Source organism: Ovis aries, chromosome 10, assembly GCF_016772045.2.
Source record: "Ovis aries strain OAR_USU_Benz2616 breed Rambouillet chromosome 10, ARS-UI_Ramb_v3.0, whole genome shotgun sequence".
Taxonomy (NCBI): Eukaryota; Metazoa; Chordata; class Mammalia; order Artiodactyla; family Bovidae; genus Ovis; species Ovis aries.
Genome location: NC_056063.1, coordinates 85348491 through 85411019, shown reverse-complemented (window position 1 = coordinate 85411019; position 62529 = coordinate 85348491). Strand labels below are relative to the sequence as shown.

At 54.2% G+C, this 62529-nt stretch overlaps 1 protein-coding gene and 1 long non-coding RNA gene across 2 annotated transcripts; both read right to left on the bottom strand.

Moving 5' to 3' along the window:
* Positions 1–2021: 2021 nt before the first annotated feature.
* Positions 2022–51216, bottom strand: LOC121820474 (uncharacterized). Its single transcript, XR_006061036.2, has 4 exons — positions 51029–51216; positions 17961–18062; positions 16559–16713; positions 2022–6629 (listed from the first exon to the last, which is right to left on the bottom strand). It is a non-coding gene; the product is annotated as an uncharacterized LOC121820474 (long non-coding RNA).
* SOX1 (SRY-box transcription factor 1) lies at positions 37251–40965 on the bottom strand. The gene has a single exon (XM_027973904.3). The coding sequence runs from the start codon at positions 40531–40533 to the stop codon at positions 39418–39420; it is 1116 nt and encodes a 371-aa protein (XP_027829705.1). The 5' UTR covers positions 40534–40965; the 3' UTR covers positions 37251–39417.
* Positions 51217–62529: the final 11313 nt, after the last annotated feature.

Sequence of the window (62529 nt, the reverse complement as noted above, 5' to 3'; positions counted from 1 at the left end):
ACATACCCACACAGGGGGCTGTTCCCCAAGGAGCACCCACATGGGGGGCCGTACCCCCAAGGAGCACCCACATACCCACACAGGGGGCTGTACCCCCAAGGAGCGCCCACATGGGGGGACTGTTCCCAAGGAGCACCTACATACCCACATGGGGGACTGTTCCCCAAGGAGCACCCACATACCCACACGGGGGGCTGTTCCCCAAGGAGCGCCCACATACCCACACAGGGGGCTGTACCCCCAAGGAGCGCCCACATGGGGGGACTGTTCCCAAGGAGCACCTACATACCCACATGGGGGACTGTTCCCCAAGGAGCACCCACATACTGACACGTGGGGGCTGCTCCCCCGAGGGGCACCCACGGGCCCACAGCAGGCGGCCCCCTGAGCTCTGCAGCCAGAAGCGGGAAGTCATAGTGGGCGGCCAGCCCCTCTGGAGCTCCAGGCATGCCCTCTGCCCCTCCCCGGACTCTGGCTCCGTTGCCGGCTCTCCCCCACCTCCGCTCACAGGGGCGTCCTTCCCAGCCTTGTCCCGACTGCCCAGCCTCTCCCCTCCGGGTCCTTCTTGCAGCACAAGGCAGAGCAGATTAGGGCCGCACCCCAGTCTGAGCGCGTCTCAGCCGGCCGCCCTTGCTGTGATCTTGTTATGGGTCCCGGGGTCGGGATGCGCTTCACCCCCAGCCAGGCTGTTGGGCTAGTGGGCCTTCTCAGAGCCCAGCTCTCGAGGCTGTGGGACCAGTCAGGGCCCCCGTTTCAGAAGGGCCCCTTGTTTCAGGGGTGCCCCGACCCCCTGCTGTCTCCCTTCCTTTCCCTTCCCTCCTATGAGGCTCTCTGTGTTACTGACCGCCTCTTGGTCCTGGAAGCAGGGGCAGCCGGTGACCAGCCTGCACACGGCCCCTTCCTCTCAAGGGCCCGTCTTTCCACGACCATAGCGTTTGTTGTTCAGTTACTCAGTCGTGTCGACTCTGCAGCCCCACGGACTGCCGCACGCCAGGCTTCCCTATCCTTCACTCTCTCCTAGGGTTTGCTTGAACTCATGTCCATTGAATTGGTGATGCCAGAGAATCTACCGGTTTTAAATCCATAGGCGTGGACGGCTGGCTGCATATTCAGATCCTCTCTGCTGACTTGGGAGACGTTCACACGACTTCTCATCCCCCCAGAATGTGAAGTTCATCACTGTTTGTTTGGTTCTTTCTCACTGATCGGGATCCATGGATGACAGGCATCTCTTTCTCCTTGTCAAGTTTTTCCCCAAAGGGCTGTGGGGCAGGCAGGGGGGGAACGGTGGGTCCAGGGCCCGCCTGCCTCCACCTTACCCAGCCCACTCCACTCACAGTTTGCTCATCAGGAAGGTGGGCACAACCAGGACCCAGACGGCCCTGTGTGGGCACTTTGGAGAGAGCGGGAGGTGACCCTGGAGAAGCTGGGGTGCCGGCCCAGAGGGGTGGGATTCGGCTGCCCGCCCTCCTGCAACCCTGCCTGGGCGTGCGCGTGGGGGTGTGCGTGCGTGTGACCAGCCAGCCTATTTCGCATTCTGTCCTCCTACCAGTTAAATCTGAAGGGAAGAAAATATCACCCCATACGGACACACGATCTCTGCACAAGCTAAGTGAAGTGAACGTCGCTCAGTCATGTCCGACTTTTTGCGACCCCCGGGACTATAGAGTCCATGGGATTCTCCAGGGACTATAGAGTCCATGGGATTCTCCAGGCCAGAAGACTGGAGTGGGCAGCCTTCCCCTTCTCCAGGGGATCTTCCCAACCCAGGAATGGAACCCAGATCTCCCGCATTGCAGCCCGATTCTTTACCAGGTGAGCCATAAGGGAAGCCCAAGAATACTGGAGTGGGAAGCCTGTCCCGTCTCCAGGGGATCTTCCTGACCCAGGGATCGAACCAGGGCCTTCTACCTGGCAGGTGGATTCTTTACCAACTGAGATACGAGGGAAGCCTGTACAAACTAAGGACGTGACATAATGTTCTCAAAGTGCGTGCTAACCTTTAAGTCCCAGATATTTCAAGGGCCACTTAAACAATCTTTGAAGTGGAAATGATTTTCCAGACAAGAGCAAGGCAAGCACCGAGATTCCAGCTCTGCAGTTTCATCTTTGTTTCTTTAATTCTTTGAAAAATTGACAAGAAACGACATCTACAAATATTTAAGCATCAAGAATGTGTTTGCATCTGTATTTTCAACTTGTAATTAAAAGCTCATCATAATGGGAGAAACATTTTATATTTTATCAGTTTTTCTACTCCGAAAGCTCCTGGGAAGCTACCTTCGCCCAGGAGACCTTGCCCACGTGCAGACCGCTCGCCCTCGGTGTGCAGGCTCTGACGCGCCTGTTTGGCCGCCCCCTTGCTGCCCCCTCCTCCCAGGCATCCTCTGTGGGCCGCTGACCTCAGGCGGATGCCCCCTGGTGCCCTGAGAGCCTGGCTGGAGTCACACAAGGGACCTTGCCTCCTGGCGTCCCCTCTAAGTCCTGACTGCTGTCCACTTCCAGCGCCGCCCCCAGACACGCGACTGCCTGGTCCATTCCCTCCCTGCCCCTCATAGCTGTCTTCGTCTCAGATCCTTGTCAAGGACAATTTGATTCTCATGGACTTGGGAGCAAGCAAAGCTGTCTGCAACCCTAACCACCCACAGCCACACACAGACGCACACACTCCTCGCGTCTCCTCCTGCTCAGAGCCAGCCGCTGGGTCCGCCTCGTGCAGAGAATCAGAGACTCTGGTCTCTGTTCCCTGCCTCCAAGGCCACCGGGCTCAGCAGAACTGGCTTCCTCACCCCTCTTCACCTGTGGAGTCTTCCCTCCAACCAAAGTCAGGGAAGCTCTACCCAAGGCCACTTGCACGCCCCCTTCCTCCCGCTCCTGCCCTGGATGGTGCCTTGCACTCAGCTCCTGAGCAAGCCCTCCTCCTCTGGGAGCTTGGCACGGCCCTCCCCACAGCTTCTCCCCGAAGACAGTGCCCCAGGAACCTCTTGACACCTCTGGACCGTGCACGCTGCTGGGGTGGGGGTCCTAACAGCCACCTCAGACCCAAGAGCAGACCTGGGTGGTCTTGAGTCCCTGTTTTCCTGTGACATTAACTACCTTAAGTTTTGAGAATGTCTGTATTCCGGACCAGACTCTGATTTACTTTGCGTCTCTGTCCCCATTTTGGTAGCTGTTTTTCTAGATCTGATGGACCTCGCTGCTCTTGGGCAAAGCTCTCAGTTTCCTATTATGACGCAGTCGAGAATTTTGGGGTTTAGGCTGCTGGACTTTCTCCTTGGTTTTATCTCATGATGGTTTATTGTATGCCCGAGTCAGCGTGTTTGCATTACGAGTGCAATTTAAACCTGAAGATAAAGACCATCACAGGTACGGACACTCAGAATGGTGTTCTAAACACAGTCAGTTTTAAATGGGATGGCTTCATCGAGTTGTTAGACTAGTCTGTGTCTATTTGTGAAATTTTTAAAATAACAGCCAATCTGTTAATATATCAAATTTTTAAATCATATTGAGTATCTTTTGTGTTAATAGGTTATTAAATACATTTTGTGTTAATAGATTATAATGGTAATGAAAGGACAAGCCACTGACCTTTGATAAAAGAATGAGGACAGATAAATGCGACTTCCACTTCCCAAAAGTGGCTCGAAGGCTGACTGAGGAGGACGGCATATTAAAAATCAGAGACATCACTTTGCCAACAAAGGTCTGTATAGGCAAAGGTATGGTTTCTCCAGTAGTCATGTACAGAAGTGAGAGCTGGGCCATAAAGAAGGCTGAGCGCCAAAGAACTGACGCTTGTGAACTGTGGGGTTGGAGAAGACCCTTGAGAGTCCCTTGGACTGCAAGGAGGTCAAAGCGGTCCATCCTAAACGAAAGCAACCCTGAATATTCATTGGAAGGACTGATGCTGAAGCTGAAGCTGAAGCTGAAGCTCCAATAATTTGGCCACCTGATGCGAAGGACTGACTCACTGGAAAAGCCCCTGATGCTGGGACAGACTGAGGGCAGAAGTGGGTGGCAGAGGATAAGATGGTTAGATAGCATCCCCGCCTCACTGGACACGAATTTGAGCAAACTCTAGAAGGTAATGGAGGACAGGGGAGCCTGGCGTGCTACAGCCGACGGGGTCACGCAGAGTCAGACACGACTTAGTGGCTGGACAGCAAACATCACGTACTGATGTCAGCAGAAGTGGCTTCTGTATGAAGATTCCAAGAAACTCCTTTCGGTCCTGGCCTCAGGGCCCCTAACCCTAACCCTAACCCTGGCCTCAGGACCCGGTATCAACAGCAGCTGTCAGGAAGAAAGAAACAGTGTGTGCAACTAAGCAGGGAAGAGGCAGGAAGGGGCTCCCACGAGGATCCTCCAGGATCCAGGGCCCTCTCCGTCCTAGAGGGAGGTAAGCCATCCAGACAACGTGCCCCGAATCTGCTACCATTTCGGCCTTTCTACAGACTGCATCTTGAGGAAAAGAACAGACCCTACCATCAACAGACAGGTGTGAAGAGCATCATGCCTGGCTTAGAAGTCTAGAAACTTTCGAAATGCCTGCTTTCCCCTAGAAGCTGCCTAACTTGCAAAAACTTTCGCAATTTGCTTACGGCCATATTAAAATCTAGATAAGGGCCCTCATTTACGAGCAGGCGCTGTGGCTTGCTTATCTGCTTTGAGACATGTTGTAATAAATAATTTTTTTTTTTTTGGTCCATAGTGCCTTTTCAATCACTAGCTGACACCGGATCATTTCAACACAAGGGACATATTGCGCTAGCCCTGTATGAACACTGACCTGATTTTGTTAATCTTAGATCATTTATCCAGAATATCTTGTCTGTGAATATTTGAAAATGTGCAATCATTGTAGTCTTTAGGGAGGAAAAAAGGGAAAATAGGAGTGTGGGTGAGAGTGTTGTCTCTAGTTTTTTAACATGAAGAAAACGAAGCCACGCGACACAAAGATTAAACAAACTGGGGGACGGACTCCTGGGACCTTCGCCCGCACAGACTCCCCGTGCTCAGCCTGGGTGCCGCGGCCTGAGCGTCTCTGCCTGCTTACCATTTTCTGTTCTCTTACTCTGAGATGATTCCAAAAAAGTACCAGAAGAGGGGAGCTGACAGGACGTGGCTAAATTCTGAAATCTGGTGGTTTGCTCCTTACAGTTATCTTGGTAAATTTAACGAGAACAGATGTGAGTCATCTTGGAAATAAGATAAGCAACCTCGCCTATTAATAAATACACCATCCTACACACCCCAAGTGAGATTACTTAAGTTACTAATGGGATGTTGATGGCTCTTCAGCACCATACATGATAAATTTTCAGTTATTTCCTTGGAAACTTTTAAAAAAAAAATAGGCAGTCCAATGAAATAATTTAAATTTCTATCATTTTCTTATTGATGATGCACAAGCCTTGGATAACAAGAATGGCATTTTCTGAGAAATTAATACAGATAATAAACCATTTTAATGCGCTTACCCACAAAGCCTTGATCATTTGGGGTATTCTTAACTATTTTATTTTCCCCTTAATTAAATTTAATTTAGCCAAAAATGACCTGTAAATAAATGTACAAATAATGAGTAACAGAAGGGTTCCTTTTATGATAGAAACATATTTTTAATTTTGTCCAAAATTATCTCCGAGATACAGTCAGGTATTGGCAATGTAGAGCCATCTGACATTTTTGCTGAATTGTTTTTTCATTACTTATATAGCCCTCAAGATAAATATGTAAAAAACATAATGTGTGTCTAGCAAATATATAGGCATGCAGATGTTTCAAGATGCAGTCACATTGAATTTACTATAAACAATGTTCTCAGGGGGTTCTCTTTTCTCTCGCTATCATCAAAAGAGCAAATATAATTTTTAAATTTTATTTATTTCTAGAACTTTTGTCTCTAAGGTGTTAAACTATTTTCAAAAATCTTATTTAAAAATTAAAAAAGCTTGCAAATGATTTCTTGTATTCTCCTTAATCAAGGTGTGACTTCACAGATTTTTAAACCTATGGGGCAATCATAAAAAAAAAAAACAACAACCTGGGGGGGGGAACCACCTTCTATTCCTGCTTAATAGAAAGCATCTTCACTGGGTGGAATCCTGGCTCAGGCTTTCTGCGCTGTCAGTTTCGCTTCGGAGTGCAGTGGTGGTGGGTGGTGGTGGTGATACATGGCAGGGTAAAAAGTAAACAGAAGAGTGCCAAAAATGCTGGATCCAAGGCTGAAAATACCAGGAAAGGGTCTGCTTCTGCCTGTGTAGACATCACCCGGTAACTTGCTACAATTTACATCTGATCCCCAGTGCTCCTAGCACAACCCTCCCAAAGTTACTTGAGAGTTCATTTAAGATTGCTGACTGAGATCACAATAATTAGACGAGATTACAATTAAAACGGAAAGAAAATGAGTCAGGCAACAAAGCACAAAGTGCGATGCCACCTCGTCCCCGCCGCCCGTTCTTGTGGGAGAGACATGCTGGAGGAGGCGCCCTGTTGCAGAGGCAGCTCCCGCGCGGGCGACTTTGCCTGGCCTCCCCCTGAACCGCGGGGCCAGCGTCTTCCTCCATCTCTGCCTGTCCTCTTCCATGTCCTGAAGGACGCCGAGGAAAGCCAGAGACGCCCTGCAGAAATAAATACGATGCAAGCCGCCAGCGGCAGCTGAATTAATAGCTACGTTTTTAATGGGTGAAAAGAAGCAAGTGAAACTAATCTCAAGAACTTAGTTTACCCCTGTATACAAATATAAACATTTCAACATGAAGTCAGTATTTTAAAATGAATAGCGAGGTATTCTGCACGCTGGCTTCCAGGCTACATCTTAAAGCTCCGTGCGCAGCGTGCGCTGAGCACTTCTCCACTTGAACCGGCCACATGTGAAGCGCTCAGAAGCCGCATGACTAAGAGGAAGCCCAGGGAACCATCTTGGGGGAAAGCGAAGGCGGACGTGGGGTGCTGGCTCAGGACGGGGGTCTGAGAGCCCAGAAGGGAAGGGGAAGGGCTGCCCGCCCCTCAGCACTGCGCCTGTGTGTCCACAAGGGCTCACTCACTCCTGCCCTGAGCACAGGGCAGAGCTGCTTGATTTTCCCAGCCACCCCAGAATCAGCGTGTGTGTGTGTGTGTGTGTGTGTGTGTGTGTGTGTGTGTGAGCGACTCACAGGTGAAACAATGCATGTGTGGTCTGGGTAGCATGTGCCGTGTTTGAGGGAGTTTCTGGTGCTTGAGAGGGTGGTGAGTGCACAGCATATATGGGTGAGTGTGTAAAGATGTGCACAGTGAGTGTGACTGAGCATGTAAGGATGTGCACAGTGTGTAAGGATTGCACAGTGTGCGTAAGGCTGTGCACAGTGAGCATGTGTAAGGATTGCACAGTGAGCGTGTGTAAGGATGTGCACAGAGAGCGTGTGTGCAAGGATGTGCACAGTGAGCGTGTGTAAGGATGTGCACTGTGTGTAAGGATGTGCACACTGTGGGTGTGTAAGGATGTGCACAACACATAGGCGAGTGTGTCCAGATGTGCATAGCGTGTGTGAGTGAATGTGTCAGGTTGTGGACAGCATGTGTGTGAGCGTGTAACGGTGTGCACAATGTGTGGATGTGAGCCAGGAAAAGGCCCACCCTGGTCACTCACGCTTGACTGGGGCCATGGGCTCCACCCAGGAGGGCCCCTTCAGGGTTTCAGCGCTGTATTTGGGTGCTCCCAATGAACCAGGTGCTGTCTACACCCTGGACAGACCCTGGTGAGGCCATCGGCCAGAGATTCGGCCTCCCTGGAGCTGGCAGCATCCTGGGAGCCTCGTGCCTGCAGTCAGGACCTCCAGGTGGGGAGACCCCCAACCTCCAGCCCACCCAGCTGCACAGCGGCCCCTGGAGGGTGCAGGAGGGGCTCCAAGGCCGGTGGGGGAGGTGAGGGGTCCCAAGCATCAAGAGACTTCCAAGTACACCCGCTGGGCCCAGGCCCAATCAGTTTTCTGGGAAGAAGGGCCCTAGTCCAGTTCCTCACGAAGTGTCCACACTTGGGAGGAGCCCCCTACAGTTTCAAGGGTGGTGATTTCGGCCTCCCCTCCCCCCCAACCAAACAAGCTCAGCCTCTAAGGGCCTTCCCCCCTTGCTTTCCTGTCCTCCGTGTGGGTAACGCCCCTTCCAGGCCTCCCGGCTGGGCAGGGGACGGGAAGCGCTGGGCCGTGCGCACAGTCCTCAGCTGTCGGCTACGAATTGACCTGGTTGCTTTCCACGTGTTGGCTGCCTTTTCCTGGGGACTACTTCCAGAGAGGGCAGTGGGCACAGAGGGGCAGGTTAACTCTGCTCCCTGAGCCGCGCCTTAAGCAGGCACAGATGCCTCCGAGGCGCCTTGGAGGCTCCGAGCGCGCAGCCCCGCGTGGCCCCCGCGGCCCAGCACTCGCCCCACCTGGGCTGCAGGTGAGCCCACAGCCTCCCTCTGCCATCACGGTTCTAGGAAAAACGAGGTCTCCCTGGAAGATGGGGGCCAGGGGGCATGAGGTGATGGAGAAGGAGGAGCGTCGTTGGTCGAGGGGGGACAGATACACGGGTCCCCAAGACTTGGGTCCTGGGGGCCTCAGAGTGGCCAGCTGTTTGTAGTGGCGCTAAGAGGGCCTCCAAACCCCGTGTAGCAGTCTTGCGGCTTCAGGCCACACCATGGCCCTGATAGGTATAGTTTTGAGTTCAGTCCGAAGAAGGTAACTTCAGAACCTGGCGCGGGTGTTGTCAGGGAAGCAGAAGCCTGGGTTTTGTTAAGTTGTCTCCACCGGCTCTCTTGACTGCTCCTAGGAATTTTAAACTTAGAAGCAACGCTTAAGGACGGTCTGGGAAGGTGGGCATCTCCCAGTCGCACGCGTCCCAGGAGGGAGCTCAGAGCCCCCAGGACGGGTTTCAAGGGCTCCAGTTCAGCAGAGGGAGGAAGTGATGGGTCATCAGCCCTTGTCACTTGCCAAACTCCCGCCCCCCTCCACCCGCGCCCCCCCTCCGCGAGGCAGAAGGGGGTCTGGAGTTTGCAACTTGTCACACGGAGACGAGAAACCTTTGCCGAGGAGGCTGCTAATGAATTCGGATTGTATAGTTTTCAAAATCTGATGTTTTGCGATGATGACATTAGTGTGGCAACGGAGGGTCTGGGGCGGCAAGTCTGTGCAGCTGCTGCGGCTTTGAGACGCTCCAGACAAAGGGGCCAGTGTTCCGGCGCTGCGGCTCCGCGCCCCATTTGCATAGTCTGTTCTGCCTGATTGACCAGCGGGGCTGCCGCGGGGACCAGCTTTGTTCCCCGATCACTGGGAGCTGCCCGGATGACAAGGCTCAGGTGAGAGGCTAAGTGGGCCGGGCCGCCCGCCGCACAAAGAGCAGCCTGGGAAACCCGGCGGGGCCGCCGCCGACCCCAGAGTGGATCTACTTGTTTGCTTTTAAAGACCTCATCAAGTCGCTGGAGGGGAAAGGGAAGGCTTAAGGATTGCAACAGGAACTTACAATGCCTTATTTGGGAGGCAATTTGCGATCCTCCTTTATCAAAAAATCCAATGATTTTATTTATGGCACTTGGTTTCCCTGTATTCTTTCACTCCCAAAGTTTTAAGTAAGAGTTACGCTGTCGAAGGGAATCAGTTCCAGGCCGTGTGGCCCAAAACTGTCACCAACTGAGATGGAATTTGCTTTTTCCCGGAAGCACTGTTTTGAGGAGTTGAGGAGGTCCCTAGGCCAGCCCATCGGAGTTGGAAAATCGAATGGTTTGCTTCCCGTCGGCGGGCCACACCAGCTCCTCCTCCAGAAGTCCCGCGCAGAGCGCACCCAGGCGCGGAGCGCCTCCTTCCCCGTCGGAGTTTCATCCGAACTGACGTTTTGACTTCAGCTCAAAGACAAAATCCTGCCCACCCAAGTGCCCCCCCGCCCCAGCCCTCGCCCAAGCCTCAGATGCCGAGGTTCACCCCCACCGGGGAGCGCGGGGGCGGCGGCGCGGGGCGGGTCTCCGCACCTCCTCTCCGGGGCCTCGCCATCTCAAGGACCTTAGACGCTGCCTGTGCTTTGCAGAGATGGGCATCCTGGAGGAGGGGGCCTGGGGGAGGGACTTAATTCTGACCGAGTGGGTGGGGCAGGGGACGAGGCTGGAGGAACCCAGACCCAGGAAGGAAAACCTTTCCTGCTGAAAACAGCGAGGGCGGGGAGCATCCGTTCTGCCAGGTCAAAAGGCGAGATTCTGGCGCTGAGCGCGCCCAGGCCGCGCGGACCCCGAGGCCGCGTCCGGATGCGGGGAGTCCCTGCGGGCGGCCCTCTCGCCTGCCCCCGTCCTTCCTCTGACCCCCGCAACCCCGCACCGCCCACCCGAGCAGAGCAAGTTCTGCGGCGGGTGCCCTGCGGCTGCACCCGTGGGCACGGAAGCCCGGGCAGCCCGGACCCCAGGCAGTAGCCCGATGGCCGACTCGAGGTCCCGCAGGCTCGGAGGAGGCGCTTCCCCGTCCCCACCCGCGTTCGCTGCGCATGGCAGCGACGCTCATCTCGGGAATATAACGATTAATCCAGCCGCAGGTTTCCAGATAAGTGATTGTGATGGAGATTGTTGGCGAGAAAATAGACAATTATCCGCTGTTAGCTTTACATAAAGATCGCATTAACTCAAATTAGTTATCAGACAAAAGAGCGTCAGCGCGCGCGCCCGGCCCGCCCGCGCCCTGCCCGCAGGGACCCCCGGGCGCAGCCGGGTCCAGCGCGCTGCCGACGGGTGGAGGGACGCGGTCGCGGGGCGAGGGGGCGCGCACGACGGGGAGCCCCGCCCTACGGAGGGAATAGAGGGCTGCGCTCTCCAGGACGCCGCGCGGCTCCCCAGGGCCTCCAGCTCCGCCCGCGTTCACCGCCCCGCTCGCGGGCCTCCTTTCCCGCGCGCTCCCCGCCGCGCGCCCCTTTCCTCTCTGCCGCCCACGGCCCTGGTTTTGTGTCCTTGCGCCCAGCCGGGGACGTCACTCATCCTCCGCGCCCCAGAGGGCCGGCCCTCCTCCCGCCCGCGGAGTCAGACTCGCAGCGCAGGCGTCCTCGCCACGAGGAGCTCGCTCCGACGGGGCGGCCCGGCGACCGGGGCTCCGATACGGTCCCTCCCACCTGACGGCGTCGGGGTTGCCCTACGCGGGACCGGCCGACGCGAGGACTGATGGGGAAGGCGGGCTAGGGGAGAAAGGGCGCAGAGTGACCCTTGGGGCCCAGAGACAGTGGCCTGGGGGCGGGGGGCGCGGGGACCCGTGGCGCCGGGCTGGGACAGGGGGAGGGCAGGCGGCCTGGACACGGGGTGAACAGAGGTTGCAGCCGTCCACACACCAGGCTGCGTCCTGTGTCCCCTACTGGTGCTGCCCCAGGCCTGTCCGCGCTCCGACTTCGCTGGCGCCGTTGGCGCAAATGCACAAGCCCGCGGGCGTCCGTCCCGCGTCTCTCTGCCTGGCCGCAGGCCCGGCGGGGGCCCCACGGCCGCCAGCACGCCCTCGCGGTCCGGCCTCCCGGGCCCCCAGGGTCCCCGGGCCCTGCTGAATAGGGCGGATAATGACCCCTGGTTCCCAAGGCAGGCTTTCTGCTGCCTGGTGCGCTTGGATTTGTGTGGTCCAAGCCTTTCCCAGCTTGTCCCATTCTGTCACTGGGATAAGGGGCTCCCTCGGCTCGTTTGCACCTGCGTCGCTTTTGGCTCCTTCAGGAATGCGCTGAAGCTTGTAATCAGCTTTGTGAAGCCATTGAGTGCACGGCTGAGTGAAACTTCCAAAGCTCGAGGAGAACCGGCCGGCTGAATAGGAGCCAGCATGGGGCTGCTCTCCAAGCCTCCGCGCTGCCAAATTCCAGCAGACGCCGCACAATCGCCCCGCGGGCTCCGCTTCCCCACACTGAGAGCAGGGAGAAAAGAAAGGCGAAAATCCCAGTCACCCAGGTTGCCCGTTTGTTCCCAGATTAATGGCAAACGGCCTCCCTCCCATCCCCGCCCCCCAACTTAGCTCACCGACTCAGGAAACGTGACCCAGGGGAGCGCAGGTGGTTATTAATAACTGCGCCTCTGATTTCAGTCTGGGGCCTGGCGGTTCCCCAGCTCTGGTACCCCCAACCCCGAGTGCTCCTGGGCCTGGCCTGGCATCTGTGGGCTCTTGGCTGAAGCGAGGACCCTGGATAGGGCCCTACCCAACAGGATACAAAATCAACACCCGGCCTGCTTCTTCTCCAGGCCCCTTGATCCTCCCAGATCCTGTCCCTGGGGCCGGACTTGAGGGGCTCTGCAAGGGAGGAGGGCTCAGGGAGGCAGAACTGCCCCGACATCGGTGCAGGGAAGATGGTTTTGTTTATTTCAGGGCAGCCTGCAGCTGGAGCTGCCACGGTGTCTGTGTTCGAGGCTCTGGGGGGACCCCTGTCCTCCGAGCAACTGGGCCTACTGAGAGTCCAGAGCCTCAGAAGAGGCCTCCCCAGGCCGGGCCAGACGCCTGGTCCCTCTCTCCCCACGAGGTACCCGGCCAGCTCTCTCCGAGAAAGGAATGCCTGGGCAGCGAGCATGAGGCCAACCCGCGCTCCTCAGCGTCCGCACCCGCAGTGTCCCTCCGGTCAGTTGGCCGGACAGGCCTCGGCTCTGTGTGGTTACTGCACGGCTCTGCATTAGGACGGGGCCGGCTCCCAGAAACACTCCTTGCCTGAACACCGTCCTCTCCTGCCTCTGGACTCTCAGCCTGGAAGGGGGGTTTCTGGAACACGGGGTCCTTTCTCCCTATCCCGCCGAGGCCCTTGCAGTCACCTGCGGAAGCGCAGTGCAGCAGTCTCACACCTGCTGGGGGTGCTTCAGCTAAGAATTCTTCCGCCCACAGTCTGCAAGGGCGCGCGCACTGTTTTGGATTCCATCTGGATTCCGCTCCTTCACGGAAGGGGAGCCACAGCACCGCAGCGTTTTCTCCTGCCGCCGTGCCTTGTTTGTGTGGGTGTACCCCGCCGCCTGACTGCGCTCTGGGCGAGAGATGGTCCCTGGTGGGTTGGGGGGCCTGATAGGCCTCCTCAAGCACCTAACGGACAATGAAGCCCAGGGGATGTGTGAATAGGAGGAGGGGCGAGTGAGCTCCTGGGACGCTCCAGGACGGGCCTTGTTGTGCTCTTCGGAGACATGGAGGGCATGAACGCTCCCATTTATATATGCCAACGTGTCAAGGGGCGTAAGAAGCTACAATGTGTCAGCAAGGACCCGGAAGAGGGGCCGATGGTGAAACAGGCCGTGTGAGCTGTTCTCAGAGGGGCCGAGTGACCGCCGGGGACTCACGGGGCCATGACCGGGATCAGCGATGATGAGAAAACTAGCGAAGCTTTGTCCTGTTTTCAAACATGCTGGATCATCTAAGAGCAGATAATCCTACCCTCCCTCCCATCCTGAACCCCCTAAGTGATCCAGGAGGGAAGGGACGGTCTCTCTGGGCCAAGGGCTGGCACAGCCCTTTGTAGCCGCTGAGCCACCCCAAGTCCCTGCCGCTCTTCCTGACGTTTCAACTTTCACATTTTATTGGAAAGTTGGATGTGTAGGTTTCGGCAGCGTTTCTCCTCCGAACCCCGTCCTCGGGAACGAGTCGGGAGGCTACGCAGTAATTCAGAAATTAGTGAAATTTTATTCTTGGTGGGGCGTTGGATTAAGAGGCTGGGAGAGTGTGGCGCGAGGCAACGTGTAATTGCATGATAAGGCTCTCACGAGGAATTTATTGGCCAAGTTGCTATTTCTATTCCTTCCTAATCTCGTGGAGCACATTCATTCTCTGCAATCTGTCTCCATAATCTTCTGCGGGAGCACGGCAGCCAATAGAAGCACGCATGTTTGGAGAGAAGAGGAAGTATGCAGAAGCGTGATAAACTGATGCTAATTATCCATATTTAGGACACCGAGTGCAGAAGATCAAGGTTTACAAATAACGAACCAGAGCCAATGGTGACGGCTTCCTCGTGCAGAATATGTTGGAGGCAACCAGATAAGGGTTTCACGGGCAGGAGAGATTTATTGGTCAAAGGGCTCACCTTCCACTTCCCCACTTTTATATGGCAGTAAATTATTTAGCCTAAATTCACCAGAACATCACTCTTCTATTTGGCTGGGTGACGTGACTCCCTCTTTCTTTGTGGCCTTTCAATGCAAATCCGTGTAGTGTAACATCAGCTGATAAGGGACACATAATTGAAGTCATAGGTAATTCCCTTTAAATCGGACGTAGAGGACGCTGAGGTAATGCGCCCAGGAAGAGTGAGACGCGGGGAGAGCAGAGGGCTGCACGCAGAGTAGCATCAAATCGCCAAGACGTGAACGTGGACCCTCCCCGTGTGCCCAGGGGCCTGGGCCAGCGGGCTCCCCACAGCCGGTGCTGGAGCACAGAGGCCACGTGTTAGCTGTTCCTGTCTGGAATCCTTGTTATTTAAAAGTTTAACAGTGGAAACAAACGCCTTCTCTTCTCTCTCCGGTCCCTGCACCACCTCAAACTGACCTGATGTTTCAGACTGGGTCCCAGGCCTCCCGAAGACTTGCTCTGGGAAAAGGTACAGAAAGCCTTCAGGCTGGAACTGTTGCCCGGCACACTGTGGGCTCAGCGGGAGCGACTTTCCTGCATTACAGTAATTGCCTTGTAAAGGTTCCAGGAAGCGTGCCCAAGGGGAGCTGAGTATTCTGATACACATTTGTGGGCTCATCTTGAAACCTGGAATATTCACCAAATCCCATTCAGTGGCACCAGCTTCGATTGTTCCGTTTTGACTCATCGTCAAGCATCTGCTTGGGTACCAATCGGAAAACTGGTCTCCTTCCTTCAGCCTTCGAGAGTCTTCTAGAGTTTTCATTAGGAGCCTTTGCAGTTGTGTTAGACCACCTCTGGTCTGAGGCAATAGGACTCCTCTGTCAAACTCGTATTGTGATCTAGTGAGAACCAGCCATTTTAAATACAAGACTTTAGAATAAAGAGAGCCATGCTGAAGTTTGGGTGTGTGACTTGTAATCCCTCTGTAAGGAAGTATCATGGAAGACTAGACGATTCTTGATATGACTTTTCTTCAGCCCAGACCACGTGGACAAGAAATTATCCACAGGTTACGAACACACACGTGCGCTTTTGCTTTTCAACCAGCCTGAGATGCCTTTGACAGTAAGATGCATCTTTATTTCACTTGCCGCTATGCATGAAAAAACGCTGCCACTTATAATTGTGAGCTGTCACCGAGGGTAATGGTGCACTTAGATTCCAAAGATGATAAAACTAAAAATGTGTGTCTCAGAACCAAGAAAATGCAGTGTGCACAGTTGTCAGTCGATTCATGAATGTGTACCATTTTGCCCAAAATATTAAAGAAGATTTTTCATTATTCTATAGAAATTAACTTTGCTAAAAATGAACAGATGTGTTAATATGTAGTCAACAAAGGCAGCAGCTACTCTACGGTTGTACGTGGTTTAAAAATGTAGCATCAACACAGTTAGCCATTCAATTCACCAAAAAACAAAAAAGAGAGAGAGAAAAGACAAATATTCTCTCATCAGTAATACTCTAGCCATTGAGGCTAAAGATGTAAGTTGCTGGCATGTCTAGAAATATTACCTAGACTTCAGAAAGAACTCCAGTTCTTCAGTTTATTTGGGGCATCGAGATTCCCTGCAAAAATCAACGCGTCACTTCCCATATGGACATGTCCTGCCAGAGCAAAGTGATGGATTGAGGCCAGCGTCGTTACTGGCTGCAGTGTGGCTCTGAAGACTTCATCTGGAGAGGCTGTTCCCCAGGGTCTGCTTTTGCCCCCGAATTACAGAGTGTTCACCAAGGCGACGGAAGAGGGCCTACACTCTGCCTGCGGGCTTCCCCGTCCTCACCGCCCTTCTCCCCTCACTGACGACCATTCCAGCTACAGAATTAGCCATTACTATGAAAACAGGACTGAACTCGGACAGAGACCACTGTGTTTAAGATAACCAATACAACGCAAGGAATCAGTTAAGCTGTGTACCAGTTGAAGCTAATTTTCAAAATTCAACTTCTTTTTAAAGATGAAATTCAGGGTTTTTCCTTAAATTTGCCTGTGTTCCTATATTTGGACAGTGGCAAATCCACCCCTGCCAACAGTGGACCTCGGCAGAATATGGAAGGGGAAAACAGTGGGTAAGTTACCCAAACAACAGATCAAGGATCCTCAATGTGGCTGCGCCCTTCTGGGCTGAGCAGGGTGTGTGTGTGTGTGTGTGTGTGTGTGTGTCCCACAGACATGTGCCTTGCAGGTAAGGGAGCAAATGTGAAGGGGGGGGCACCACGGAGAAGGGTGTAGGAGCTGGAGGTACTACACACTTGGGTTGGTGTCTCTGTGAACCAAGACGGGCTTGGTTTTTCCTCTGAGCTCAGGATGACAACAGAGCTGTGAGTGTGTCTCCGAGCCCAGCCCCCACTCTTGGTAGGAAAAGTGAGTGGTTAGCTTGGGGTGTGGCTGTGTCCTCTGCCCTTACTCCTCTCTCCAGAGCCTGCCCCCACCCCGACTCAACTGACGTCAAATATGCACTCGGCGCACGAGGTTCACGAGACACCGCTGCCCTAAGTACCTAGTTGCCACTGACTCTTCCAATGAAGCGGAAGATGCCTCGTGTGCTCGTCTTCCCGAGTCACACTCCCGGAACACTTTCCCGGGGGTGCTGCAGCCCCTTCACAACTGTCTCTGAGCCGGATTCTTATCTGTGGGTGGGACACACCGAGGTATCTGAAATAAACACAGAACTCCAATCACTGTTTGCCTGTGAACTGGTTAGCAAGATGATTACAAGATACTGTAAATGCGCTTGGCATGTTGAAACATACTTTCAGCTCCAACGGCTTCAAATAGCTCTTAGTAAAACAAATAAACAGAATAATGGTGGGATTTATTTGGAATTATTCATTATGAGACGACCCAAACCATGACGTTTCTAATCACGTCTCAATTTTCTTGGTAGGATCAAAAGGGTTTCGGACCTTGACGCGCCCCTCTGCCAGGGTGGGCAGCAGCGGCTCTCCGGCTCTGTGGCTCCCGGAGCTGATGGAATGTTGGAGGTCTTGTGGATCATGCATGCGTTGCTCTGGTTTCTACACAGTAAAACTGAAATAAATACCCAGGCTGACTGTCCTAGGTTATCATTTATGAGTTGATGTGTTAAATGAGCCCATTGCTTTAAAGCTTACAAGTCACAAGATTTTTACTATTACAAGTAATTTATAGCTATTTCCTGTTTGACATGACAGATTCTCATGCAGAAGTCCAAATTCGTCTGATTGACGTACGTTTAACACTCTCCCCTTCTCCAAATTCTAGCGGGTATTAACTACTGTTTTCCTAGGTGTCAATTTGCACCTGTGGGGTCTACCTCTTGAAGCTTCAGTGCGGTCCCTGGTCTCCCCTCCAGACGGCTGCCTGCATTTCAGCAGCTAATGTGGGTGATTACTGCATATTTACCGCAATTTATAAAAATCACAGGAAATGACATTTTTATTAGTCGCTGACTCCACCAACTGCAAATGGATGCTATGCATACAAATCCATTTAAAAAAACTGTTCTTCCAAAATCAAAAGCTCTTTTTAGTCTCTAACTCTGTGGAATGGCCACGCTCCCGTCTGCTTCCCTTGGGCGGGGCCCCAGAGGAGCGCAGACCTCAGCTTATTTTTCAGTGTCGGCACCCTCCGTGCCGGGACTGGAATACAGGCCAGGGGTGTGCCCTCCGCGACAAAGATGAAGATCCGGAAATGCCAGGACTTCAGCCCGAGGAGGCGCGGGAAGGGCAGAGGAGCGCGGAGGCTCGGGACTCCGCTGCCGCCCTCAGCATCACTTCCGGCCGCGAGGATGACTTCCTGTTTGTGGTCGGCCTCACACAGTGCGCGTGTTTGCAGCCGGAGCGGGTTCTGGCCGGAGATGAAACCTAACAGAACCCTGCCTTCCTGGTTCCTCCCTCCAGCCCCGAGAAGGCCTTGCTCACCTGAGGACGGAGGGCGCGCACCAGATCTTAGAGGCGGAAGAGGAATTGTCTGTGTTGAAGCAGGGTCTGCAATGCAGAGTTTTCCATCAGCCAAGGCAGGGGCTGTGAAAGAGGAACCGGTTGAAAACCGCCAGTTTATTTAGCATAAAGTAGGGAATATCTGGGGGGCAGAAGAAAAGACGGGCATTGCTGGGCGCCCCCTAAAGCATCTCACACACACAAAGCATCGCCACCCTCCAGGCAGTCAGACGCGGGGGATGTCCGGTCACTCCGGGAGTATCGTGTGCAGCTCTGGTGGGGACGCGTGCGTTGGGGTTGGAGTGGTCACCCACACCGCGCAGTTGATGGGAAGGTCAAGGGAAGGGACGTCCTGAGAAGAGGGAACAGGAGAAGCTGCCACCGGGGCGACAGGGTCTCCCAGCTAGGGGATGGGAAGAGGCAGCGGGCGGGGCAGAGGTAAGGGTGGGGTCCCGTCTAGGAGCGGAGTGGAGCCAGGGCAGCGTTCTGGAGGGAAGAGGCGCCGGCAGCTAGAAGGCTGCAGAGAGGAGCTCACGGTGCCCGAACGTCCCCGTGTGCTGAGCTGAGGGTCGCTGTCAGCCCTGAGGACCCAGGTGGGGGGTGGGCTGGGAGCAGACAGCACCACCCGCCCCAGAGGGGAGAGGGCAGGCTCCTGGGAGGGGCTGGACACCACGCCGGAGACTTGGGGACCTGCTGTCCTTCCCCTCACTGCCCTGTCCTGCCTGAGGATCCGCTGCCCTCTTTGGAGCGGAAAACCATGCAGCCTTGGCATCTGGACCCAGGCTGGGCTGACTCGCCAGTGTGGCTTTAGCCGCTGCTGTCCAGAGTGACTAGGCCGCGAGGAAGTGACCGTAGAACCGCATGGAGGGACAGCTGTGACCTCGGACAGGGAGAGGGTAAGGTTTACCCTCCCAGAAGGCGACCGACCCAGGGCCCGGCACTTGCAGCCCGCTAAGGAGCTTCCCCCAGGTGCTGCCACGCGTGTTTACAAATAGGAAATGAGGGCTCAGAGCACGCCGCTGACACACGGGGACGCTCACATCCCAGCTCACACCTGATGACCGAGATGCTCCCAGCCGCCCACCCTGCCCCCTCAGTGAGACCCGCGGGGCAGGAGGGACAGGAGACACGTCGGTGGGCCGCGGGGGAGGCCGCCGAGGGCCACGCAGCAGGGAGGCAGGGCATTTAAGACATTCAAGCTCCCCACAGACAGCCCTGCTTCACAGGAGCCCCGAGGAGCGCCGGGTCTGGGGCCTAACGCAGGGGTCATTGTTGCTGTCCGTGTTTCCTCTCCCAACCGCATCCGACTCTGCGACCCCACGGACTGCAGCCCGCCAGGCTCCTCTGTCCATGGGATTTCCCAGGCAAGGATACCGGAGTGGCTGCCATTCCCTCCTCCAGAGGGTCTTTCCGACGGGGAAGCTGTGGGATAAAAAATCTCCCCACTTTTTTTTTAACTTCAAGAAATCAATTGTAAGAAGAGAGAAGGGTTGAAGCAGAATCTAGAAATTAAGAAGCTTAAGAGACATACCAACTAATTAAAAGTATGAACCTATTTGAATTCTGATTGAAAAAATAAATTTAAAAGCTAACGCTTATGGATGCTTGCAGAATTGAACACTGATGGGATATTTGATGAACTTGATGTGTTGATTTTCTCCAGTGCAAGCATGGTGTTATGATTATACGTGAAGAAAAGATCTTCTATTTCAGAAGTACAAGCTGAAATACTCACAGATGAAGTTCCATGATGTCTAGGGTTCACTGCAAGCAGTGAAGGGTTTGGGGCTAAATGGGGTGATGGGCATGTGAGCCTCTACATGTCATTTACTTTTATGTATGTTCCAAGTCCTCCATGATAAAAGGTTAAAACTAAGATTTAAGATTGCCGGGGAAACAGCTCGTATTGAAATGCAAATATCAGAATATATTTTAAAAATATTGTGTGATATAGTAATAATTTTCCTCCATAATGCACTAAGTAACAAGTTCTGTGGCAGGTCCAAAAGCGACTGCAATTTCAAAATGGTTGGGAGCATAAATGATATTTTGAAATGTAATATTTGCAACAAGCCTACTGTGACATGAAAATACTGATTATTTCCGTTGGTGAGAAAGTTGTCGGGAACGTTACTGCTCCCGTGGTGTGTGGGCTACTGAGATGCTGGCTGTCAGTTAAAGGGTAATAAAAAAAAGGTGACTTTTTCTGTCCAAGTTCAGTGGACATTCTGAGTGTTCTTCATGGGGTATTTGGACCCCAGGGTAGCTTGGCAGAACTCAGAGTAGCTCAGTGGACCCCAGGAGAGCTCGGTGGGCCCCAGGAGAGCTCGGTGGACCCCAGGAGAGCTCGGTGGGCCCCAGGAGAGCTCAGTGGACCCCAGGTTATCAGCCATGTTCTCAAGGCGTGGGGGTGTTCTGGGATGAGCGCCGTGCTTTGCTCTTTGTTCTAGAGAGCCAGGCCACGTCTGATGTGGGGATTGGAACACATTTTACGTCCTGGTTCTCAGCTGTTTGACACACTCATGGGTCTGCCTGGCTTCCTCTTCTTCTAGGACCCATGGGGAATGGCGCATTCAGAGACAAGTTGGGAATCCCAGCATTTCTCCTTGATGGAAAAATGGCCAAGTTAATACCCCATATTCATTGTACCACTTAGGAATCATCTGTAGCGATCGAGAACCAGATTCCTAAAATGTTAGAATAAATAGAGGCCTTAAGGGAACTTCCCTGGAGGGTTCAATGGATAAGCCTTTGCCTTCCAATGCAGGGGGTGCAGGTGTGATCCCTGGCCAGGGAGCCAAGATCCCACGTGCCTCGTGGCCAACAAAGTGATGCATAGGACAGAAGCCTGTTCTCTGCTGGGCAGCAGTGGAGACGCAGGCCGTGAAGAGCGGACCTGGGGACACCGCGGGGGAAGGAGAGGGCGGGAGGAGGCGAGAGTGCACGGGAACATTGCATTTCCACGTGTAAAGCAGATGGCTGGTGGGAATGCCCGTGTGACTCAGGGAGCTCGACCCAGTGCTCTGTGGGGACCGCGAGGCGTGGCATGGGGTGGGAGGTGGAAGGGGCTTCAAGAGGGAGGGCACGTATGTGCCTGTGGGTGTTCCTGTCGATGTATGGCGGAGTCAGCACAACACTGCAAAGCAGCTATCCTCCAATAAAAAGCTTGACAAAAACCCGGAAGCAATATTGTAACAAGTTCAGTGAAGGCTCTTAGAAAAGGCCTTAAGGAGGATGTACTGCCTCTGCAGACGGGAGGTGATGCTCAGGCAGAGGAGCCACCTGGTCTGTCGCCTCTGGCCCAGTTCACGGAGCCCTAGTGTCTCAGGAACGTTCCCCAGCAGCCTTCCCCTAAAGAAACACTTCATTGCTTTGTTTATTAAGGAGTTAGGTTCAACTTAAAATATTTCATGTGCTAACAACTCTGTAGTTGATTGAAAAAAGTAATAGATGTCAGCTGAAGGGAAAAAGCAATATTTTAATTACATTCTTAGGCGACTATGCTGTATTACTAAAGGCAAGTGTGTCTGCTATTGGAATCAGATTTTGCTGCCAACACCTTCATTTCAACACTAATTTTTATGTGGGGCTTTGATTTTTTATAAAGTTTTCCTTTGCTAATAATTCATTTATTGTTTCTTTATTTTACCTTGGTGCATTTCTTCCAGCATCAGGTGACGCTCTGTTACCAAACAGAGAGCTTGGAGCACAAAGTCTTCGCATTGAGCTGAGTCCCGTGACCCATTCTGCTGGCCTGTTTTAAGGCCATCGTCTCTGTAGGCAATTGTGAGTGCTTCTCTAGAAAAATGAAAGGTTTCCGGAAGCCGGAAACTACAGATAACTGATATTTGGATATTCTGGCAATGAAACATTCAAGTTTCAGGCTATAATAAAGCCTGCCAGCTATCACATAGCGACTCCCAAAGCTTCCAAGCAATGGTTTGAGGACTCACTGTCAAATATTAACAGACAAAGCAGACGACTAGACTCTTGTGGAAAAACCTCCAACAGGTAAGACCGAGTCCAAAACTAACATGCAAAGCGGATTCAGAAAGAACAGAAGTTATTGGGGGTAAATTAAAAGTATTTTTTAAAAATCACAAAGAAGACACGCATGAAAAAAATCAGCATTTCAAGAACTGATGCTTTCGGACTGTGGTGCTAGAGAAGACTCATGAAAGTCCCTCAGACAGCAAGAAAATCAAACCAGTCAATCCTAAAAGAATTCAACCCTGAATAATCAAGCTGAAGCTTCAATACTTTGACCACCTGATTCAAAGAGCCGGTTCACTGGAAAAGACCCTGATGCTAGGAAAGACTGAGGGCAGGAGGAGAAGGGGATGACAGAGGATGAGATGATTGGATGACATCACTGACTCAATGGACGTGAGTTTGAGCCAGCTCTGAGAGATACTAAAGGGCAGGGAAGTCTGAGGTGCTGAAGTCCCTGGGGTCACAAAGAGTCGGACATGACTTGGCAACTGAACAACAACAAGAATACATATATAGATGGAAACTCAGAAAGCAGTGTAAATCTCGGAATAAAAAAATATGATTCCTGAAAAAACAACAGAAGAAGTGAAAGATAAATGTGGGAAACTCTTCAAGAAATCAGAGCCTAAAAAGAAGGTGGGAGGGTAGAGGATAAAAGGAAACAATTATACAAAATCAGAGGTCGATGGAGATGTGTCTTTTAACTAATGGGAGCTCCAGAAAGAGAGGACAGAGAGAGTAGAGAGAAAAAAGCTTCAAAAATTAATAGAACTTTCAGAATTGAAGTGTATGTCGTTTGAGATGGAGAGAGTACAACAAACACACAAAGAAGTCTTACATAAGGCTCATCTTCCCGTGGCTTCAAGAAGCAGAGAGAGAGACGCAATCAAAAAATGACTCACAGAGGGAGACCAAGAAAAACAAGCCAACAAAACAAAAACAGGTCAAAGGGAAAGGATCTAGAATCCAGCAGAATGGGCTCGCTCCCTGCCTGGGTCAGGAAGATCCCCTGGAGAAGGAAATGGCAACCCACTCCAGGATTCTTGCCTGGAGAAGCCCACGGATGGAGGAGCCTTGCAGGCTACATACAGGGCATGTGGTCACAGAGAGCTGGACACGAGTTAGTAACTAACCCACCACCATAGCCAACATCATACTCAGTGGTGAAGGACTGAGAGCTTTCCCCCTAAAATCAAGAAAAAGACAAGAATGTCGCTCTCCTAGCTTCTCTTCAACATTGTACTGGGGGTTCTGGGCAGTAAAACAAGACAAGGAAAAGAAAGATGCCTAGATTAGAATGGAAGAAAAGAATCTTTATTTGCTGGTAGTAAAATTGTCTTTGTCAAAGATCTCACAGGAGCTGCAAAATGAACCTACCATAACTTATAAGAAATTTATCAAAGTTATAAGATTCAAGGCCCAAATTAAAAAACCAGTGGTATTTTTCTATCAGAAAATGAAATTTAAAAAGTACTACTACTTACAGTAACAGAATAAAATGTGAAACAGTTTGGGAGAAAAATGCCCAGAGATGTCCAAGATCTGTGCACGAAAACAGAACACTGCTTCCAAAAAGCTAAGATGTAAATAAATGGGGACTACAACAAGGCACTGAGTTGGAAGCATCAGTGTCATTAAGATATCACGTCCCCCCAGATTCAAAGGGTGTGGAAAAGCCAAAACAATCTCGAAAAAAACGAAAAAGTAGGAGAATTTACCCTATTTGTTTTTAAGGCTTCTTTTAGAACTGTAGTAACCAATACTGCGTGGAAGAAGATGAGGTGATAAATTGATGTGTCAGAATAAGGAGTCCAAAGACAGATCCAAACATATATTGCTAATTGACTGTCAACAAAGGCACCAAAGCATTTTAACGGAAAGAATAATCTTTTCAAAAAATGAAATTATTAGAATTGAGCAGCCACATGTAGAAAGCATTAACCTCTACCCGATACACATACGCGAGTCAGTGCAGACGCATCACTGACCTAAATGCGGGAGGTAAGCTCTGGAAGGTTAGGGGATCATTCAATAGGTCTTTCTTGATGCTGGAAATATTTCTGTATTTCCCAAGATAATAACCACACATAACTACCAAGGATTTGAAATCGGCTACTGTGATTGAGAAACACATTTTGAAATTTTTAATTTTACATGTTGTAATGTTAAATGACCACATGTAGGTAGGGGCTATTTCATTGGGCAACACATTTCCAAAGAAATTCTAAGAGAAAATCTTAATGACCTTGAATTTGGCAAAAAATAAAATAAAATACGCCAGAAAAGGCATGACCTGTGTGAAAGAAAATACAACACAGAATGCGTGAATATGAAAGAAGATGAAATCAGTGAGCCAAACTTCACGGCAATGTAAAACCTGCCTTCTTCAAATGACACTGTTGAGAAGATGAAAAGGTAAGCTATAGACAGAAAATATTTGCAAATGTTTTAACAGACATTTCTCCAAAGAAGATACGTAGAGGGATGGCTAATAAGCACTCGAAAGGGTGCTCGAGGGGGTTCGTCATCAGGGAAAAGCAAGTTAAAGCCACACGGGGTCCTCGCACACAGCCAGAAGCGTAGCTAACATCAAAAAGCAAGTGTTGATACGGAGAAACTGGAGCTCTCATACACGCTAGTGGGGATGAAATGCAGTGCTCACACTCTGAAAGAGGGTTTGCAATTCCTTGAAAATTTAACTCCAGTATTCTTGCCTGGAGAGTCCGCATGAACCCGGGAGCCTGGCGGCTACAGTCCACAGGGTCACCGAGAGCTGGACACGCCTGTGTGACTAAGCCCAGCACCAAATAGCAGCCATTCCATGCCTACGGATTCACCCAAGGGAAACGAGCATGTGTCCATCCAAAGACTTGTCCACAATCCACGACAGCCAGGAATGCAAACAGACGTCCATCGAGAGGTGGACAGACAGCAGGATCTCGACTCAGCAACAGAAGGAGGGGCCCATAGACCGTTGGGACATGGGTGGATCTCAGGGTGATTATGCCGGGAGAGACAGGACAGGCAGCAGGAGCCCATTGCTGTGAAATTCTAGAAAACGCAGATGAATAATGACAGCTGAACTGATGAAGGCAGGTGGCTGATAGCCTGTGAGGGGGGAACAGGAGCGAGGGTTTGCAGAGAAGGTAGGGACGCTGTGAGGTGACGGACATGTTCCCTCTCAAACTGTGGCAACTGTTGCCTGCGTTTGGTCACTTGTCAAAAGGAACCATATTGTGCACTTTACATACGTGTGGCTTCCTGTACACCAAGTAGCCCTCAGGAGGCTGTGAAGAAAGAGAGCAGCGCGGCTATTCAAAAGCAAGAGTAGGACGGAGAGCAGAACCTTCAGGGAAGATGATCTGAGTCCTTTAACCAGCCAACTGCAGTGCCGTGCAGCCTGCTGGAAGTTACCAGAACAACGGGGTAAGTCACCACGAGGGACAACACGGGACCCAGAGGGTGAAAGAGCCCCTGGAAGGAAGGGAAAGGGAGACGATGAGGACTACCGCCCTCGCGAGAGCAGCCACCCGCTGCGGGCAGGGAACAGAAGGCCTCGGCGGGAACTCGGGAGGAGGAGGCTGGGCTCATACCCTCCTCATGTGCTTAATCTTGCAAAAAATAGTGTCGAGGGCGCTTACCACAGTGGTGCCGAGCCTGGCGAGAATTTGTAATGAGAACAGAGAAACCAAGTGTTAAAGAACAAGCGCTCTCACAAAACAAGACCACTAACAACTTCAGGGGAAACACAGTTTTGAAAGAAGGGAAATATATTCATAGGTTCCCACTGTCTCAGCCACGACCAGTCCTTCCACGAACGGATGGCGGGTACGCTGAATATCGGTTTAACAGAAACAACGATATACCTGTGTGGGGAAAAAGAGGGCTGGGGAAGAATGCAAAGAGCGTGAAAGCTTTATAGTGTCTAGTGAGTAAGGTCCAAATAAATAATGCCCCAAATTAATAAAGAATAAGAAATATAAAAATGTAACCCAGAACTATGGAGATAAACCGTGGGGAAAACAGCCAAAAGTCTTATAACAAGTTGCTGCTGGGGAGTGGGACTGAGGCTGGGGTGCCTGAAACAAGGGTGATTTTCCTGATGAACTTATGACAGTGCTTGCCTTAGAAAAGTATCAGCAGAAGGACGGAGACAGGAACACAATCGGTGTTTCCAGGGGCGCTGGCAGGGGCGATGAACAGGAGTACAGTGTGGGCGGGCGGGACAGAGAAATACTCTGTAGGACACTGTAGAGGAGGGGGCGTGGCATGTGACTTTGTCCAAAACCGCAGTCGATGCCGACGGCGAGAGTCACATGACCGTAGAATGCACACCCCGGGCTGTGGCCCGTCAGCAGAGGCTCATCCACCGAGATGAGTGTACCCTCTGGTGGGCACGCTGATGGAGGCGGGGCTGGGCACGGCGGGGGAGGGCGTCATCTCTGCACTTTACACTCGGTGTGGCTGTGAGCCTAAACCACTCTAAAGATAAAGTCTACTAAAACGAATCCCACGCATTATACGAGAATCTGTCAGCTCTGGATTTTGATTCTGAATTTTCTGCTCCTCACCGATAGGCCCTTTGGTAGACAGCTTAGCCTTTCAGATTCTTAATCTGTATAAAGGGGAAATAGCTATACTTCTAATGGCAACCCACTTCAGCATTCTTGCCTGGAGAATCCCCTGGACAGAGGGGCCTGGTGGGCTACAGTCCATGGGGTCACGCAGACGCAGACACGGCTGAGCAACTAAGCACAGCTGCACTTCCAAGTCGGAGAGGCAGCGAAGATTAAATGAGATTATACATGCGAACTTTCCCAGTGATTAACCTCTTTACATGTTGGTTCTTCAAAGACGTGAAGATGGTCTGCAAAGATGCCTTTAATAAAGCAGGACACGTGAATTAAGACTAAATAAGGCCGCACCCGTTCCCGAGGGAGCAGCGCGCCTGCCTGCGCGGCCAGGTGCCGCCTCAGCGCGGCTCCGTGAGTGCCCTTGGTGGGCCTCGGCTGCGGCAGCGCTTGTGCGCGGATGCTTAGTCCAGGGGGGGCTCCTGCTTGGCTGCACCAGGAGGTGCTGTCACAAACAGCTTGAGGGGAGAACTGCACACAGAGCTCGAGAGCCCGCAGAAGACCACACCCTTCAATCTCCCCACGCCCGGGCCCTCGAGCCCGCAGCGCTCACCCGGCCAGAACGCTGGCTGGGCCGTGGTCGAAAGAGCGGACCTTACGGCCGGAATGGAATGGCGTCCCCAAGAAGGGCGTCCTACCCGCCCCGCCACCCCATGGGGCCTTGTTTGGAAATACGGCCTCTAGACCACCAGGATGGGGTGTCAGGGTGGGCCCGTGTGTGCGGTGTCCTTATAAAGGGCGACCTGGACACGGAGATGCTCAGCGATCATGGACGGCGCTCCCCCAGCCAAACGTGAGAGTGAGCGTCGCTCCGTCGTGTCTCTTTGCGGCCCCATGGACCGTCCACTCCAGACCAGACCAGAATGTCCTTCCACCAAGGGCGCCAGCGAACCGCCGGCAGCTGGGGAACCCGGCCGGGTCCTCCCTCTGGCCTCAGAGGGAACCGCCTGGCCACTCCTAGGCGACTGACTTCCGGCCTCCAGGCCGCAAGGGAGCACCTTGGTGATCTTGGAAACCCTGCCGCCTGCGGCGATGGTTGCCTGCAGTGGGCACTCAGCACTCGGGCAGGTGACCGAGAACCCCTTTCCCGTCCAGGCACCTGCACTGCAGCCTCACGGGGCACCTCTCTGAGCTGGGGTCGGGGGTCTCCTTGCCAGCTCTCTTTAACACATCTGTCTTTCCAAGGTGACCCCTCTCTGAGCCCCTCTGCTTTTGGTCCCCTGTCGGCGTCCGGGTAACCCCTCATTCCTAATAATTTTCTCAGTGTTCCCTGTATTCTCGGTCTGAATTATGTTTTCCACTTGTTCCCACATAGTAGTCACCATCATGAATACACCTATCCAGTTCAAAAGAAGTGAAAGTTGCTGAGTCCTGTCCGACTCTTTGCAACCCCATGGACTATACGGTCCATGGAATTCTCCCGGCCAGAATACTGGAGGGGGTTGCCGTTCCCTTCTCCAGGGCATCTTCCCGCCCAGGAAATGGAACCGGGGTCTCCCACATTGTAGGCAGATTCTTTACTGTCTGAGCCACAAAGCAAGCTCAAGATACTGGCGTGGGTACCCTATCCCTTCTCCAGGGGATCTTCCTGGCCCAGGAATGGAACTGGGGTTTCCCACATTGCAGGCAGATTCTTTACCAGCTGAGCCTCCAGGGAAGCCCCATCCAGCTCAAAGGCAATAATATAACCACCTAATCAGAGAGCCTGCCGGCCTCCAGGCCGAGGGCGGTGCAGGAGTGTCTCCACAGGGAGCCTCAGTGCCCTGGTATCGGTGCCCAGAGCCGCTCTCCTCTGCGGCGCCACACACCCTGGGTCCCAGGCCAGCTGCCCTCCCTCATTGCTGCCCGGAGCTTGTCTTGGTCCTTCTCAGCTTCCTCAGCAAGACAAAAACAAGCAAAATAAATTTTGAAATAATAAAAAGCCTTAGGAGAAGGTAGTTTTCTGTGCAAAATTGAGAGTCGTCTCTTTCCTCCTATTCATGGATACTGAGTAAGCCTGTAAGATAAAAATCATCCCTGACAAAGTAAAAAGGTAATCAGATGTTTTGATTTCAGAGTCACAGGAATAGCTCACACTGACGCCCTCTGCTTTCGGAACTGCTGCCTTCCCAGGCAGGACTGACCGAACCTGGCCAGCCCTGTCACGTGTGGCAGTGCCCTGGTGGCTGGCGCAGGGACTCCAGGCAGCCCTGCTCCTTGTTCGCTGCCCACAGCAGCCAGGACTAGAGACATTTTGTCAGCATGAGGTTTACAAAGAGAGGAGAAAGCCTGCACTAAAAGAGAAAACGTAAGGCTCCTTTGGCTGGTCCTAGACGGCACGGCCCCACCAGCCCTGACTTCGGCTCTGCGCAGGGGTCCAGTGCAGTAAACAGCTGTTGGCCCCACGAGGTGCCTGAACTGTGCTGATATTTGAAATAAAACATGCGGAACAAACAAATCAAGCGGGACCTGGAGCTCGTTCTCCAGGAGGCTGGGGGCTGCTGGCAGGTCAGTTCACACTGGTCTCTGGCCCGGGGCACATCTGGGAAGGTGTTCTAGCAAAAGCAGGCCTTCATGTAACGAATCTGCGGGTGTCCAGGCTCCACAGAGGCTGCACAGGCAAGGGTGGGGCACTGACCCCATTTTGCTTGTTGAGTTTTTAAAAAATCCTTAAGTGGAGACTTTGCTTAAAATGTTGTAAATGTGCTATTTTCCTCAAACCTAATTTAATGTAATCATAACTATTTCACATTCATTTAAAACTTAAGCTGTTTAAATTTATATTGAACTTGTAGCTTATAGATTGATTTAAATTATCTATTTTTAATGCAAATACATGATTACATTTGAGCTGTGACTTTTAAAGACAATTTTGGTTTTCTGCAAATAGTTGCTACAGGCGATGTATTTATTTTAGATAATAAAGTATGGTTTAATTATTTGAAGGCTTTCATGTAATTGCCTTTAGTAAGTGTATAACTTCATTCATTATCCAAATCTTGTCATCAATATTTTAAAATTGAGAATATATTCTTGTAATTTTGGTTTGAAAGACTAAAATAAATTATCTGCTTTTTTAAATGAGAAGAAAGGTTTTACATTAATATCTTACCCAATTAACATAACCAGATTTTAATCCATGCAACTCAGAGGAAGTGAGAGACGGTGAACTACTGATTGAAGGCGGGAGGAGAAGGGGACGACAGGATGAGCTGGTTGGATGGCATCACCGACTCAATGGACATGAGTGTGAGTGAGCTCCAGGAGCTGGTGATGGACAGGGAGGCCTGGCGTGCTGGGGTCCCTGTCGTCGCAAAGAGCCGGACACGACTGAGCGACTGGACTGAACTGAAACTGCTGGCATGTGAACTCACAGGCAAGGACTTGCTAAAACATGCTTTCCAGCTTTTTGTTTTTTTTCATTGTAAATGTTCCCAGCACTAGGATTTCTACCAACTTTTAATTTTTCCAATTAAAAACACTTCCTTCCTTTGTTTGGCTGCCTCGGGTCTTGCCTGGGTCCTGCAGGGTCTTCGTTTCGGCGCTGGACTCTCGGGCTGTGGCGCTCTGTGCTCAGCAGCCGCAGCAGGCTGGCCTAACTGCCTGCCGCCTGTGGGATCTCAGTTCCCCAACCAGGGACTGAACCTGCATCCCCTGTGCTGCCAAGTAGATTCTTAACCACTGGACCACAGGGGAGCCCTTCGAGTTTTTAAGTAGATGCTTGGTCCACTGGCTCTGGCCATGGGTGAGACTGCGCGAAGAGTCGCCTGAATTCACCTCTCCATCTCATTTCATCAGCTGTGACTTAAACGTTTCCGTTCAGCCTCCCCTTTTCTTCTCTTCCTTCTTCCCCCTTGCTTCTCCCCTCACTCCTTCCCTTCCCCCATCTCTCCCTCTTTGTACAGCACCTTTCCTCTATGCAAGCTGCGCGGTGACAGAATGTCTCTGGTTCTGGGTGTGTCGTGTATGAGGTGCGCTCCCGTAGTCACACTAACTGCAGTGATGATATTAATAATATGCAATGATGATCAAAACAAGAGAGTTTAAGAAACTCTCCCCTGCCCACTGTGCACAGGGGCCTGAATGTCTGCATTGACGTCTCATGCATTAAAATGATGACTGATTTAGACAGCAAAGACACTGTCATCGTCTCCAAAAGGCTGCAGTTAAGATGCACGGGTTATCAGATTTTTTGAATGATGCCCTGAGTCCTGAAATTAGCTGAAAACCCGATTGAACTCTTGTATTATCAAGACAGTTTTGAGTCTATAGAACATTTTCTCTCATTATATCCTATTTAAAATTTATTTTCCCACATGCTACTTAAGCAGACACAAATTTCTTCCCGTACCACACCTTACTCTGGATCTGTGTCTATAAATATAAGGAAAGCTACCCTTCTCATGATCTGCAGGAACAGTCACACGCGTCACACGGAGCCGTGTGGTTTCTGGACAGAGCCGGGCTGACACATGGTAGCTTATTCTGTCACTCAATTTGCACGACCTCTTCCTTTCAAAGTCACGGAAAGGACTTCATGTATCAAGGTTTTTTTTGAAAAACAAGATATCCCCATTTTACAGACAATAGCTAAGTATTATATTATTATGCTTACAGTTATTACATAGTCAACAAAACCCATTTATTCAATCTCACCTGTACTATTAAATGCTCTTCTCCCACTTTCAAATATCATTAAAACAGCGCCCAACTATTTCTGTGTCTTGGCCCATACTGCATTAACAGGCTGTGCAGACCTGGCCTGTCTAAATACAAATTAGTTTGGTAAAGTTAGAGCTCGATAACAGCACAATGTATGACTTTGCTGAGTCTGTTTAATCACCCATTCTTTACAAATGTGTGTGTGGGGGGGCCTGCCTCCTGCGTCTGCCTGACTGCCCAGGAGAGGCCCAGTGCGTCCTCAGGCAGTCGGAACGGCAAGTCCAAAAAACGGAAAATAAAACTGGTAAATTGGTCAGTCTTCTCTACTTGCAAGATTTTGATAATCCAGCTTAAATTTTTCTTTTGCTAGTTTAATTTTTTCAAAAATCATCTAAATTGAACAGTTCAGTGAGAGTACCTTATAAACAATAAATTGCTCCTCAAATTTAAGTGATCTAAACAGAGTCTTGGGCTTTCCTGGTGGCTCAGATGGTAAAGAGTCTGCCTGCCATGCAGGAGACCTGGGTTCGATCCCTGGATCGGGAAGATCCCCTGAAGGAGGGCACGGCAGCCCACTCCAGTGTTCTTGCCTGGAGAATCCCATGGACAGAGGAGCCTGGTGGGCTACAGTCCATGGGGTCGCAAAGAGTCCCACGATGGAGCAACTAACACACACACGGTCTGAACAGCTGTTCACCACACGTGTGCTGGGACCCGTGCTGTGTCCTGGGTCTCCGAGTCCTGTGGGACCTGCTCAGCATCCCTGAGGGTGCCGAGGAGCAGGCTGGGCCTGGGTCCTCCTGGACCTTGGAGGCGTCCTGCACTGGGGACTGGTCTGAGCCCCTGCCTCGGCAACAAGCTCTCCCAGCATCCGTGCCTCTGGATGTGAGAGGCCCTGCCGCGTGAACCTCTGCGGCTAACTTTGCGCCAACTCCAAGGCAACGTGGGCGGCCGCCGCTGAACAAGGTCGTGATCAGACCCGCTCTGCTCAAAGTCGTTGCCGCCTTCATCTGTGCAGAGAGACAGGGTGCACGCCCCATGGGGGGGCCCCACGGGCAGAGCAGCCCAGGGCATTCCAGCTTCCAGGCCAGCTCCTGCTTTTTCTGAAGGACCCTCCGTGAGCCCCCAGGATGGGCCCCCACCGCCTGTCCCCCAGTAGTGCCCCTCAGGGTCACGCTCCCTCATGTACCATCAGGCTTACCGGCACAGTGAGGCCGGCGAGTCCAGCGCCGCACTGCCAGCACCTGCAAACAGGCCACGGACACGACAGGCACCCCAAGGGCAACCCGTGCCCACCATCAATGTGTAACAACGTCTGCTGGGCAGGTGAGCCCGTGACGCGATGCTCAGGTAACTCTCAAAAGCAATCAGTAATAACAGCGTGGGGGGTGGGGACGGAGACCGGTTTGTATAATTCTCACTATTTGCCACCCAGGCCACCCCCACCAACTGAGGTCACAGCCCTCCACTTTGTCCCTGCCTGGGTGGACACAGGCTTAGCTGGCCAAGCATCATTTATTGAGAGGCTACTATTTCCTGGGCAGAGCACACACTCAGATCATGAAGCATTAATGCCCATCTGAGGCGGGTGCGATCATAAGAAGATGGACTCGCCGGTGAAGACGTTAACTGAGGACACTCGCCTACCAGCACACTCACCTTCGGTCCAAATCCCACACCCTTCCCCATCCTGCTGGACAAGGTCGGCAGAGATTGGAAACGGTACAGATGCCACCTCGACTCACATGGACGCGTCCTGTCACCGCACAGGTGCGTCGCTGCTCCCTGGGGTGAAATGCAAGTGGCCCCAGTTCCTAGAAGGATAAACATCACCCTTCAGTGCAATGCCTGGCACAAAGAACAAAGCTCCCGCTCTTCCCTCTGTGGGGGCATTCGTGGTAACTTCCTGCCCAAGCCTGGGCTCTCCCATGTGCCTAAATTTCCCCTAGAGCTTGGATGACTGAAAAGCTTGCAGTTTCTACATCCTTTCCCAGGTTCGAAACGTGTTCACCTGGGCTTCCTCCTGCTCTGTTGCTGAGAGGTAAAAAGAGAAGTTGGCCTCTGCTCGGAATGTCTTCGGGCTGCCCTCGCCTGCTATTCTGTCCGTAAGTGTTCCGTGCCTGCGAGGTTCTGTGGCTCTGCGGCCCAGTTCTCCTTCTGTGAAGCCTGGCGCCAGTCTTTTCCAGGCTCAGACTCTCATCCCTGTGTCTTGGAGCACATAGGGCCATCGCTGCCACTAGATACGGTCTCTACTTATCGTTTCCGGGGTGCAGACGGAGAACAATGTCTGGGTGATCACTCTTGTCAGCCTCCCCCCCCCACTGTCAAACCCAGCCTGACATTCCTCCGCACTCTCACAATATTTCCCCATTGGGAACATGCCTGACATTGCAGTTTCTCAAAGCTGCAGCTCTGCAGTGAATGCCTAATTCCTGAAACCGCAAAATCTAACAAAAGCTGATTTTTCCCACTGATTTGACTGGCTGACTATTTCGAGGCTTTGCATGCGATGCCCTGCTGTTCTTCACAAACAGCATCTTTAATGCCCCACACGGTTGTTCTGAAGGGGCTGCGGCCAATTAAGTCCTTGCAGAATTGCTCTCAGTGTCCGGCGTTTCTGCTATAGACGCATTTTCCCTAGAGGTTGCGTTGAGCAACTTGGGAGCAGGAATCGGGTCCTTGCTCTGAGCCGGGAACCCATTCACCGTGAGTGAGTCCAGCGTTACCCAGGACGGCTGTGCAAACACGTCAGCTGCCCGGGAGTCATTTGCTTGTGGTGGTTTTAACACGGCTGTTCTCTTTCCCTCTCTCTCTGGGGTTCGTGTTTTCACATTTAAAGACGAAGAGCCAATTTAGAAGAAAATATGGCAGTTCTGTTTTGTTTTCACTATCAAAATAGATGGTCTTTTTCTATCTTTGGATGAATCAGAAGTCTGGGTTCCCGATCTATTTTTCATAGTTGGAAGCGCTCTTCGCCGTAACCACAGCGCGAACCCCTGACTCGTGGGGAGCACAGTCAGTCCTTCTTTTTCCTTCTCCTTGACCCTCACCCGCCCCCCACCCGTCACCGACAACTGCAGTTTTCCCGACTTTTCAGATGAGCCTCGCGGATCTCACTCCCTGGTGGGCTCCGCGGGTCTACCACCCAGATCAGCCCTCCATTCCTCCACCCTGGTGGAGCACCGCGTCCAGTCACAGACGGCCGGAATAGATTCCAAGCATGCCCGCCTCCATGCTGCTGCGCGCACACGCACACAGACACACCAGGGTTAGGGGCAAACAGCCTGAATAGATTCCAAGCATGCCCCCCTCCATGCTGCTGCGCGCACACACGCACACACCAGGGTTTGCAGGAACCTAGGCCCATTGCGCCTCGGGTAAAAAACGGAGAGGCCGGCCGGCCGACCGAGGGCCGGGTCGTTGGTTGCAGTTTCTTATGGAAACAGAACTGCCGGGCAGGACGGAGCCTCGCGGGCTCGTCTCCAGCGCGCGGGGACAGATGCTCCGAGAAGGATCCTGAAGGACGAGCCCTCGGCGCGCTCCGCCGCCTGCGGGCCCCCGGGTCCCCCTGCTGCCTCCGCGCGCGGCCCGGCCTCCCCGCCCCCAACTTGTTGCGGCCGAGCGCGGGGCCGCCCGTTCCGCCCGCTGATTGTAAAAGGGTTTGACTCGCCGCTGACCCCGGGTCAGGACTTTCTCTCCGCTAATCCCGCTCTCTTTAAACACAAAACACTCGGCCCTCTTCCCTCGCATCAGTCGTCTTAATCCCCCCGCGGCTGACACCCCGCGCGGCCCCCGGCCCGGGCCGCTCCCGCGGGGCCCCGCCCGCGCCGAGCCCGCAGAGACGCGGCGGAGGGGACGCGGCGCCGGCCCTCGGGGCACCTGCCGACCCGACCCGGACCCCGGGGAGCGTCCCGGGCTCGGCCGCGGGGGAGGCGGGACGGGCGCGTGGAGACAAAGGCGCGGAGGCCTGCAGCGCGGCGCAGGGGCGCGGAGGAGCCGGAGCCCGAGGGGAGCAGAGGGGAGGGCGGGGCGGAGAGCGGCCTCGGGACGCGGGGGGGCGCCGCGGCTGCGGGGGCGGGGCGGGCCCGGGGACGGCGCGGGCCGGCGGGGGCGGGAGGCCGCCCGCGGCGGAGGCCGACGTCGGGGAGCCGCGGGCCCGGCCGCCCCCGCCCGGAGGGCACCGGGCCCCGCGCGCCGCCCGCCGCCGCCGCGGCCGGGCTCCCGGGGGCGCGCGGCTGGAGAGGAAGGGCGGGGGTGAGGGGCGGGGGCGGCGGCAGCGGAGCTCCGCGCCCCCCGCGGGGCCTCGCCAGCGGGCTGGAGTGGGCGGACCGCGAGCTGTGGGCGAGGGCGAGGGGTCCCAAGGCCCCTCCTGCCGGGCTCGGCCTCCGCGCCACCCGCCCGCCGGCCCTCGCGCGGTCCCCTCGCCGCCCGACCCTGGGGGGCTGGGGGGTGGGGGCCCAGCTCCCTCGGCTCCCCGCCCCGGGAGGCCCGCGGCCCCCCCCCCCCCCCCCCCCCCATCCCCCCCCCCTCCCCCTCCCCTCCCCCATCCCCCTCCATTCTCCCCCTCCCCTCCCCTCCCCTCCCCTCCCCCCCGGCCGGGCCTTTCACTCCCGCCAAACAGCCGCGCTGGAACAAGCCGCGCCAAGGCCAAGGCTGTTTTTCACTTGAAGTTTCCAAGGAATCAAACCTATTATTACGTTCAGCCGCCGATGTTTCTGGAGCTTCTGCCCCGAGGGCCGGGCTGCAGAAGCGGAGTTGGGGGCGGGGGGCGGGTGTGCGGGAACCTGGGCCCGCGACGGCCCCGAAGCGGTTTCCCAAATTAACTGGATTTTTTCGGAGAAGAAATCCGCGTGGCCCAGTCTTTGTCGGCAAAGTGAAACGCCTGAAGACGCATGTGATCTGCTCCTAAAGGCAGGACTTGACCAGACCCACCAGTCCCGCGTCTGCAGATCGCGCGCTCTGCCCGCTGCCAGTTTGGAAGTCATTTCACCAGCTACGCTGGGCTTCTCTGACGGGGGAGGGGGGAGGAGGAGGAGGAGGAGGGCCAAAGTCTCAACCACGACAACGAGAGAGCCCCGCGAGGTTAAAAAAAAAAAAAAAAAAAGTGCGGGTGGGATGTACAGAAACGAGGGGAAAATGTCTCCAGCAAACAAACCCTGCTAGCCTGGGCCTGGAGAAGCCGGCGGTGCGCACGGGCCGGTTCCCGGGCTCGCGGGTCCTCCAGGCACGAAGTTGCGCAAACTTTGCACAAGACCATCAGAGTCCTGTCTGCAGTGTCCACACGGTTTTCACAGAAACTGGAGTAAGCCACAGAAGGACCCCCACCCCCGAGTGCCGTCTGGACGTGGACGAGGCCGTGGCAGTACCGTGATGGCCTCGCCGTGTTCGTGAACAGGGCCAGGGCGCCTTGGCAGAGGCGCAGCTCGCGGTTGAGCAAGCTCCTCCCGGGCCTTGTGAAATATTCTCCCCACGATCTGAAGTCGAAGAAACACTGCTGGAGCGATAAGACCTCAATCCTGAAACGTGAATCCTGGCTAATTTCTACCCGCCCGCGCCCCCCGCCCCGTTCTACGTTGTTTTAAAATGGAATCGTTAAAGAATTATTTGCTTTTCTCCTCGTTCAACAAACCAAATTGCTGAATTTCAGGAATTCCTGTTTTCAGATCATCCGGGGTTTTTAACAGCGTGGCTTGGGCCACCTGGCATTGACTGTTTCTGCCGACTTGGTATGAGGCCCACAGGGGAAAATGCCGCGCTGTAAGTCCACCTACCGGGAGATGACAGACAGCTTTGCCAGGAGCCCTGGCTAAACTTTTTATGGTCAGAAACATTTCCAGTGTATCCCACATTACTAACATTGTTGTGCCAACAGTCCAGCAAAGATACAAATGTGTTTATATGTGAGCACAGCCCCATATGTCTGCCCCCTTAGCAGGTGCAGGGAGATGCAAAAAAAGCCAGGCAAAGTCCACTGAACTCTGGACATTTCGGAGCAGATGAGGCCTGCGCCTCCCACCGCTTGGGGAGTCCACAGAGCATCACAGACTTTCTCAAAGTGTCTCCCAGAGCAGACTGTGTGTGGCATTTATTTTCAGATTGTTTCACTATCTAAGATGCTGTTCTGCCCAGCAGTCCCTATGTATGCAAACACATCAAATTGCTGAAGCAAAAAAAAAAAAAAAGAAAGAAAAAGAAAAAAGAGGGAGACTTTATTATCTTGTTAGAAAGAAGCAACTGCTGTAGCTCTTGAAATTTCTGCAGTCACCTGAAGGAATGAGTGGTTGAAGCAAAATTATCAAAGTGACTCCAAAAAATTTACACGTCAGTTGTCAGGTCAGCATTTTACTTAAAGCTGTTCTCTGTGCAGGCTGACCGTGGTTCTCATCAACCTGCTAGCACAGGGCCACGTTTGGGTGGACAGTCTCTGCTCATCTCAGGACCAAAAAAAAAAAGTTGAGAAAAATATGAGGGGCTGATGAAATCAATGTATTTCGATCTGACCGAAGGCTTTGTTCTTTTCAAAAATATAATTTTCATCTTTATGCTGTGACTAATGTCAAAACGTATTTGCTACAGTATAACTTTCAAATGCAATATTTAATGCTGTCAGCTTACTTGAAGACAAACTTTTACAGAAAACTTTAAAATCCAGAAAAAACTGCAATGTACCAATAAACACCTAGAAAAAATATAATTAAAAAAATTAAAGCATCAAACAACCTCAGATCTCATCAGGAATAATAAACGCCGCATCTTGCATTCACATCGGTTAACAGCTTGCATCCCAATTCACTCGGGGCATCTGGGAGTGGTCGGTTTTGTGTGTGAAAACCCAACAAAACTATTTTGTCCTTTTCCAAGGAGAAATATACCAGAGGGAGGGGTTGAGGACAGACAGAGGGAAGTCGGTTGCAGTACATTTTGGTTTAGAGAGTGCGTTTCCTTGAGCCAAATTCAGAAAATTCCACTTGCTGTCTCATTAACTGCAGGGGAATTGGGGCCCCTGGCGCCCACACCGTGTCTTTGTCGTCCGTCCTTGCCCTGGTCCCGCCATTGGGGTCTTTTCTCCTCCCTGCTTTGGACCAAACTGCGCGCAGGTCCCGGGCCAGCAGGAAGAGGCTGGAAAGGAGGAATCGCAAAGCCCGCGGCGTCTGCCTGCAGTTAAAAACTACGAACCCAAGGCAGGACTATGAAACTATTTTTTTTTTTTTGGCAATTATTTCTCGTTCTGTGATGACAGTGTAAAGTCTACAAAGTAATCTATCGATTTTTACTCTTTAATGCAACTCCAAGGACACTGTGCCCTCTCCCCCGGCTTCCCTCAGTTTCATTTCATGCTGATAATTTTTCTTTCTCCTTCCTCAGATTAACTAATTGTATCTTGAGCTCATAAAGCATGATTATAAATTCAGCACGTTTCAAATTTATAGGGAAAAACGGACTTCTCGCTCTTAAATTTATTGACTCAAAGCTCGATGCAATTTTTTTTTAGGGTGGGGGGTTCTTTTTTTCGTTTTTAGAAGAAAGGCTTTTTAGGAAACTATGTACATAACCTGAATCCCCCTCCCCACACCGCGACGCCGCAAATAAAGATTCCACAGCGCATTTACATGAAATAATACAAAACAAACCAAAAAAAGAGAAAATGCTCAGATACAGAAAGTTTTACAAAACCCAGAATAACGCTGCCGCCTGAAAGGGGTGGGTGGGGGGAGTCTCTTTGTATAAATTAACAAACCGACCCCCCCCCTTCAAAGCCGTAACGACTGCCAAAACTCGTGTGTGGCGTCGCCTCCCTACACAGCTAACAGATGAGACCCGCTCCCCGCGCCGCCGGCACCCGACGCCGTCACGAGGCGACGCGGGATGAAAGCGGGCGCGCGGTGCGGTAGGAAAGTTGGGAGTCGCCTCGTGCTTGCTTCGGCCTCTGTGTCCCCTCGAGCAAAGAAGACGCTTTCTGCCTCCTCCGCGGATGGATGATAAATACTGTACAAAAAGTCTCAAGAAAACACCGGAGTTCGGACTCCGACGCGTAACCGTCCCGCCGAGCGGTGCCCGGGAGCTCGCGGTCGGGGGGCCGGGCGGCGCCGGGCGTGCGGCGCCAGCGTCTTCCTTTCCGGGGGAGCGTGGACAGGCCTGCGCGGAGGCCGGCCGGCCGCGGGGTGCCCGCGCCCCTAGATGTGCGTCAGGGGCACCGTGCCGTTGGCGCCCGCGCCCGCGCCCTGGTAGTGCGGCGGCAGCGAGTGCAGCCGGCTCTGCGCCGCCGCCGGGTCGCCGCCCTCGCCGGCCGGCAAGTACATGCTAATCATCTCGCGCAGGTCCCCGGGGCACGGCGCCCGCGAGTGCGCCGCGGCCGGCGGGCTGCCGCTCGGCTCCGACTTGACGAGCGAGCCCAGCGCGCCCAGGGCGCCCGACGACGCGGCCGCCGCCGCCGCCGCCGCCGCCACGGCTGAGTTCTGGTGCGCGCCGCCCGCGGCGCCGTAGGGGAGGCCGCCGTAGCCCGAGGGCGAGGCGCTCATGTAGCCCTGCGAGTTGGAGATCGGGCTGTACTGCAGCGCGCCCATGTCGTAGCGGTGCATGGGCTGCGGGTTGTGCGGGTGTGCGTGCGGGTGGTGCGCGTGCGGGTGCGCGGGGTGCGCGTGCGGGTGCGCGCCGCCCGCGCCCGGGTGCTGCCCGTAGGCCAGCTGCGCCTCCTGCATCATGGCCGCGGCGGCCGCCGCCGCCGCCACCGAGCCGGGGTAGGCGCCGTTGGCCCAGCCGTTGACGTGCGCGTAGCCGCCGCCCGCCGCGCCTCCGGGGCTCTCGAGCCGCTGGCCCACGGCCGCCGCGCCCACGCCCACGGCCACGGCCGCGCCGCCGCCCGCGCCGGCCGCCAGCAGCCCGCCGGCCAGCGAGTACTTGTCCTTCTTGAGCAGCGTCTTGGTCTTGCGCCGCGGCCGGTACTTGTAATCCGGGTGCTCCTTCATGTGCAGAGCGCGGAGCCGCTTGGCCTCGTCGATGAACGGCCGCTTCTCGGCCTCGGACATGACCTTCCACTCGGCGCCCAGGCGCTTGCTGATCTCCGAGTTGTGCATCTTGGGGTTCTCCTGGGCCATCTTGCGCCGCTGGCCGCGGGACCACACCATGAAGGCATTCATGGGCCGCTTGACCCGGTCCTGGTTGGCCTTGGAGCCCCCGCCGCCGCCGCCGCCGCCGCCGCCCCCGCCCGCCCCGGCCGGGCCCGACAGGTTCGTGGGCGCCTGGGCGCCGCCGGGCGAATGCAGGTCGGTCTCCATCATCATGCTGTACATCGGGGCGGCTCGCGGGTTCACCGGCGCCGCGCGGAGAGGGCCGGGCGCATAGACGGCCGGGGAGGGGGATGGAGAGGGGCTCAGACGGAGCGAGGCGCGGGCGGGGGCGCGAGGTCCCGGCGGAGAGAAGAGTGCGGAGAGGCGGAGGCGACAGCGGCGCGAAAGAGGCAGGGACACACGCACTTAGCGCCGGTCCGGCTCACGGCTGGAAAGTTTCTCTGAAGCGCCAACCACTTGCCGAAGAGGCCGAGGGCCGGGTCGCCCTCGGCGGCGCGGTGCCCACAGCTGCAGGCGCGGCCAAGTCGCAGCTCCACTTTCCGGGGCGCAGCGGTGCGCGGGGCCCGGCTCGGGGCTCGCCGCCGCCGCCGCGCAGCTCCTTCCTCCCGCGCTCGGTCCTCCGCGGCCTCCAGCTCCGGGGCTGCAACTTCTAGCAGGGCGGCGCGCCGCGTGCGCTGGGCATGTGCCGGTCCCAGGTGCCCGGGGAGGGGGGAGCGAGTCGCCGAGGGGAGCGGGAGGGGGCGCGGGGGCGGGGGGCGATCACGGTGCAGCCGGGGAGGGGGGCCGGGGGCCGCGCAGGGAGCGCAGGCGCGCCGAGAGGGCCTGGGAGCGGGGCGGCCGAGCCCGGGACGCGCTGCCTGCTGCCTGCCCGGGGCCGTGCGCTCGGAGCGGAGGCGCACGCGGGGCCGGCGGCGCGCGGGGCCCAGCAGCCATACGCCGGGCCCGGGCTGCCGTTAAATGAGCGCGCCGCGGCCAATGGGAGCCGGCGGCGGCGGCGATTTGCATGGCGCGCTGGCGAGTGACGTGGGGAGGGGGGGGGGGGAGGGGCGCCGGGCGCGGGCGGCGGAGCGGGAGGAGCGGAGGGAGGCGGCGGAGCAGGGGAGGAGGGAAGAGGGAGGAGGGGGGCGGCCGGGAGGGGGTCCACGCCACGCCGCTTCCCGAGCGCGCGCGGCGGCGGCGGCGAACCCAGAGCTCGCCCTCCTCGCCTCTCCCCGCCCGCGCGCTCCGAACGATTAACGAGCGGGTTTAAAAGCGAAGATGAAGAGCGATTCCTGCGGGGCGAGGGGCGGGGACCGGCAGCCCCGAGCCACATTTAAAAGAGCTCCGAGGAGACGCGGCCCCTCTGCTCCCCCGCCAGCCGACTCCGCGCCTGCTGGGAAGGGGGAAGTTGGAGGCCGGGGCGGGATGCTCGCCCCCTGCTCGGCCCGGGGGCCAGAAGGCTGGGCGCGCCCTCGGGAGCAGGGGAGACCTGCCGAGGCACGCAGCTGGAACACCGCCCCTTCCCCCGCCCCGCGGGCGCGCCCGCGAGGCCTGGACCGCTCCGTCCCCCTCCCAAGGCGCACGCTTCGCCGCCGGCGGGCTGAAGTTCTCAGCCCCTTCCCGTAGGGAAGGCCTCCGCGGTCCAGGCCACGAAGATCCCGAGACGCGCGAGCGTCTGCTCCGGGCCCCGCTCCACGGCTGCTCTTAGCATCAGCCCTGAAGTCTTATTTTGGACGGGGCGGCGGGGGGGGGATGAGTCTAGGGGTCGGCATCACGTGCTCTTCTCCGTGTGGCTTCCTCCTAAAACGGCCTTTCTAGGAAGGTTGAAACCAACAAGATCTATCTGGAACCTAGTGGCTCAACGACAGTTGAAAAAGTTGGTTGAAATCGCAAACGAAGGATCTAGCCCACGCTCTTCTGGAGCCGTTTGCTTGAGAACTGCGAAAACTTCGTAAACGGAGGGCGGGGGCACCTGAACCCGAATTGGAAAGGAGGCGGATGCCCTTTTCCTGCTTTATGCAAACCAGACGCCTGTTTCCTGGAACGAAGAAGGCACAGACCTGCGGGTGTGATTGTTGAACCCTAAAGTGTTCTCAGTACCGGGAAGCACAGGCCCGTTCTCAAACACCCGTGCGCTCACGCTGTGGGTACAACCCCAAGGGTCTGAAAATGGCCTAAAGGCTTGCGGAAAATCCCTAGAGTCCTCGGGGAGGAACGGGGGCGTCTCTGTGCGCTGCGGAGGGTGGTGCTTAGGAGTTGGCTGGTGGGTAAAGTGGTGACCAACCAAAGCGCCCAACTGACCATCTTGTGACAAAAATAAGCCCATGACGATCGTTACAAGACGAGTTAAGAAGGCTGTTCAGTACGTCGGGCAGCGAACACACGACGCCTCTTCCCCCACCCCTTAAAAAATTCTGAGCTTGTGAATTTCCTGACCCTGTTGCTTGTCCCGGGTGCAGGAATAATGCTTTCTTTCCTCTCAATTGCTGTGATTATTACTGTTGCTTTTTTTTATTATTATTATTTCAGGATTGTTGCAGTGTGCAGTGCAAGAGGAAATTGGCCTCTGCCGATTTAACTGCTTTCATTTCAGGCCATTCAGCATTTAATAGTGAACTCATCAAATAATATATAATTATATTATAAAGGAAACGTCATTTCATATTTATTTTTCACTAAATATCTAGGTTATAAACTTGGTTTTCAATTGCCTTCTTATTTCACCAATCGAGTTTGTTAAACCTTTTGATTCGTTTCATGCACTACCTCCAAATACCACTTGCATTGTGAATGAACAAAAAAAGAACAGGAATATTCCTGAAGAATGCTATAGATCTGTTTCTCCTTTGATAACTTAGGAGGCAGTGGGTGTGCAGTGTGATCCAGTGTGTTATGGAAAGTCAGCAAGACTGAAATAAAGGAAATGGTTTACAAATTATAAACTATATTATCTACTTAGCAATTGAAAGATTTCTTTCCTATGCTTTTCAATTTAAATTTTAAACTAAATAGCCTGAGACCCCCTGAAAACGCTTTGTGTGAACCAGGCTTGGCACCTTATTCTTCCGTATCAATGAAGCAATTTATTTTATAAACACTCTGCTCTCCAGTGTGCATTGCAGGAATGCTTTATGCTTTGGGGAACTTGGATAGCTGACTCGGAAATGGTCTGATTTCTTTCCACCACAGTCTTGAAAATTGTTTCCAAATACAAAGTTACCCTTGTTTTCCGGAGCATCTGAATAGGGGGTAAATGGTTTAGCCCTCTGTTAGAGCACGCTGGTGCTCAGCATCCCGGGCGCTCTCCATAAGCCCTTTTCAGTGATGAGGTGGTCCCTGGGCCCAAGCTGGTGCAAGCGCTGTGGGTGCCCACTTGCACAAACATTAAACTCAAGCTGCAGGTGTAACTTGTTGCCAAGTGATGGATGATTGACAGCCGCCACCTGTGCCAGTTAGGCAGTGGCAGGGCACTGCTTGCCAGAACTCCCAGTGCCTTCCTCCCTGGCATGGAGGCTGAGGAGCTTCACATGAATCCCTGCCAGTGACGGCTTCTCCCGGCCTCAGCGTCTTCCCCCTTGTGACCTTCGCTCCCTGTCACTCCTGAAGAAGCCAGAGATGGTCCAAAACAGTTGGGAAAACACCTCCCCTCCCTGAGTCTATGTTCCTCGCGCCTGACCCCCACCAGGTTGGCAGGGACCCTCTCCAAGGCCAAGCATTGCAGAATATGAAGACAGACTACACTGGTTCCAAGTAACATCAGAGCCCAGACCCCCAGCGATGCATTGGTTCACTGTTGATTGGCCACATTTGCTCTCTTGGCAACTCGGAAACTTCTTTATGCCTGTTTGTTCAGAGCGCCAAAGAGATCAGCTTAGAAACGTGGATGAGTAAAGATGCTTTCTGTCCTTTTATTTAACTTTTGGGGACAGTCCTCAAAGAGAATTCAGATCCAAGCCATCATCAGAGGAAATTATATACACACACCTGTGCATATGTGTACACACAAGTGCACACATGACACACGCCTGTGTATAAACATGTATACACAGAATATATGCACACGTCTATATACATGTGCACACAGTATATGCATATGTGTACACGTATGCACACACAGGACACGCATGTTTACATGTGTGTGCACACAGAACACATGTATACACAGACATACATGTGTGCATTCATGTACACACTGGTGCACACAGAACATGTTCACACCTGTATATGCATGTATATACCAAAGAATATACGCATCAATATACATACAGGTGTGTGCCCAAAGAATATACGCATGTATATTCAAGTCCTGTGTTTAGGCGGTTATACAAGAGCCCTTGACTCTCCAGTAACTTGAGTTCTGGACTTTAACACCCGGAGCTCACGCTGCGTGTTTGGAGTGACTCAAACTTGGCGTTGGCTCTTCCCCTTGCTGAGGCTGTGCTCAGGAGAAGGCTGGACAGCAGCCTGGCCCCAGCAGTCTGTCAATGAAAGCCTGCTCTCAGGCACTCAGAGATGACCTTCTGTTCCAGCGCCAGTCTCAAGCTCCAAGGAGCAGAGATGGACAGGTTAGGAGTTTCCGAGGACAATCAAAGGGCCTTCTGGGAACGCGAAGAAGACGAATGTTCTCCAAGGTCTCCGGAGGCCTTGGCGCAGACGGCCCGTCCTGATGACACTCTCCGGAGGCGGTGCCCAGACCTCGGCTTGCGGCCTTGCCTAACTCAGCCCAGCCACTTCCGGAGGCCCCGAGACCGAGGCCGCGGGTAGGCGCCTCCACAGACCTCCCAGGGCGCAGCCCGACGACCGAGACCAAAGTTTTAACAAGCAAATCACGACGGAGCTGCCAATTCCTTGGCAGGACTTTTCGGAAAGAAAGTAATCTGAGAAGAGAGAGGAAGAGCAGCCGGAAAGAAAGCGCCGGAGGGAAAAGGAAAGAGAAGACAATTCAATTGAAAGGCCTCCGAGGTCATCTCGGCCAACAGGAGGCGCAGACGGAGAGGAGGCGGAGGCCCGCGCGTGTGGGAGGGGACCGCGGCGCTGGGCGGGCAGGAGGGGACCTCGCGGGGAGGCGGGGGGGCCGCCGGGTGCGCGCCCGGACACCGACGCCGGCCCCGCGCGCGTCAGCCTGTGCCCAGCCGCCGCGCGGGCCGCGGTCGCCGTCTGCTGGCCGCCGCCGCCCTCGCCGCCCGGGCGCAGCTCGGGGCCCTCTGGCCGGCGCTCTCCAGCCACCAGCGGGTCCCAGGGCTCGGCGCGCGCACTCGGGGCTTCGAGCGCGGGTGACGAGCTGGGGGCCTTGGGGGCGCTCGTCTCTCCCGGTCCCGGGGCGCTCGCGTACCCACTCTGCGTCGTGACCAGCCTTGGTCCCACTGTTACCAAAGCCAAGGGCCAAAGTAACAGAAAAGTTTTTTCTTGATGGTGGCGAGTTTTTGTCTTAAAGGGGAAAGTAAAAGTCGTGGAAAAGCGGGAAGAGAGGAAGCAGAGGGAAAGAGAACCGCTGCCAAGTCGGAGCTTCAAGTGGCTTCGGTCCTTACAGAGCAGGAGGTCTGGCCGCGGCCCGCCGCCGGCAAGGCCCTCTTCCTGTCAACGAGAAGAGTTGACAGGGGTGCTGTTCCAGGAGCGTCTGCTGGAGAAAGGAAGTGAAGCCCAACCCCTCGAAGTCGAGCAGCACTCTCCAGCATCGGCGTGGAGATGCGTGAATTCCCGGCGACGGCCAAACCGCCCTGCGTGTGAGCGCGCGCGCGGTTGTTTGTGCCTCCAGCGCTCTGGGTGAAAGCGTTTGGAGAATCTCTGGGAGCTTTCGAGTAGGGGCTCACCCTGTGAGCAGTACTCACACATATAATTCAAATTTCACAGCTGACCTGCTCTGAAAACCTCAATCAGCTTCTAATTGAAGGGAAAACAAAATATTGCTTCCCTACAGCAGAGCTAACGATTTAATCATTATATCAGACATCATAGCTTTTAATTAGGCTAATGCTGATACTGTATGGAAAGAGATAATTCACACAGTTCTTGATGAATTCTGTAATTGGGTTAACGGCGGAGCAGTTGGGGGAGAGCCGTCAATATTCAAGCCGCGTCTGTAGCCACCAGGTTTATGAATGAACAAGAGAGGGCAAGAGAGGAAAGCACTGCGACCCGAGGGGAGCCTCGCGCCCTCCGCCGGGGAGCTGCGGGCGCCCTGGAGGGCGGGCGGCCGCGGGGCGCCGGCGCCCAGGCCTCGCCGCCAGCGCGCATCCTCCTGCCGCTCCGCCGCCCGGCCCTCCTTTTGCGGGAAACTTCCCGAGGAAAATCTCAACCAGGCCTGTGTCCTGCCCCGTCTGCCCGAGCGCTGGGGTCTCTTCAAGGGTGCCCATCGGCCCAAAGCAATTGGGTTGAAGGCTGGGCGGCGCGCGCCTTTAGCGCGCAGTTTCCTCGCGGGCTGCCAGCCCTACCCGCGACGGCGGGGCGCAGGGCCGCTTGCCCGGGGCAGCCAGTCGCCGGTCCCTGGGGCTGCAGGTGGGGTGAGAGGGCGCAGGGCCAGGCGCCGGTGGGCGGCCCGCATTCTCTGTCCCCACCGATGATGCAGGGCTGGGCGGGAAAGCGGTTGGCGCAGGGACCCCAACTAGTGCCCGAAAGGCCTCGCTAAGCCGCTGCCCGAACCCGGGGCGGCAGAGAAGATGCCCAAGCTAGGCCACGTCCCTTCCTCGACCGTCCCTGAAGCCCCGAGATGGAGCGGGAAGGAGCAAGCCTGTGGACTCGCCTGCAGGAAGCAGGCTGGGCGAGGGGAAGTCCCCAACCCCCGCCGCATCCCGCCCGGCCCTCCCGGGCCAGGGCTCAGCGCGGTTTAGGGGTCCCCGGGAATGCCGCTCCGCCGGCTGTCCAGCCTCTCCGTCCCGGAGCAGAGTCAGCTGAGAGCTGACGCAGGGTAGGCAGAGCCCTCCTTTTGCCGCCCAGATTTCCAGGGTCTGCAGAAGTTGTGCTCAAGGCGGCGAATCCGCAGGACTGACTCGACGATGCCGGAACAGAGGGTTCGGGAGCCTCTAAAATCTGGATGGACGTTTTAGCAAGCTACCTGAGCCTCACCTTCCGCAGTTTGAACCCAGATGGTTTCAGGGTGCGATTTTAATATACTTTTCTATTTCTGCGACCCCCCAGCCCTAGCTTTTTCTTACTCCTTGGCTTAACTGCACCAGTGTGATGTCCTCCTTCAAGATAAATATACTGTATTGTGATTCATCCTTGTCTTATTTTGTCAGTAATTACCACAAAATTAAATGGGTCACTGCGAAAGTTTCATTTATACAACCCTCGGTAATTAACAGTTTGAATACACCTTTTTACGTTGTACAGAACTTGTAATTTTCTGGCGCGTGTAGTTTTTTATTGGTAAAGAATGCTTGTGTTCGTGTGGTAATTAGAATACAAGGCTGGCGTCTGAACAGGGGCTGTGCTTGGTTCCTCTTGAAGCTCCTGGAAAGACTCAGCAAAGATGAAACTTTGCTGAATGAGGGGAGCTTCCTAAGTGTTTCCCATTAAAATCTGCAGAAACAAAGGCCTGAGAATACAGTACCATCTGCTTTTTAAGCTAGCTTCTAAAGCTAAAATCCGTGGCTGAAACTGATCCAGCATGTGCTGTTCAACCGAGGCGTGCCATCCAAGCGCCGGGGGTGGGGGCTTGTGGCACAGGGTTTGATCCGGGAGGCTGCCCTCTGGTTCATTCTGAAGAGATCAAAAATAGTGTTTCTGGGTCAAGTCCAGGCCGGCCAGGGACCAGGGGTGCGCAGGCAAGAGGCCGGGTTATGAGTAGACACGGCCTTGCCTCTTATTCTCTCTCATTAGCCCCCAAATAGAGAAGGCGTCACTCACAGAAGGAGACAGTCATAAGGAATTTCTATATGAAAAGAAATAAAGTGAAATCAGAGATGCTTCTTGGTTCAGGCCAGCCCTGTTATTGCAAATTAGATTAGCTACACGGGCTTCAATATAAACATGACACGGAGTTCAGTGGAGTGAAAGGCCCATCCACTCCAATCTCTCCTTTCATCGCAGCGTCTCACATAAATTACATCTTGTCCTTTAATACACTTTTCAATGAGATTAAAACATCACTTTGACACAATTTCAAGCCCTTTCAGTTGCTTACTTCAGAAAACAGCAAACAGAGAAGTGGGCCCATCAGAGTCTTCAGGCAGCGGGGTTGGGGGAAGGCAGTGCTGGGCCCTGTGCTCCAACTGAAAACCGCCCCCCCCCCACATTCAGGGCCATTTCCTTACCCCCCGCCCCCCACACACAGAGCCAGCCACCCTGCAAGGGGGACCAGGTCTCCCTCCCGCGGGTGGACGCCTGGTGGACGTCTGGGGCATGGGTCTTTGTGGAGGACACACCTGCCTTATTCTTTTTTAGGTATTTGTGGGGGGAGGCAGGGCAGATCGGGAAGGTCTCCAGGGACCTCCCCCCACTCAGGACACTACCCACCTTCGGGATTAGGCAGCATGAAAGTAAGATGGAGAGAGATTTGGCATGAGAGAGAGGAGAGAAAGGAAGAAAGAGATGGAGAGGGAGAGAGAGCAAGCACCCTATTAGTTTCAGGGCTACATATCTGAACCCCAGATCTGAGTGAGGAAAGAGTGGGTGAACACAGGCGGTTTTCTAGGAAGCTGGCTAGTGGGGTGGGCACCTCTCCCTTTCTGGACCGACTGCTCCTGGACTGGAACCTGGGGGCTCCGAGTGGCTCCAAAAGGACCAAGGCCCCCTCAAGCGGCAGGGGAGGGGTGCTCAGGTTTCCGGGTGGGAACTTGGCATTTTCTCAGGTTCCATCTGCAGGGTGTTGAACACTCACAACACAGGCTCATTGTCTCTGGAAGGAGACCCTCCTCACCACCAGCCTTTCCCCGGGGGTGAGCAGAGAGGCTGCACTTGGGGCACAGCCGGCAGCGTCCCCGAGGTCTCCTTCTACTTGTGCGGGGGAGACCGGGTCCCCCAAGTCTTAGCAGCGGCAGGTTCCTGGGAGAGACGCCCCTCCAGGTCCCAGTCCGGCCCGCTCCCTCCAGCTGCTGCCTCCCGCGCCCGGCTCGGCCGTCTGCCTTAGCCTCTTCGGTGACAACGGGGACCCGAATTCAAGGCCACCTGGGGGTTTGCTGTCGTCCTCAAGAAGCAAGTGTGGCGTTCCCCCCGCCCCTCACAGTGCTCAGGCCAGCCGCCGGGCCCGCGGCGCCCCGTCGATGAGAGGCGCGGGAGGAGGAAGCCTAGGAGCGCCGCAGGGAGGTGGGCTGGGCGCCGTTTCCCTCGGCCAGGGCGCCGGCTCAGCCTCTGGTTCCCAGCCACAGTTGGGCGAGTCGGGGGACACTGGCCGGCGCGGGGCGTCTCCCCTCTGCCTCGGCGAAGCCCGCCCGCCAGGCGGGAGCCGAGGACAGAACCCCTCCCTCCTTGACCTCAGCGTAGGGCAGAGACCCCCGCCTGGCCGCCTGGGCGGCGCTGCCTCGGGGATGGAGGTCTCTGTGCCCGCCGGGTGCCGTGCAGCCCCCGCGCCCGCCTTCACAGAGGGGTGTCCAGAGCGCCGGGCCCAGCGCTCCGGGAAATCGATGCGGCAAAGCGGGCTTTTAATGGGTTAATTGACCGGCGGCCGCTATCATGTTCAAACACCCGTTTCTTGCCTGGAGAGGCAGCCAGCCCCATCCTATCCCCGGTCGATGGCGGCCGCACCGGCCCCTCCTGGCCACGGGTTTCCAGCACCAGCCACCGTCAAAAATCCATTTCACCTTTGAAACTTCGCCGCCTTGCCACCTTTCTTCTCAGCGGGCGGCTAAAGCAGGGGAATAGGAGGCGCAGGAGGGCGGCCCGCGCGCGAGAGTGGAGACTCCCGGCTGCGCGCACGGAGGAGCGAGGCCTCCGCGCGCGGAGCGGGGAAGCCGATTTCGCTGGAGGAGGGACTGCGAGCGAAGGGGGTGGGCGCCCGCGCGGAGAGGGATCCCTGCGGTCTAGGGCGGCCCGCCCAACACGCGTGGCTTTAGGGACCCCAAAGCCCGTATTGGGGCGCGCTGCTCTAGCTCGCTGGACCGAGGCATCGGCCGCGTGCGGGACTGCAGGCCAGGCGCCGGGTCCAGGGGCGCTCGCCGCGCGTCCAGGGGTCCCTGCTCATGGATTTGGAGTGTTCGTGCGTGCGGCAGTATTAACACAGTCAAGACCGTCGGTCAGTCAAAGCTAAATTGATTCTTTGCCCCAAACACTTCTCACTAAATGGCAGACGCTCAACATGTTAATTTTTAAAGGGCGATTTTGACCCACGGCTTTCGTTCTCGGCGCTGCAGGAGCCCACGGCCGAGAGCCGGAGCCGGGAGCCTGGGCCTCGGCGGGCGGGGGTGCGCGGGCAAGAGGAAAAGCGGAGCCTGAGGACGCGAACCCCCCTCCCCCCCAAAACCGACTGGGTCGACCTCCCCCTCTGCCCCCAAAGGGCGACCCGACTGAAACAGAGTCTGGGTCCCTTGGGCGGCGGCCAATCCGGAAAGCCGAGGAGGAAGGAGTGAGCGCACGGACAGGAACCTGACAAATGCGGCCGGCGCGCGGGTCCAGTCCTCCCGCGGCGGCCAGCGCAGCTCCCCACCTGTTCTCAGCCGGGGCGGGAGCTTCGGGGACGCCCTTCCCTCCCCCCTCCCCCCGCCAAGGTCGCTTAGGGACCCTCGCCCCCGCCCGGGGCCCCTCCCGCCCCCTTCCTCGGCTCGGGGCGGGCGGAAGACCCCGCGCAAGTTGGAGACACACTTACAGTTAGTTCCTTCGCCGGCTCCAGCGGGTCCCGGGAGCCGGTCTGCCTCGGCGGCGCCCGGGCGCTCGGCCCCGGTTGCCTCCCCGGCGCCGCGCGCCGCTGCCCGGGGACCCCAGCCCGGCCGGCTCCGGCGGCGCCGCACGGCGGGCGCGGGCGCCACGCGCACGCACACTCACACGCGCACACTCACGCGCAGCCCGCTCGCACACTCGCTGCACACGCACACGCCGCTGCTCGCCTCGCGCGCCCTCCCGGACACGCACGCTGCCGGCGAGGGAGACGAGAAAATGAAATTTATTTCTGATGGAAAAGACTTTTAAAGACAATTTCCAGTTATTGTTTCCCTCTGGAAAAAGGGGGATCCCTTCACATAATGAAACGCCTTTTGTGCGGCGCCGAACAATACCAAACAAGTATTCTAATAAATAGCCACTTTTTTGTTCCTACTCGACAGTGAATAGAATCGAGCAGTTGGTTCGCGAGCAGCTGCGACGCCGTTTGGAGCGGGGAGGTGGAGCCGAGTCGCCGTGCTCCCGGCGCCGCGCCCCAGCCCGCGCCCCGCGCCCCCCTTCGCTCCGCGGATCGGTCGTCGCCCCCACCCCCAGCCCCGGCCCGGCCCGGCCCGGCCCCAGAGATCGGGCCCGATAAAGCTGTCCCGGCCTGAAAAAGCCCCCTTCTCTCCGGCATTCCCCCCCCTCCCCCCAGTAAACTAGATGTCACAGGCTACCGATTTCTGCCTGGAACTGCTCCCCAGGTCCCTTCCCGACCTCTGGGCGAGGGTGTCCGCCCGCACCAGCAATCCCAAGTCGCCTGCGCCGGCTCCCGGGGTCTGGGCGCCGCCCCCGCTCCCCGCCGAGCCCTCGCGGCGGGGGGACCGAGCTTCAGCTTTGCTCTCTCGCCCAAGGGGCGCCTTGGCCTCACTCTTAGTTTATTTTTGTTTCGTTTTGCTCTGCTACGGGCTTCTAACTCTCTCAACCCTCTGCGGAACAACTCGGCAGCTGCCGGAGCAGAGCCTGTGCCTGAGGCTTACTGCTGCGGACACAGAACTCTCCAGGTAGGAAGTGGCTGCGGTCGGAGGCCGCCTTCCAGGAGCGCACGGCCGATGGGGCCTCCAGGGCGCCAGCCCTCCTGCGCCTGGCCTGCCGCTGCTGGTGGAGGCCCCGGACGCCCACCCCTCGGAACCAGAGGAGGAAGCCTTCTGGGAAGGCCCCCTGGCTGGAGCCGCCTCTCCAGTTTCTCTCCTCTCTCTCTAGAATTGCCTCTGGCACCGTTTGATCCTCTTTGGAAACGTCTCACAAGCAAAGCAACTGCCTGAAAATGATCACCGCCCCCCCTTTTCCCAAAAGGACTTACGACCCCCTCCCACCAGAAGAAAGGGTATTTACTAACATTTTAACAATTCTGCAAGCACAGCACATTTGAACATCTTAAGTGGCTGTCAGGCCGCCGATCTCGCAGGGTTTAAGGCAGGTTTATTAATCTATTTATCTCCGACAATTTTTCCCCCCATTGCTCACAGCTGCAGTTTTCCTGAGGTCCTTGTCTGTCCGGCTGTAATTGTGGAGACAAAACCCCACATGACTTTACTCAATGGACCTTAATCTAGAGAAATACTCTGCCATTTGCAAATTATTTCTTAATTGGACCAAGCTATTTAGAGGTGTGGGGAGAGGAGTTTGTGTTCTAGAAATAACCAAAGGGCTCAGATGTTACCTAGGAGCCTTTACCCCGGAAAGGCACGTTGGTGCAACTGCCGAATGCAAAATGAAGCCCTGCTTTACTCAGGGATTCTTCTTACTCCTGCAGTCTACTTTTGAGAAACTGTATTCCCTTGGAGTTTAAGGCAATTTAGTTCTGTCTTCCGAGATGTTGGTCACAATAGGAGAGAGTTTGGTTTTTAAAACCAAACATTTTTTAAAAGCCGGGTTTGCGCAGGAATCTCGGTGGTGGTGGGAAAGGAGGGAGATTGAAATTGGCCTGATTCCAGCAGACGCCCTGAATGCTTTTTCCTTTTGGAGGAAAATGGAAACATTTTGGAATACAGATTTAAAACTTTGACTTATATTTTACATGTTAAATCACTGAAAGATTGGGTACAACACTGCATAAAGCTTCAAAACCTGCAAATATTTGAATGGTTTTGTAAGCCAGCAGCTGCCAGTCATCTGGCTTTGACAGGCTGCCACAATTTTGTCACTTAATAGTGGGTGTTAGGCTAAGTGCAAAACACTCTGGCAAACAGATGTCAAATCCATATCTCATATCAATGGGGGTTGTGAAGTGGAGTTTTAACCCACATCAAGGGCTGGAGCGCCTGAGCCCATGTGGACAGCGCCCCGGACGCCAGCGCCGGGAAAGTCCTGGCCGGGCCCTGGGCATTGGCGACCTGGAATTCAGTAAAGTGGAGACGCTCCTCTCCTGCCCAGGCGGGGAGGAGCAGAGGGGAAGTCCGGCCAGCTCCACCCCCTCCCGCCTCCACCCAAGGCCCCCTCCTCCGGCGCGGTGGCAGCTTGGCAGATCCCTGCGAGGAGGGGCAGCGAGCCCTGCGAGGCTCCTCCCCAGGCGCCCAGGCCTCTACCCACCGAACTCAAGGCCTCTGGCAGCCAGCCTTGCCAGTGGCCTCCGGGAAATAGCGACCCAGGAAAATACCTGCCGTTGCTCCGGAACCAGCGGGCACCACCGAGGTCGCCCATCTGTTCAAGGCCATATCGGACCTCAGCGAGGCCCAGAGCCAGAGCAGAGGGCTATGGGGCCAGTCACTTCTTTCCCACCGCCCCAAGTAGGGGTGTCTGGGTGGGAGCTGGCTGTCCCTCATAGTTGGGGACCAGGGATGAGGCCAAAGACGCTCTGTGCCCCCGGAGGCAGGAGGACAGGGGAGGGCCAGAAGGGCATTTTCTTTGTTCTGGCGCCCCAGGGGCAGGCCTGGGCCCCCCCCTCTCTCCCGAGCAGTCTGCCCTCCCCAAATCTGGACAAGTCTCCCAAGAGACCCCAGCTCAACGGCCTTTCTCTCTGTCAGCTCCCTGATTCGCCGTCTCTCTATCCTGAGCGCAGGTAAGGGTAACACTTGAGCGCTGCTGGGCCCCATGTCCCACACACTGCTCTCGGGAGACTGGGTGCAGGGGCAGGGTGACTCTGCAGGAAGAGTAGTTACACGGGCTCGCTCAGAGCCCGAGTCATCCTTGAAACGTCTTCCCAAAGTCTCGCCTCTTGGTGCCGCCTAACTTGTCCACCAGTTGCAGATGTTGCCAAGGTCACATCCATCTCCGAATGTCACAAGGAAAGGTGGGAATCACGGCGGATGGTTACTCGTTAGATTTTTATACCATGGATTGCAGTCGGCTTGCCGCTTCACCCACCTCTCTCCTTACTTTTGTACAACCATCCTGCCCACTCCTCAGGTTTAGAACTTATTCTTGAAGCTGGAAGGTCAAAATAGAAAACTGATTATTCTACAAAGCGTGATGAAAAGCAAACGTCAGTATGAAGATTAAGAAAATTCTCAGGGCTTCCCTTGAAAGAAAGTGACTTTTCTGCCTCACAGATTCCCTCAGGATAGGCATTTCAGAAAATGTATCTTTGTATGGTGACAGATGGCAACGAGGCTTATCACGGTCATCACTTTGAAACGTGGAACAATATCAAACCACCATGTTGTGCAACAGGAACTCACGCAGCATGGTAGGTCAATTATACTCCAAAAACAAACCCACCAACAGACTCACAGAAGACAAGGTCAGTTCTGTGGTTAACAGGATCAGGGGAATCGGATGAACGCTGTCAAAAGGTTCAGACTTCAGGTTCTACGATAAATAGGCATAATAATTTGTGATTTATTGTTGTTGCTTAATCGCTAAGGCATGTCCTACTCTTTGCAACCCCATGAACTGCACCAGGCTTCCCAGTCCTCTACCATCTCTCAGAGTTTGCTCAAACACGTCCATTGAGCCGGTGATGCCATCCAACCATCTCATCTTCTATTGTCCCCCTCACCTCCTGCCTTCAATCTTTCTCAGCTTCAGAGTCTTTTCCAATGAGTCAGTTCTTCGCATCAGATGGCCCAAGTATTGGAGCTTCAGCTTCAGTATTAGTCTTTCCAATGAATATTCAGGGTTGACTTCCTTTACGATTGACTGGTTTGCTTTCCTTGCAGTCCACGGGACTCTCAAGAGTCTCCTCCAGCACCGCAGTTGGAAAGCATCCGTTCTTTAGTGCTCAGCCTTCTTGCTTCCAACTCTCGCATCCATCTGTGGCTACTGGAAAAACCATGGAGTTTACTATATGGACCTTTGTTGGCAAAGTGCTGTCTCTGCTTTGTAATGTGCTGTCTAGGTTTGTCATAACTTAATTATAGTCACATCTTTAATAAGTGATCAAGTGGCACTACTGCTTGTTATATACAAAGGCTGTTGATAGTAAATCCTGAGTTCTTGTCACAAGGAAAAATAGTTTTTTCCGTGTCTATAATGTTGTATCTCTATGAGGTGATGTTGATCACTCCATGAAGGGTGTGAGTTAACCATTATGGTGCAATGGTGTGTGCCAATTACATCTCAACAAAACTAGAAAAAAAGTCTAGATTATTCAGGCTGCTATCTGCTCTATGATAAACCGAGACCCAAACCCTAACTTTGATTTGCTTTACTGCAAGATCAGCCTGGGACACATTCATAACTTCTATGGATACACGCACTGCTGCTTCATGCTTGAAATAAGGGCTTCACTTGTTTTTCATATTCTCATTGATGGGATGGAAAAAATAAATTTAATGCCCCACCCTTGGCCTCTTAAAATATACAGAACAAATGTTTTAATGGGATGGCAGTTTTAGGACAACTGAAGCTTCCTGTGTCCATTGGTTTTTAATTAGATTTTAATGGAGAGCCAGATGTGTTAACTTTTTAAGAGCCCCTTTCCCAGGTCTATAGGACCGATTAATTCTAAATATACAAAAATGAATTTTTGACCAGAGAGTTCACTATTTTCACAACCTACCCACAAAAATAGTTAAATAAAACTATTTCAAATGAGAATCACTTAAGGCCTCTAGAAAATTCCAGTGTGTGGGCCCATCCCAGGCCAGCTGATCCAATCTCTTGAAAAACTTACCAACATTTTTTAAAAGTGCCCCAAAGTGTTTCTGATTGGACTTCAGAGAGTCCCTCGGTTTACCTAGTATTTTTAAGGGATAACTTGAAGCTCACCTAGAAACCATATTGCCTTGCACTTACAGTGAGTTACTTTCCAGTTTTATGGAAGAATTATAATGTCAAAGTTTACGGCAGCCACGTGGACACGGCTGTGCGGATTCCCACGTGCGGACACGGAGCGCGCATGCTCGCAGGTGTGGCCTGTTTACATGTGACGTGCCGAGACTGAGCAGCTCACTTCCTCTCCACGGGTCCTGGCTGGTCTCTGGGAAAGGCAGGGGCTGGGCAGCCTTGCCTCAGCGCAAGGATACCTGGCTTTGCGCCCTAAGGTCAGACTCGGCAGGAAGCAGGTCCCTAGGGAACAGACCCTTCAGGTCTAAGGGATGTGCTAACCGTGCAGGAAGTGCACGCGGAGGAGCCCCTTCAGGGGAGAGCCCTGCGTTGCAGCCTGCGTCCATCGAAGGCGCCGCCTGGAGAAGGCTGGTGAGACCGGAGCCCTGGGGGCGGTGGTGCGGAGGGAGGCCGGAGGAGGAGGAGGGAGGCGGGAGGAGGAGGAGGGCTTCATCCAGACAAGTCACTGCGGGGCTCCAGGAGGGGCCGCACCTTTCCAACAGCGCAGCTAGCAGTGGTTTCCACGTCGCTAGGTTCACCTGCTCGGAAACACCTTTACCTTCTAGTTACCCAACCTTTGTTAAAGGTAACTTTCCGAGTATTATTTTTCTATGCCCTTTTTTAAATCTAAGGATTTAAACTGAACCAACTGTTGAGCCATAAAGTAATGCATTTTGGCTGATTCGTCAGATGTCTGTATTCACGTTGAATGGGGCATAAGCGTCTCCTGTCCTCTCCTGAGAGTCAACCCTCACGGTAACCCAGGGGCGTACCCTGAACCCCAGGTCACTGAGCAGGAGGACAGCTGGAATATGAGCACATTCTCTGCAGCAGAGCTGATGAAGGCCCGTCTTTCATTCCGTTCGGGTCCTTCACCGTAGAAGCACAGCTGTAGTCACTGGAAGACCTCACCAAAGGGCTGAACATTTTTGGTGAAGAACTTGAGTGATTGTTCTCGAAAGGAGGGGGTGGGGTGGAGAGAGATGGCCTGGGAGTGTGGGTTGAGCAGACGCCAACTATTACGTGTAGGGTGGATGAGCCACATGACCCTGCTACAGAGACAGGGAAGGCTGTCCGGTCTGCTGGGATAAACCGTGACGGAAAAGAGCATGACACGGGAGGCAGCCGTGCGTCACTCTGCCGTGCAGCAGAGGCTGACACCACGCTGTGGGTCAACTCTCTGGCAAAAAAAATAAATCAGGAGAAGAGGAGGAGCAGCTGCTGGTGTGTCTCTGTGCACACACCTGTGAATACAGAACTTTCTCTCTGTGAATATACACTCACAGAGACAGAACAGAGGGCCTCCTCAGTAATTCATTCGTAAACAGTTTACTTCTGAAAAGTAATGTAACTGTAAAATCTCGAATATTTGTGGTTGGCCTGCTCTCTGATGATGCTCACACGGGAGCCTGCAAGAGGCTCTGGCCTTGGGGAAGTGGAGTCGGGAGATGAGCTCACGCCTGGGAGGGGGCTGGGCACAGCAGGTGCGGAGATGTGTGTTCACGATGGAGCGATTGGGTCGGGGCCATCAGTGCGGAGCCCGGCTTCCCTGCAGCTCCGAGCTGTGTGGCCCTGCGCAGGCCTCGAGCTTCTCCAGCCCTGGCCCCTTGTCCGTGGAGTGGCGACGTCAACGCCCCCTTTCAGGATTGTTGTGATGACTGCAGTGGCTGACGCTGACTTTCCTGGACAGAGCGAGGGCCAGCGGCGCAGCGGATACTTCCCCTGTGAAAACGCCACCAAGGGTGTCGCCATCTCCCAGACACAAGCATCCATTTCAGGAACCAGGACTCTGGCCACCTTGACATCTCGGTGTTTACCTCTGAAAACCTGAGATAACCACTCCGACCTGCAGTCTGTGACAACAGGGAGTCATCACATGCCTTCTTGTGATCAAATCCGCTTCTCCAGGAAACAGTGACTGAATCTTAACTTCTTACTCCCTCCACGTTGCTGTTTAGTTGCTAAGTCACGTGCACCTCTTTGCGACCCCGTGGACTGTAGCCCTCCAGGTGCACAGTTTATTTACTGACTGGACCCAGTGGATACTCAGGGCGGTGGTCCCTCTTTCATGAACTGTAGGTTTTGGAGGTCTTACTCCTTCCTGGTTTGGGGAGATGTTCTGTTTCAGAACTTCATGCAGTCATTAAGCGTGTCTGTGCTGATGCCCCGCAACGTGCCGGGCACAGAGCTGGTCCCGCTGGTGCGGCCGCGCTCTCGCCCCTGGAGTGTGACTCCCGTCCTGCCCCGCGGGAGCACGTCTGCAGGGCTGAGCAGACCTGAGTCACTCTTGTGGGACAGCCCCCCACCCCCATCCTCTTTTGGTGGTCCTCCCTTTCATGGCGTGCTCCTCGTAAAGCTTAGTTCTGAGCGGGGTGGAGTTGTTTTCATGTTGGCTTCTGGTGATGTGTTTCTTTCCCTCCTTTCCTTCTAGGCCTTTGCTCACTCAGGGAAGGTGAAGACTCCGTGGAAGAAAATGCCGTAGGATTTTTCGCTGGCTTTGAATCTGCGTGATGCCAAAGTCTCTGTGAACAATTCTGCCTGAATTTCAATGAGATTGTTGCTGTGCTTCCGATGCAGGCAAACCCCCGATTCTGCGGTGGCTCCACCACTTCCCTTCTGCAGGACCTGGATTTTTCAAGCTGTAAAGTGAGGCAGCACTAGCGCTTTATGAGTCTAGAATGGAATATTTTAGGGATGAAGTGTCTGACCTGAGAAGGGGGTGCAATGTGCTTGCCTCGCGGGCCTGAGAGTCCGGAGAGGAACTGGAAGCTTCTGCAGATGCGAGCGCCTGCGGTAAGGGTGCGCCTCGCCGCCTGCCCGTGTCGGGGCAGGACGGGGGCCGGCGAGGGGATAAAGCGGCAGCCCTTTGAGAGGAGTGAATTCTCGCCATGTGAATTTTGCAGCTCTGGCAGAGGACTGAGTATTAGGAACTCAAAGAGTGATTTCATAAAGAAAAAAAAAGTGTAGTTTATACCAAAATGGAATAAACCCCCTTTTGAGTAACAACAATCTGCATAAATGCTTTAAGAAAGCCTATAATTATGATAAAAATGTTGCTCAAAGTTAAAATTATGAAGCAATCAAGATTTATAAACAGTCTCTCATCGACTTTTAATCATTCTTTCTTTTTTATATACAAACTGTACACAATATATGGTTGCAATATATCATAGTATACATTTTATTTTCAGTAATTTAGCTGAGCAAAACGCATGTGAGGTGACATTGAGGGACTAGGCTACATATGCACGTGGTCATGGGCTATAACTTCCTACATCATGCACGCACGCACACGCACACACACACACAGTCATGCGTGTTTTTGGCTAGTATCTGATGCAGAAAAGATGCACGCTTTTACTGTATCAGAATATCTTAAAAATTTTAATTAACACGGTTCCTCCTGCAACAGTTTGAAAAAAAATATGACTTGCACGAGTATGAGTTTATTTCTGCCCCAAAGAAACTATTTTAATAACGGGATGATTGAAGCCAAAACTAACCAGACTGACCAGTATTTGTCAATCACTGTCAAACCCTGAGCAACAATTGCCTAATTTGAGTGGATAGATACCAAGCACATTTGGTGATCATGTGAACGGCTGTGATCGTATGAGGCTATAGACACTGTGTTTGAAAGCTTCTCTTCAATGACTTAAAAATGTTTTCGCTTCAGACAGAAGAGTAACCTTGATTGCAATAGGCATTTACTAGCTGGCATCTTATGTCAGGCCTCCAGAGAAGATCCTGGAAACATTTCCAGTAATTATGTAAGTGGCCTCTCTGTGTGCCCTCCTACTCTCCTTGGTATCTGTAACTCCTAATATCTACTGCCTCTTTGTCTTAACACTTAGGCTCCAGGAAACTAGCCTGATGCCCCTCATTCTACTGCTCTCCTTTGTTAGGCTCTTGCTGCAGCTAACTAAACCTGTGAAAGTACAGAGAACCGACAGGCAATGTTTAAAAGGGCTTTTTAGGTAGAATTTTTTTGTCCGAGGGCTTCCCAGGGGGCACTAGTGGAAATGAACCTGCCTGCCAACGCAGGAGACGCGATAGATGCGGTTCGATCCCGGAGAACGTTTGAAAGGGAAGGACTAGCTATGGAGCTTTACCATCTCAGTCAATACTGACCTACAGCGCACTGGGTCTCCTGAGGCGAACATCCTCAGCTGGGATTCCCTCCTGTCCAAGATACACTCATTCTTGTTCTTGGAAGACATGGCGTGACACACACGTTGGGACCAGTCAGCGCCGTTGTCATCCATGCTTAGCGCTCCCCAGCTGGTGCTCGTGGTGAAGAACCCACCTGTCCGTGCAGGAGACAGAAGAGACTCGGGTTCGACCCCTGAGTTGGGAAGACCCCCTGGAGGAGGGCATGGTAACCCACTCCAGTATTCTTGCCTGGAGAGTCCCACGGCCAGAGGAGCCTGGCAGGCTGCAGTCGTTGGGATCGCAAAGCCTGGGACACGGCTGAGAATGCCCTACACCTAACAAGACAATCCTGAGAGTGATCTCACACTTTCCCGGCGCCCCAGCTCTCTGACAACGTGATCTCACATTGCTAATGCAGCCCAGCCTGCTGTCCCTTGATCTTGGGTTGCTGTCCCTGGACACCAAGGCCCTAGACAACTTCTGTTCCTGCCCCAGGGACCTCCTCCCACAATCTTTTCTTGGTTCTAATCTGTTCTTTTATCTCAAATTTCTTCCCTCAAACTTCAGTCTGCCTGCACGTCACTCAGGTGGCTTGCTTGAAGGTGCCTTCTTTCTCAATCTAAATTGAGGCAGGTGTTGCATTTTAAAATATGCACCACCTACCACACCTTCAATGGCAGATTCATTTCTGTGGTTACGTGTTTAACATCTATTTTTTTCTACAGACTATAAACCTCATGAGGACAAGGACCATGTCATTTGTTCACCCTGTTTCTAACGCCTCCAACATTGTAGACACTCAAGAAATATTGGCTGGATAGGTAAAAACAAACAAAAACAGCCAGTTTTCTATGATGGGGAAGCCATCCTGGGTTGTTCTTCAGCCCCAACCAACTGTAAAACTTGACAAAAAATATGAGGCAATTGTTTTCCAGCAGCAGGTAACAGGTTTCACAGGGTCCTGATCTCCAGCAGAAGGAAGCTTGTGAGGTCAGCCCCGTGGCCGGCCTCTCTTCCTGGGAGCAGTTTCCTGGACACGGTCCAGCGGTCGGGGACCCAAGAGAGCCCAGTGGTCTCTCTGAGTCAGGAAAGCAGGAGTCAGAGTTCTGGGTGCCTGGAGCAGCTGCAGTCCGCAGAACAGAGAAGAGAGCGCCATGCAGCCGGAGGGCCCTGGGTGTCCTGCGGGGGCCCCAGGAGGGTGTGGCTCAGGGCCAGGCTGTGCGTGCACAGGGCAAGACTAAGCCAGGCTTATCAGGTAGAAGCGGGAAAGGGATGGGGAGCCAAACAGCAACCAGACCTGAGCAGTGCAGACCCTGCTGGGGAAGGGGGCTCATCAACGCCAAAGCAACACCTGCACATCCAGACGAGACCCCAGAGGATGGCCTCAGGGTGAGGCTCCCCCGCTTGGGCCCGGCTTGCTAATGAACCTAATGCCAAGCTCTGGGCAGATTTACAGAGGAAGCAGAAAGCTGGGCCAAGTTAGAGGGACTTGGGGAAACTCTGGGCTCCCACACGTGCAGAGCATGGAAGCCAGTCCGTGGTGGCCATCCAGTGGCTGGTCGTGGCCAGTGTGGAAGGGAGGAAGGGAGCAGAGCCCGGTCTCTCTGACGCATCGTCCACACTCTCTGTTTAGATCTGCAGTCTGCGTCTGTGATTATTTTGCCACGAACAACTGCCCCTGGAACCCCCCCTCACGGGAGCACAGGGCCTGCAGCGTGGCCCTGTGCAGCCCTCTCGTCTCCACAACCCTTCGATCCTGAGGTTGTTTTCTTTGAACCAGCTTACGCTCTAGTCACTCATCATAATCTCGCCTTTGAAATACTCTCAGCTTCCCGCCTCTATTCTTGCTTCACTAACTATACGGCCAAACCACACTCTTAGTTAAGGTGAACCCTTTACACTGCGTACCTTCAACTGAACAGCTGAATAGGGTTGGAAAGAAAAAGACTCACTAGACATGGTGGGAAACAGGAAAATGAAGTCTATAGTCAAGAGAAAAAGCAGTCGATAGAAACCAACCCTGAGATGACCCAGATGTTGCCCTCAGCAAAGACTTCATAAACACCTTCACACAATTGAAGGAAAATATAG

What these genes read in the sequence shown, in the direction of transcription:
- SOX1 (XM_027973904.3), bottom strand. Translation starts at nt 40,533, where the DNA reads ATGTACAGCATGATGATGGAGACCGACCTGCATTCGCCCGGCGGCGCC.